This window comes from Nicotiana sylvestris, chromosome 8 (genome assembly GCF_000393655.2).
Source record: "Nicotiana sylvestris chromosome 8, ASM39365v2, whole genome shotgun sequence".
Taxonomy (NCBI): domain Eukaryota; kingdom Viridiplantae; phylum Streptophyta; class Magnoliopsida; order Solanales; family Solanaceae; genus Nicotiana; species Nicotiana sylvestris.
The window spans coordinates 3,639,757-3,711,001 of record NC_091064.1 but is presented as its reverse complement, the minus strand read 5'-3'; the positions used below and the strand labels follow the sequence as shown (position 1 = coordinate 3,711,001).

General features: G+C 36.1%; 6 protein-coding genes across 9 annotated transcripts; 4 read left to right on the top strand and 2 right to left on the bottom strand.

Annotated features, from left to right (window-relative positions):
• Positions 1–23,568: 23,568 nt before the first annotated feature.
• Positions 23,569–24,660, top strand: LOC138874622 (uncharacterized). Its single transcript, XM_070153392.1, has 2 exons — positions 23,569–24,085; positions 24,167–24,660. The coding sequence occupies exons 1-2, from the start codon at positions 23,569–23,571 to the stop codon at positions 24,658–24,660; spliced, it is 1,011 nt and encodes a 336-aa protein (XP_070009493.1).
• A 5,496-nt stretch (positions 24,661–30,156) lies between these two features.
• On the top strand, positions 30,157–32,978 carry LOC104232420 (uncharacterized). 2 transcript variants are annotated; one of them, XR_011401398.1, is made up of 5 exons: positions 30,157–30,323; positions 30,404–30,496; positions 30,575–30,673; positions 30,752–31,069; positions 32,867–32,978. XR_011401398.1 is itself a non-coding variant. In XM_070152784.1 (4 exons), exons 1-4 carry the CDS (start codon positions 30,285–30,287, stop codon positions 32,885–32,887), a joined length of 252 nt encoding a protein of 83 aa, XP_070008885.1. In that variant the 5' UTR covers positions 30,157–30,284; the 3' UTR covers positions 32,888–32,978. The 2 variants fall into 2 exon arrangements, 1 of the variants encoding a protein (XP_070008885.1); XM_070152784.1 differs by lacking the exon at positions 30,752–31,069.
• Positions 32,979–43,269: 10,291 nt separating this feature from the next.
• LOC138874620 (uncharacterized) lies at positions 43,270–44,049 on the top strand. Its single transcript, XM_070153391.1, has one exon. It carries the CDS (start codon positions 43,270–43,272, stop codon positions 44,047–44,049), a length of 780 nt encoding a protein of 259 aa, XP_070009492.1.
• Positions 44,050–48,179: 4,130 nt separating this feature from the next.
• Positions 48,180–52,338, top strand: LOC104211111 (uncharacterized). Its single transcript, XM_009760109.2, has 5 exons — positions 48,180–48,636; positions 50,335–50,553; positions 50,752–50,777; positions 50,863–51,134; positions 51,851–52,338. The coding sequence occupies exons 1-4, from the start codon at positions 48,265–48,267 to the stop codon at positions 51,101–51,103; spliced, it is 858 nt and encodes a 285-aa protein (XP_009758411.1). The 5' UTR covers positions 48,180–48,264; the 3' UTR covers positions 51,104–51,134; positions 51,851–52,338.
• A 939-nt stretch (positions 52,339–53,277) lies between these two features.
• LOC104211114 (uncharacterized) lies at positions 53,278–67,053 on the bottom strand. Of its 2 annotated transcripts, none has more exons than XM_070153336.1 (10): positions 66,856–67,053; positions 62,516–62,601; positions 62,379–62,424; positions 62,066–62,273; positions 61,879–61,923; positions 60,574–60,655; positions 60,421–60,472; positions 59,871–60,014; positions 59,671–59,790; positions 53,278–54,589 (listed from the first exon to the last, which is right to left on the bottom strand). In XM_070153336.1, the coding sequence occupies exons 1-10, from the start codon at positions 66,907–66,909 to the stop codon at positions 53,597–53,599; spliced, it is 1,830 nt and encodes a 609-aa protein (XP_070009437.1). In that variant the 5' UTR covers positions 66,910–67,053; the 3' UTR covers positions 53,278–53,596. The 2 variants fall into 2 exon arrangements, with proteins under 2 accessions (XP_070009437.1, XP_070009438.1); XM_070153337.1 differs by having other exon boundaries at positions 53,278–54,586.
• A 1,053-nt stretch (positions 67,054–68,106) lies between these two features.
• Positions 68,107–70,743, bottom strand: LOC104211109 (transcription elongation factor 1 homolog). Of its 2 annotated transcripts, none has more exons than XM_009760107.2 (5): positions 70,690–70,743; positions 69,581–69,764; positions 68,807–68,877; positions 68,516–68,537; positions 68,107–68,410 (listed from the first exon to the last, which is right to left on the bottom strand). In XM_009760107.2, exons 2-5 carry the CDS (start codon positions 69,691–69,693, stop codon positions 68,350–68,352), a joined length of 267 nt encoding a protein of 88 aa, XP_009758409.1. In that variant the 5' UTR covers positions 69,694–69,764; positions 70,690–70,743; the 3' UTR covers positions 68,107–68,349. The 2 variants fall into 2 exon arrangements, with proteins under 2 accessions (XP_009758409.1, XP_009758410.1); XM_009760108.2 differs by having other exon boundaries at positions 69,581–69,739; positions 70,690–70,737.
• Positions 70,744–71,245: the final 502 nt, after the last annotated feature.

Genomic DNA, 71,245 nt, shown 5'->3' with positions numbered 1-71,245 from the left:
TGTGTCCCTTCCCCGATGTTCAATTGCCGGCAGGTTTTAAGATGCCAAAGTTTGACTTATATGAGGGTCATGGTGATCCCATGGCACATCTACGAGTTTTCTACAGTAAGATGAGAGGGGCATGTGGAAAGGATGAGTTGTTGATTGCTTATTTCGGTCAAAGTTTAAGCGGGTCCGCATTAGAATGGTACACGAGGCAGGATCCCAGTAGGTGGTATACTTGGGACGATCTAGCACAAGCATTTGTAGGTCATTTCCAGTATAACCTTGAGATCGTCCCCGACCGTCTCACACTGTTAAAACTTGAGAAAAAATCCCGGAGAGAGCTTCAGGGAATTTGGATTTCGTTGGAGAGAACAAGCAGCAAGAGTCGATCCGCCAATGAGGGAAGGTGAAATGGTGGACTACTTCTTACAAACTTTGGAGCCAATTTACTTTGGTCACCTGGTAAATCTTTCAATGAAGTAGTAAAAATGGGCGGCATGGTTGAAGAGGGACTCAGGTCCAACAAGATAATGAGTTATTCGGCGATCAAGGCCACAACTTAGGCTATCCAAAGCGGCACGGGAGGTGCGCTCAGGAAAAAGAAGAGAGAAGGTCGCAACAGTCGAAGCAGGTACTTGGTCCAGATCAAGAGGTCCAGCCCCTCGCTACCAAACCAGACCCCATTACCCAAATTATCCACACAATCCATACAACCCTCCACAACCTTATTATCCACCACAAGAGCCCTATTTCTCCGTCCAGCACGCCCAAACTTACACCCAGCCTCCGGCTCATCCGCAATGGCGTGCGCCGGCTCCCCAATACACATATCCTCCTCCACAAAACACATATCCACCACTGAGGGCCTACAGGAATCCTCCAGGGCCAAGCTTCTGCGGAAATCAGGCTTTCAGAAATGAAAGGATGCAGAAGCCGAGAACATTCACTCCGTTGGGAGAAACCTATACTACTCTGTTTCACAAGTTGAGGCAGATAGGCTTATTAAGTCCTGTTGAACCCAAATTGCCAAATCCCCTTCCCAGAAATCTAGGCCATTCAGTAAGCTATGAATATTGTTCAGGAGCTCCCGGGCATGATACTGAGAAGTGTTGGAAGTTGAAGACTACCATACAAGATCTTATTGACACAAATAGGATCGAGGTTCAGGCACCAAAGGCACCCAACATCAATGAAAACCCGTTACCGGTGCACCATGAAGCCCACATGATCGAGATAGTGCACGAAGGAGGGAAACTTAAAACACCCTCACAAACGGTAATGATGATTCGTGCCAGTTCGAATGAAAATTTGACCAGTGAAAAGGTAGTGGTGCAGTTGGGAAAGGTAGATGACAAGCCATTTTTGGTAGTAGGGAAAGGTTCGTCTGTTGCTGCGAAGAAGCCAGAGTCAGCCAAGGCAGTACTGCAGGGAGTATCAAGCACACCAGTGTTGGTGGTAAAGGGGGTCCATGTAGAACCAGTTGTTATCAGGCCAGTCACATAGTTGCCGGTAACAAATGAGAAAGCTGTGTCGTGGAGCTACAGTCAAGTAACAGTGATGCATAAAGGAAAGGAGGTGGTGGAAGAAGTATGCGAAACTCAGGGACTAACTCGTTCGGGAAGGTGTTTTGTTCCCGCAGAATTGAGAAAGGTCAATCCTGTAACAATAAAGAAGCCAGTAACGGAGGAAGAAGCAGAGGAGTTTTTAAAGAAGATGACGTCACAGGACTACTCAATTATATAGCAGTTGAGGAAGACCCCGGCCCAGATTTCGTTGCTATCTTTGTTAATCCATTCAAGCGATCATTGTCAGGCCTTAATGAAGATTCTGAACGAAGCCTATGTCCCGAACAAGCTCTCAGTGAACCATTTGGAGAAAATAGCGCACAAAATCTTCGAAGTAAACCGAGTGACATTCTCTGACGATGAGTTACCGGTAGAGGGTACTGAACACAACAGAGCACTCTACCTGACGATAAAATGCGAAGAATCGATGGTCACTCGAGCACTAATTGATAATGGGTCAAGTGCCAATATCTATCCTTTGGCCACTCTGAACAAACTAAAGGTTGCTGATGATAGGATCCACAAGAACAGCGTCTGCGTCCGAGGTTTTGATGGGGGCGGTACTGACAGAGTGGGCGATATCATACTGGAATTAACCATTGGTCCAGTCGAGTTCACCATGGAATTTCAAGTGATAGATGTGGCGGTGTCGTACAATCTTTTGTTGGGATGACCCTGGATCCACGCAGCTAAAGCAGTGCCTTCTACACTGCATCAAATGGTCAAATTTGAATGGGATAGACAAGAGATTGTGATACACGGGGATGACAGCGCACATGCCGTCAGTGATGCTATTGTGCCCTTCATAGAAAACGACGATGACAAGGGCCCTTGGGTTTATCAGGTTTTCGAAATAGTCTCAGTAGACAAAATTCCTGAGGGTGGGGGCCTTCCACTTCCCAGAATCACAGCTGCAACCTTCATGATAGCCTCAGAGATGTTGAACAACGGATTTGTACCAGGGAAAGGTCTGGGGATTGATCTGCAGGGAATGATCCAGCTAGTTTCCTTGCCTAAGAACTTGGATACTTTTGGTTTGGGATTCAAACCTACCGCAACAGATGTAAAACGGGCCCGCAAATTGAAGAAAAGAGTCTGGGTGCAGAAAGTTGCCAGTCCCGGAAGTTCTTGGACCTTTGATCGGGCCAGATGGAGATTTGAATGAGGGCTTTGAAAGAATGTTCGCAGATCTCAACATGATAGAAGCTGGAGAGGGTTCCAGTAAGGCAGACATATAGTTTGTGGGTCCTAAGGCCAAGGTCAACAATTGGATAGTTACTCCTCTTCCTACTCGGAGGGAGTCCTGGTAGTTGGCTCTGATTTTCCTTCTTATTTTCTGGATTATTCTAGGGTTGTAATCCAGATTCCTTTTTATTGTGTTCAATAAAGTGTGAAACCTTGTTATCCTATAATTCAATAAAAAGAAAAGTTTCTTCTTTATTTCTTATTTTATATGTTATTTTTAATTTTGTTTCCTTCGTTTCATTTTCTGAACAGTTCTTTTCATACTGCTTCTAACGACATGGCATGCACAACGGATCTTCAACCTAGTCTAAAAGATCAATCTGATTCCGAACTAACTATACAAGAGGTCTATTATGATAATGAATCGGAATACGATAAGGATGAAGCCTTCGAGGAGATAAACAGGGAGTTAAGCCAGTTTGAAGAAAAATCCAAGCCCAACTTAAATGACACAGAAGCCATCAATTTAGGGGATGTCGGCGATGTTAGAGAAACTAAAATAAGCATCCACATTGCACCAAATATCAGGGAGGAATTGATCAAAACACTTATTGAGTTCAAAGATGTTTTTGCATGGTCATATGATGACATGTCGGGGTTAAGCACAGATTTAGTGGTTCATAAATTGCCCACTGACCCGGCATGCCCTCCCGTCAAGCAGAAATTGAGGAAGTTCAAAACGGATATGAGTGTGAAGATTAAAGAGGAAGTAACCAAGCAGCTGCAAGCAAAGGTTATTCGTGTCACTCAATATCCTGATTGGTTGGCTAATGTGGTGTCGGTGCCAAAGAAAGATGGGAAGATCAGGGTGTGTGTCGATTACCACAATCTGAACAGGGCAAGCCCAAAGGACAACTTTCCTTTACCCAACATTCATATCTTGATCGACAATTGCGCCGGACATGAGATTGGATCTTTTGTAGATTGCTATGCTTGGTATCATCAGATTCTGATGGATGAAGAAGATGCGGAAAAGACGGCATTCATCACGCCATAGGGGACTTATTGCTACCGGGTAATGCCATTTGGTTTGAAGAATGCTGGGGCAACGTATATGAGAGCAATGACCACTGTGTTTCATGACATGATCCACAAAGAGATTGAGGTGTACGTGGACGATGTGATCATAAAGTCCAAGCATCAGGAAGACCACGTAGCAGACCTAAAGAAGTTTTTTCAAAGACTTCGAAGGTATGATATTAAGCTTAACCCAGCCAAATGTGCATTTGGAATTCCATCTGGAAAGCTGTTGGGATTCATCGTCAGTCGGCAAGGTATTGAACTGGACCCGTCAAAGATCAAATTTATCCAATATTTTCCACCGTCGAAGAACAAGACAGAAGTAATGAGTCTGTTGGGAAGGTTGAATTACATCAACAGATTTATTGCACAACTCACAGCAACCTGTGAACCCATCTTTCGGCTATTGAAGAAGGATGTCGTGGTAGAATGGACGGCGGAATGCCAGGAGGCATTTGACCAGATCAAAGGATATTTATCAAATCCACCTGTATTGGTTCCACCTGAGCCAGGGAGACCGTTAATTCTTTATCTAACGATCCTAGAGAATTCGTTTGGCTGCGTGTTGGGGAAACACGACATTACAGGAAGGAAGGAGCAAGCCATCTATTATCTCAGCAAGAAGTTTACAGTATATGAGGTTAAGTACACTCAACTCGAGAAGACATGTTGCGCCCTAACTTGGGTGGCCCAGAAATTGAAGCATTATTTGTCCTCATATACTACTTATCTCATTTCCCGCTTGGATCCGCTAAAGTATATTTTTCAGAAGCCTATGCCCACAGGAAGGTTAGCGAAATGGCAAATATTACTAATGGAGTTTGACATCGTCTATGTGACGAGGACAGCCATGAAGGCCCAAGCGTTAGCAGATCACTTGGCTGAGAATCCTATTGATGAAGAATACGAGCCGTTGAGGACGTATTTTCCTGACGAGGAAGTAATGCATATAGATGAGTTGGAATTACCTGAGGAACCAGGTTGGAAGCTTTTCTTTGATGGAGCCGCAAATGCGAAGGGCATTGGAATAGGAGCAGTACTTATTTCTGAAACAGGACATCATTATCCTGTTACAGCTCAGCTGCGTTTCTATTGTACCAACAACATGGCTGAGTATGAGGCATGCATTTTAGGTCTGCGATTAGCTGCTGACATGGATGTCCAGGACTTTTTGGTCTTGGGAGACTCGGACCTCCTGGTGCATTAGATTCAGGGTGAATGGGAAACACGGGATTTAAAGCTCATACCATATCGACAATGTTTGCACAATTTGAGCAAGCGATTTCGATCAGTGGAATTCAGACACATCTCAAGAGTTCACAATGAGGTTTCCGATGCATTAGCCACTCTAGCATTGATGTTGCACCACCCAGACAAAATTCATGTTGACCCGTTGCACATCCAGGTTCGTGATCAGCATGTCTATTGCAACATGATATAAGAAGAAGTGGATGGCGAGCCATGGTTTTATGACGTCAAGGAGTACCTCAGGATGGGGATATACCCGGAGCAGGCCATCGGAGATCAAAAAAGAGCTATTTGGCGATTGTCAAGGGGATTCTTCCTCAGTGGAGGAGTGTTGTATAAAAGAACCCCAGATTTGGGATTGCTGAGATGTATAGATGCCAGTCAAGCCACGACATTTATGATAGAGGTACATGTTGGAGTTTGTGGGCCACATATGAGCGGATATGTATTGGCGAAGAAGATTCTTTGAGCAGGGTATTATTGGCTCACTATGGAGCGTGATTGTATCAATTTCGTGCGGAAATGCCATCAATGTCAGATACACGGAGATTTGATTCATTCTCCACCGACAGAATTGCATACAATATCAGCGCCATGGCCATTTGTTGCATGGGGCATGGATGTCATTGGACCTATTGAGCCGACAGCTACCAACGATCGTAGGTTCATTCTGGGGGCCATCGACTATTTTACTAAGTGGGTTGAAGCTAAAACTTTCAAGTCGGTAACCAAGAAAGCAGTGGTGGATTTTGTTCACTCCCATATCATCTATAGATTTGGGGTCCCAAAAGTGATCATCACGGATAATGGTGCTAATCTTAACAGCAATTTGATGAAAGAAGTATGTCAACAGTTTAAGATTACCCACCGTAACTCCACACCATATCGTCCCAAGGCGAATGGAGCAGTTAAAGCAGCCAACAAGAACATCAAGAAGATACTGAGGAAGATGGTAGAAGGATCCAGACAATGGCATGAAAAATTACCATTTGCATTGTTGGGTTATCGCACCACTGTCCGGACTTCAGTAGGTGCAACCCCTTATTTATTGGTATATGGACCTGAAGTAGTAATACTGACAGAAGTTGAAATTCCATCCCTTCGGATAGTCGCTGAGGCTGAGATTGATGATGACGAGTGGGTCAAAACCCGTTTGGAGCAGTTGAACTTGATTGATGAAAAGAGATTGGCGGTTGTGTGTCATGGCCAGCTATATCAAAAAAGAATGGCGAGAGCCTACAACAAGAAGGTGCGCCCTAGAAAATTTGAGGTGGGACAACAGGTATTAAAACGAATCCTGCCACATCAGGCCGAAGCAAAAGGCAAGTTCGCCCCGAATTGGCAAGGACCGTTCATTATAACCAGAGTATTGTCCCATGGCACTTTATGTTTAACAGATATCGATGGGAAATGCGTCGACATGGCTATCAATTCTGACGCAGTTAAGAGATATTATGTATGATTTCTTTTGATTGTAATTATTGTTTGTGGTTGGCATTTATCGGAGAATAAAATGACGAAGGCAATTCTTTCTTCTATCCAAACACTTTAACCTTTGCTTCCCCTTTTGAGCCTTATTTTTTTTTTCATATCCCTCTTTTGGAATCATAAATTAAAATAAAAAAAAGGGAGAAAAAAAATAATAATGATAATAAAGACAAAAGAAAAGTCACAAGAAAAACAAAGGAATTGGGAACTACGTTTGACCTGATTCCTCAAAGAAGGATACGTAGGCGCCTCACGGCTTGGTCATAGTTAAAAATAAAAAAATAAAAATCCCCCAAGCAAGAAAACTGGGGCAGAAGTTATGTTTTAAAGTTTCAAAAGAGGTTTGATTCCAAGAGTTGTAATGTTTCACCCAACAAAATTATTTTTGAATTTTTGATAGCTTTTTCTTTTAGCCAGACACGAAAACCCATATTGATGTCCAAAAAAGACCTTCCGATCAGTATCCGAAAAGTGCCAAGTCATTTCAAACGGAAGTCGGGAACAACCCTCTGATCCCCAGCAAAAAAGAGGACCATAAACTAGAAATGAATTGATAGCCGAAAGAATCCCCAGCAGAGAGAGTCATATCGGCAGCACTCCAATCCACAACTGAAAAAATAAAATAAAACGAGAGAGTCTTATCGGTGAAAACCTTCACAGGCACCATAAGGCGACGGAAGTTGAGAGAAATAAAATGAGAGTCTTATCAGTGAAAACTTTCACAGGCACCATAAGGCGACGGGAGTTGAGAGAGACGAGAGAATCTTATTAGTGAAAACCCCTCGAAGGGCACTATGAGGCGACAAGACAAGATTGGCGGAAAGGATCTGCGGTTGGCAAAGAGTTGAGTGTTTTATTTATCCCCGGCAGGATGAGGCTATCCGAAAGATTGATTGATACAAATAGATTGGGTTGATTAATCCGGAATGCACGACATGATTGTTGGGATCGGTTATATCTTTCAGATAAGTTATTTTCTTTCTTTTTCCCCATCATTTGTTTAGAAAGACTTCTTCTTTTTCTATTTTTGAAATCATCACTTTTTCATTTCTTGGTTTAAAGACTTTACCTCCCCAGCAGTTTGTTTTTGAAAAGGATTTTCAGAGCTTACTACCAGTTGCCAAAATGGTGCAAAACAAAATGCGAATAGGACAGGCCAAAGATAAGGCGACAAAGCAAAAGAAGTTGGTCGCAAGGCCAAATAATGAATGGGTCTAGAGCCCAAGAGGACCAAATTTCCAGGGGGAGTTAGAGAAAAATAGAAAGAACAATAGTTGAAAAGTTATGGATCAAATTCCAAGAGGATCACCAGCAGATTTGCGAGATACAGGAACAACTCTAACAGATTCTTGACCAAGTTCCACAATGGTCGAACAACACAGAGCGGGGAAGGAAGAGAAAAGAAAAACCATCCCCAGCAGGAGTATCATCCTCAGCAAAAAATATCCTCCCCAGCAAGTTTTATAGCAAAGCAGGGAAAAACCATCCCCAGCAGAAATGGCACGACCACTCGCCCCGTTTTAAACTAACAAATTTTTCTTTGATTTTAAGTAGGGAAAGGAAATATTATTGACAGCAGGAAGACAGGGTCACAAAGAAGATTATCAAACTGGGGCAGAAAATTTTCTCTCATTACGAAAATTTTCTTGAAATCAGATAGCCATTTGGGAAAGAGAGAAGGTAACACAAGTTATGAAGAAAAAATAAAATCCCCAGCAGTATACAAGAAGGGAGATACAAGTTCTAAAATGAGAGCAATCTTGGAAGAAGCAAGATAACACAAAAGTTGTAAAAGCAATGACCTTTGAATCAATATCATCCCCACCATTGTTAAAAGGAGGAAGATAATTCCCCAGTAGTGTTATTCCCGGCAGGTTTCAGGGAAGTGGAAGCACTAAGCTTTAAAGGAAATAGTCTTTGAAGAAGGAAAATGACATATTTGTGAAATACAATATCGATGTTATTCCCAGCAGTTTTCAGAGGAACAAAACACCAGTTTGGAAGGAAGTAGTTGAAGAAGTCAGGAGCCCGCCTAGAGAATGGAGGTGTTACATTTAAGTTATTGTTGAAGTCAGGAGCCCGCCTGATGAATGGAGGCCGAATTATTTTTAAGTTATTGTTGAAGTCAGGAGCCCGCCTGGAGAATGGAGGCTGAATCATTTTAAGAAGTTGGAGAAGTCAGGAGCCCGCCTGTAGAACGGAGGTTGTTATATTTTAAAGTTGAAGAAGTTAGGAGCCCGCCTGAAGAATGGAGGCCGAATTATTTTTAAATAATTGTTGAAGTCAGGAGCCCGCCTGGAGAATGGAGGCTGAATTACATTTTAAGAAGTTGCTGAAGTCAGGAGCCCGCCTGGAAAATGGAGGTGTTACATTTAAGTTGTTGTTGAGGTCAGGAGCCCGCCTGGAGAATGGAGGCCGAATTATTTTTGAGAATGGAGGCTGAATTACATTTTAAGAAGTTGCTGAAGTCAGGAGCCCGCCTGGAGAATGGAGGTGTTACATTTAAGTTGTTGTTGAGGTCAGGAGCCCTCCTAGAGAATGGAGGTTGAATTATTTTGAGGAAGTTGTTGAAGTCAGGAGCCCGCCTGGAGAATGGAGGCTGAATTATTTTGAGAAAGTTGTTGAAGTCAGGAGTCCGCTTGAAGAATGGAGGCTGAATTATTTTTGAGAAAGTTGTTGAGGTCAGGAGACCGCCTGGAGAATGGAGGCTGAATCATTTTGAGGAAGTTGTTGAAGTCAGGGGCCCGCCTGGAGAATGGAGGTTGAATTATTTTTAAGAAGCTGTTGGAGTCAGGAGCCCGCCTGTAGAACGGAGGTTGCTTATTTTAAAATGGAGAAGTCAGGAGCCCGCCTGTAGAACAGAGGTTGTTATATTTTCAAGTTGTTGAAGTCAGGATCTCGCCTGGAGAATGGAGGTTGTGTCATCTTTCAAAAGTTAAGATTGGAGTCAGGAGCCCGCCTGCAGAACAGAGGAATACATTTCAAGATCAAACAGAAGTCAGTAATGAGGAGGGGTACAACAAAAATCCCTAGCATAACAAGCTTTAATGTAGGAAGCAGTGTCTCCAGCAGACATAACGGAATAATAAAACTTGTGTTCAGAAAAGCAAAAGGTCAGTGTCATCCCCCGCAGTTTTCGAAAGAAAAGCACCAGAGGAAACACAAGCCGACAAGAAAGCAAGGCAACCATAGCAAGTGGAAGATAGATAATATTTTGTAACTCCTAGCTTAGTCTAGCATCTTGTTTTCTTTTGGCACGGTGTAATAAGGAGATCGGTAAGTAATAGCAACAGCATGCAGCAGCAGTAACAACCAAATTAAAGTTCCATGGTAGTCCCAGCTACCAAAACTTCCCGAACTATATTAACCTGATTTCCTTTTAGCCAGGGATATGTAGGAAACCTTCGAAGCAAAGGTTCGGTTAAACCTTTTCAAAAAATGCTTCACACGGAGTATTCCAACGGGAAAAAATCGCTCGTATCCGCTCACTTTATCTTTGCACGAAAATTCTTTGTGTTTTCGGACAAATAGGGGCAGCTGTGAGCACGTGATTTTTGCTTCACGAAAACTACTCCAAAAGAAATCAAAAAATAAAACAAAATTTTCTTGGTGTACAATTTTTAAGATTTGCATGGCATTTTTTTGGATAATTATTTGTATTTTTGTCCGTAAATTTTTACTTTGTTATAGTTAATTGACAATATATATATATATATATATATATATATATATATATATATATATATATATATAAACATATTGCATACATATTTAGGATTTAATTATGCATTTAGGAATGAATTAAACAATTAATTGACTCTAAAAGGAAAATTATAAAAATATGCGTTTTATTCTATCTTGTTGTCATTGTGTGATTTTTTTAAAAAAGGTCCTAATTTGTGTGTTAATTGTTATAAGTGTTAATTAATATTTGTGTAGTTTTATTTTTGATTGTTACAATTTAATTATGAATTGTGTTTAAATTGATTAAAAGAAGAAATGAAAAGAGTTTAAAAATATAGGGCCAATCAGATCTGGGCCATAAATTTAGACCCAAAAACTCAGGCCCAAACATTCCAAAAGACCCGGTCAAATCCAGTCCACCGGCAATTAATCCAAACGACGCCGTATTGGCGTCTCAAATCTGAGCCTTTGATCAAACTGGATCGAACGATCCAGTTCAGCCCCTGCATAGTTGAAACGACACCGTTTCAAATGATCAATCTAAGCCATCCATTTTCTTTGATCCAACGGCCTCAAAGACTTTACCAAACTCGACCCCCGACCCGTCACTCCAATACCAGGACCGCCCCAGTACTACTCCAAATGACACCGTTTGAGTTAAGTGAATTGATCTGGACCTTCGATCTCTCTTGATCGAACGGCCAAGATCAAACCACCCCTCCCCTATATAAACTCAATCTCCTAACCCAGCCCCCTAACCAAACACCCCCCTCGTCTTCCTGTTCATCATCGTCCCTTAAGACGATGCCCCCAAACCCTAGTCGCCCTAGCTCCCCCTCGCCTGAAACCCGGCGGCAACTACGCTGCCGGTCACCAAACCAACACCCTAAGACCACCTGACCACCCTCTATCCAAATCTGGTAACCGTTTAGCTCGAATCTTCCTGAGGCTTCTCGAATCTTCATTTGAAGATTCGAGCCAAACTCAGATCCAAACCAACTAGTCCCTAATTAACACCACATCACCCCCTAACCACCCTCGTTACAGATCTGTTGGTTGCTCACCTCGAATCACCCTACAGATTCTCTTCAATCGAAGATTCGAGCATAACCTAAACCTACCCCAACCCACCCCAAATTCATACAAGTTACTCCCTTGACCTCACTTGTAACCAAACCAAGCTTGGTTTGGTTCGAATCTGCCTAGAAATATTCAAACCCTAAATCCGAAAAAAACGAAACCCTAAAATTCCAAACCTTGGGGTCTGTCCGATTAAAAGAGGTATTCTCAGTTGAGAATACTTCGATTAAAGTTTGTTCGACCTCAAAAATGTCCAAATTCGAGTTCGATCCTGGGTCCGTATATTTCTGAGATTCTGAGGTATTTTTCTTTTCCTTCATTTTTGTATTCATGTTTTTCTATCTATGTATCTGTTTAGTTTAGTTTTATTAATTTTCCATCTTTTATCAATTAATTCTGCTCATCTTTAGTGGACTTTTTATTTTGTCTAATTCTGTCATTTGTTTATGTTTGTTGTAATTATTATGTGTTATAAATTGTGTAATCGATTGATAAGTTGCGTCGATTAATTAGTTTCCTGTTAGTTCCTGATTCTGTCAATAACACCGATTGCCTATTGCTTTGTTGCTGATTTGTTTAGTGTCAATTGTAATATGTAATCGACTAATTAAGCGTCGTTGGTTAGGCTGTTTGTATAGCCTGAATCATTTGGCATTTCTGGTATTTATAGTTTTCAATAGTTAGTTGTCCGATTAAATCAGACTTTGTTTGATTATGAGCATTGTTATGAATCACTGAAACCCTTAATATTTGATGTATTTTCTGCCTTAAAGTACTAGTTGAATTGGTTATAGCTGTTAATCAAATCAGTTTTGGGTTAATGGTTAGTTAAACAGATTCCAGAATTAAGATTTCAATATAATTGAATAGTTGTATTAGGAGGTAGTAATATTAAGGAATTTCAGGGGTGATTTAGGAATGAAATAATTAGGATTATATTTTATTGTTAGTGATTTGTTAATAGGGTATTAATTAATACCCTAATGGGGAACCAACGGGAGTGGAGGGGCTGATTAAGTGGAAAATTCAGACTTAGTGGAGTTTGAGTGGAAAATTCTGATTTAGTGGAAAAGGGGGTCGGGTAGTAAGTTGAAAGAAAGGGCAGATTTGTATAAAAAGGGGTTGGGGACTGATTTTAAGGGCAGTGAGAATTGCAGGGAGAAAATTCTGGAACAAAGAGGAAAAAAATTCAGAAAAAAATCATAACTTTTACATTAAGAGTTAGAGTGCTGAGGCTGAACTTTTGCATTAAGAGTTTCAGGCTGCTTTTCTTGAGTGTTTGAAAATCAGAAACTATTGTTTCCTTGCATTTGTCTGTGTTTCATTTTGGTACTATTGGGTTTCAGTTTAGTATTTCTTGGGTTTACTGGTTGTTGTTGTACTGTTGTGTTGCTGTGTATGGTTGATGTTTTTCTGCACTGATCTTCCTATTCTTCTCTTTGCTTTCCAAATACCAGGTATACAAATTGATACACTGGTTCTTGTAAGTTGAAACTTGAAGCATGAATACAAAGAAATTAAGAGTTGAAGTTTTAAATTCATTATAGTTGTCTACTTATTTGTATCTGTATTAGAATACCTCTTTCATTAGAATCATGTAAGTGTTTATTTATGTATAACTGGATATGCCTTTTGTAGTAGTTTAGTGAGAAAATTGCCTATGTATGTTTAGTTAAAAGAATTGATGATATAGTAATTCCTGTTCTGTTACTTCAATATTATTTGTTAAATAGCATATATCAAAAGCATGTTAGGCTATTTAGATGATTCTTAAAACATTCAATAGTTATCTCATTGAACAAATGTCCTGTTTCTGAAACTGGTAGGAACATTGTTTAATTAGATACCATTGTTTTATTTCATGCATGTAAATGGTTTAGGATAAAAAATTAGGTTTCAAGTTCTTTCGTTCCAGTAGAATGCCACTTTAAATTTACAGAAATTTGTTAACAAAATGACACCATATTTTAGTTTTGGCAAATTATGAATATGTGTAGAAACCATTAACTAGGTCCAATTTGAAGTAGGATGGCCCAGGTCCGGTTTTATCCTTTATATGTCGTACCTGGGACCATAACTGTCAAATAGACTGCTCTTACTACGTTCATTTTAGATTTAACGAATCATGTTCGAAACTCAACTATAATAACTCGTAAGTATGTAAATAAAGTAGGACCTTTTTCTTCATTTACTTTAGAGACAAACGAAATAGAAAACATAGTCACTATAGGACGACCTTTAAAATAAAAATGAAATGAGCCTCGCCAAATAAACTATAAATTGCGGGGCCCTCAATAAATATTGTACTAATTTTTAGACTTCGGGATGGGCCGTTTTAGTGAATTTCTCGGCCTTTCCCAAAATAATAACGCATTAGCCTCTTTAGGGCGCACCTTTAAATTTATCTTCTCAAACTCGGGTGCACATTTATGTGACCCAAATCCAAATCCCAATGAAGTCGAAATGTGTCAACAACCACGAGTGCATTTATGTGACGTGATTCGAGACATATTTTTACGACGTTGCAATTCTCTTTTAAAATAACAATAATAAAAGCGGCTAAAAGTTAAAATTTGCACATAGACTCATAATTGTTAAAATCAGATAATTTACGCCAAAGATGACAGTTGAGCGACCGTGCTAGAACCACGGAACTCGGGAATGCCTAACACCTTCTCCCGGGTTAACAGAATTCCTTACTCGGATTTCTGGTGCGCGGACTGTTATACAAAGTCATTCTTTTCCTTGATTCAGGATTCAACCGGTGACTTGGGACACCACAAATCTCCCAAGTGGCGACTCTGAATCTATAAATAAAATCCCGTTTTGATTGTCCTTTAATTGAAAAAACTCCCTTTATGCCCCTTTGCGGTGGCGCGGGCAAAAAAATAGGTGTGACAGGTGGCACAGGGAAATTTTAGAGTATCTATATTGGAATGATTGGGTATTATAGGTGTGTCATATATTCGGACGGCGAAATTGGGATAGGATATGGTGATTCATGTGCCGTATGGATGTGGAGACGGAAGTTTTCATATTCAGGCTATGTTGTGACTGTAGATCGTGTGTATCAGCACTGTTTAGTGACTACCGATATTTGGAGGCCCGAGTGGATCTTTCTTTGCTTGGTATGTGAGATTTTGGATGTGATGTTGGGGATTTAGACTGATCGTCTCAATGTTGGGTTATTCTGGACTATTGCTTTATGGGCTAGGTTGGAAATGCCAAAGGTTGAGTGGCGATGTGCGTCGAGTTATGTTCTAGTAGAGTGGTTTATATTTCATAGACCCAGCGGACGATTGGGAAGGATTTCTTTTCTTAATTAGGCCTTCGTGATGGATGTCAGTGCAGAGGTTTCTACCATTGATTCAGTTCCGGTGTTGAGGGACTTTCCAAAAGCATTTCTTGTGGTCGGGCATGTCGTCAGGCGAGGTTGTGGATTTTTGTATTTATGTGATGCCGAGCACCGTATCATATGGCTCCGGCAAGAGTTATTATAGTTGAAGGAGCAGCTTTAGGCTTCCTTGGTAAGGAGTTCGTTGGCAGGCCAATATGGATGCGTGTTCTAGTTCGAGTCGGCTTGGTTGGCCCCGAATTGTATTGTTGAGGGATAGGTTGATTCGACCGTTATTGAGCTTATTAGTGATCTGGGGAGATCTATGAGTTGCCTTCCTCTGTTGTGAGACATTATGATTTATTGGTTATGGGTACATATGGTGCGGTTCTAATGGGGTTCATAGTGGAAGTCGAGCAGGAAGAGTAATCGGGTGTTGCTCGGTGAATGGTGTATCGGTTACGTCCTATCGGGTTTGCGTGGTATATGTTACTTGTTTCACCATTGGTGTAATGATTTGCTTTGGTTCCAGACGTCAAATTGTGCATGGTTGTCAATTTCTAGCATAGTGACTTGAGGTGTCCCATATAGAGTAGTGTTTGGATAAGATCGCGCATTGTAGCAAAGCTATGTGGAAATAAGACCTTACGGGTTAGATTCGTGTGTCCTATTCTATGATGTGAGACGGGTTCTTAGCCCTGCGTTGTGGTAGTACTGGTGAGCTTGAGGTACAACTCTTTCATTTGAGTCATTTTCATGATTTGAGTATGTTCGGACCGTTGCTTATTGGTGCGCGTATTATGCTGAATGTGGCTTAGGCCTCTATTGGTGTGACATGTCACCAGGGTAGCGTGTTGGGTCAGAGGAGATCGTTGGGATCATTAAAGAAAATAAACGGATTCGATTTCAGCATGTTTGATGGGTAAACATCGAGGTTTGGTTCCAAAAAAAATTTGCTATGGTAATTGCCAGAGGAGAAATGGCTTCATGAATGGTTGATCTGAGAAAGGTTATGGTTTATTGCGTGTTTCATTTATCGTTGGCAGTATATGAAAGTGTTGGAATAAGACTTTAGCTGATAAGAGGTTTTCTATCAGTATTTGGTTGTTATGGGCAGCTGCTGTGAATAGAAGTTATTGCTGCTAGCGTTGGAGTTATATGGTATATCATGTGATTGCTCCCGAGGTTGCAGGCATGGGTTACTACAGCTAGTTCGGGTCTATTCAAAGTATAGGTGTGAGGTTTTGATCGTATTGATGGTTTCAAAAGTGAAAATGTGGTTCTATAATTTATGGGCTAGATTGGATTGTGTAATTTTAGTTAAATGGTGTTATCAGACCTATATGAGATAGGATGACGTGGGATCACCCCCGGCTATATGCGTGGTAAGGTTATTCAGTGATTGGTGGGCTTTTAGAATAGCTCTGGGTACGTTCGAGGACGAACGTGTGTTTAAGTGGGGGAAGATGTAACGACCCGACCGGTCGTTTTGAACTTTTGCACTTTGATCGCCAGTTACCGGGCATGACTTGCCCCGGGTAACGTATTATGACAGATGTAGATCGTTGGTTTTGGTTTTCAGGAAAAATCAGAATGAATTTGAAGGAACAGTCTCAGTTGAAAGCTTTGAATTTGAAAGGTTTGACTAAGAGTTGACTTATTTGTATATGAGCTCGGATCAGAAATTTTATGATTTGGATAGCTTTGTTGGGTGATTTATAACTTAGGAGCACGATCGGAATACATTTTGGAAGTCCGTGGAAGGATATGGCTGAATTGGCAAAGTTAATATTTTGGCGAATTCCCGTTGATAGGTGAGATTTTGATCCGATGGTCGAAATGGAATTCCGAGAGTTTCTGTAGCTTTGTTATGTTATTTGTGATATGTGTGCAAAATTTCAGGTCATTTGGACGTCGTTTGGTCGACTTTTTGATCGAATTCGAATTTCAGAAGTTTTGGAATTCTGCTTACAAGTTTGCTAAGGATTGGCAGCAGCAAACTGAGATTGCTAAGGCTTAAACCTTGGAAAGGGCAGCTAATGTTCGAAAGGCCCAACGGATCACCATAGGATAGAACCCTTGCGACCTGCTCCCCTCTGACTTAGGACTCACTACCCGCTTGAAAGCCCTACTTCTGTCTTGCTTAAGACTAGAACCCGGACTGCATTCACTCTTTCTCTTTCTTCTCTACTTGGTAGCTGCTTCTTCACCGTTCAAGTAGCTGTGCTGTATCAATATGGCAACTCGGTTGCATCATGGAAAGTTCATTAAAAAATCTTCCAACATCTCAATATTCTCCTTTTTTCAACACCTCCAATCTCCGCACCATGTTCGTTCTGTGACTCTCCATATTTTCCAAATTTCAAACCGCTACGCCCCAGCAAGAAAACGGATGCGCTAACGCCCTTATTAGAATAGGCTTGAGCGCTAGCGCGCCCCTATCTCGTCAGCCGTTGCTTGTTCGGTCGAGCACTTCGTTCCTTACTTTCCAGTCTTTTTCTGAAGTTCCTTCTAGATTACTGTCAAATAGGTTCTTCTGCCGCTTCATTGGTTGATCGGCATACGAGGGTGTCAGCACTAAGAAAGCAAATCGGACAATAAAGATCAGTACTAAGTTAGAAGGAAACTAAGCATCAGGCCCTTGGCGCATAAGTAATGTAATGATGGCTAAGGGCTTTCTTTTTACCGGTTTGAAAGGAAGAGTGTGCCATGGTGAAATGCAAGACAGAACAGAAAGCAAGGAAGGTGAAACGGTGTTGGCAAAATCCAATACAGAATGTCCCGAGGGGGCATTGTTGAATGAATTGACTTCGGTTTGATTTCCTGAAACACAAGCGGATCGGAACAATAGAACTAATAATAGAATAAACAGAGAATAAAGAAAATATTTGAGAACTCGGGAAAGGAGAATAAGCCTCTCTAAGGGAAGAAGACCTAGCCCAGCTTTCTTTCCGAGCCATCAATAACTGCCGGCTTTCAACGGGTCCGGCTATCCTTTCACCGGTCGGTCAGTTATGGAAGACTCTGCTGGGTAGAAGCCCGAATATCATTAAGAATATCTTAACATTTTTTATTTCCAACCAAGATCGGATATAGCTGGTTTTCCGCGAAATCTATTTCAGTAGAGCGTATGATGTCGATGGCCCGAGGTAGAGCACTCAATGGGCTAGGGTGGCCTCATTTCGCCTTACCAACCCCAGGGAAACTCCGAATACAGGCCTAGATCGTTTGTACAGACAGACTTTTTGGGTGCTAAGATCCAAAGTCGAGAGGGAAACAGCCCAGATCGTACGCTAAGGTCCCTAAGCAATCACTTAGTGGAAAAGGAAGTGATCGAGCGATGACAACCAGGAGGTGGGCTTGGAAGCAGCCATCCTTTGAAGAAAGCGTAATAGCTCACTGGTCTAGCTCCATGGCACCGAAAATGTATCAGGACCAAAGCAAAGGGAGGAAAGAGCTATAAGGAAGACTGATTCACTCGCTTTTGAGAACTAAGATTTACAGCTTATTCTCCGTTCGGCGAATCTTCTTCCGGGAAATTCTACTCTTCTTTCATAGATTGGGAACGGTCAGGGATCCAGAATGACTTCATTGACTGATCACTAGTGGAAATGCCATAAAGCGCGACCCAAGATCCATGATACGAAAACCAAAATCAGAATAACGAAGAAAAAGACATTGTGATGTAAATCTGTTATTCCTTGCATTATAGGTGTTGTTGCGTCTTGAGATCCTAATTGCCATGGTTTCGCTGCATCACAAGGAGCAATTGTGAGGAATAGCCAATCTAGAACAATCATTTGGTTTGGTTCATTCATTTTTGATAATGAATTATAGGACTGATCTGGAAAGTTTGGTCTAATTTCATCAAGTCGCGATTGGGTTTTTGACACGAAACATGAGTTAATTGTTTAACGAGTGAAATGGGTATTGAATTGAGAAAATGAGCTCCGAATTGAGTTTCGATTGAAGGTCTATGTTCGTATTATTATTTGACTCATAGGACCAAGAATCATCGAATTCCGAGTTCGTATGATGGAGTTAGAGCCTTTTTAGTGAAAACAAAAGTTGCTGCAATTTTCTAGGCAATTTCTGCAATTTTCTCACGTGTGAACAGTAATCGCACCTGCGTGAACAGTATCCGTGTACAGTACCATGTACAGTAAACATGAACAGTATCCATGCACAGTACATATGAACAGTACCCCATATACAGTACTCATGAACAGTACCGTGAACAATACCCATGAACAGTAAAATGCGTGAACAGTAACCACGGAAATTCTCGACAGAATGTTGAGTTCTGTTTTCCATTTTTACCAAATTGGAGCCCGGGGAGAGGCGATTTTCGGGAGATTTTAAGAGAAAACAATGGGGTAAGTGCTCTTAACTTAATTTTGGTTAGATTACCCGAATCTATTACTAGTTTTGCCATTTAATTAGTGATTTTAGTTGGAAAAATCTTGAAAACCCTCTTGGTTTAATTTGAAGATTTGAGGGTCGAGTTGATGTCGGATTTTAGTAAAATTGGTATCGTTGGACTCGTGATTGGATGAGGTTTCATATTCCGTAATTTTTGTCTGGTTCCGAGATGTGGGCCCCACGGGCAAATTTTGAGTGCAATTTCGGATATTTTATGGAAAATGTAGAATTTCATATGGAATTAATTCCTATAATTTTTATTAACTAAATCGAATTATTGTGGCTATATTCGAGGCATTCGGAGGTCGATTTGAGAGACAAAAGCATCGCGAGCTAGAGGATTAGCCGGTTCGAGGTGAGTAATAATTGTAAATGATGTCCTGAGGGTTTGAAACCCCGGATTTGCACATCATGGTGCTATATTGAGGTGAGACACGCGTTGGATGATCAACGCGGGGTCTTTTACTACCATGGATTGTGACTTGATCCATCCCGATTGATGATTTTACCGTATATTTGATTAAAACTTATTTGTTATCATCATGATTTGGGCTGATTGCCATACTTGGGCTTCGTGCCAATTATTTGAATTCTTTGGGAATTTTTATCACTATTTCCTCACTGTTTTGACTTATATTTAAACTCAGTCCTGTTGATAATTATTGTTTTACAAACTCAGCCGCCTTTATGCAGATTTGAAAACTCAAATGATATTTCTAAATGGTATTTTGGGCTGAGACCTACTGTTTTACAAATGCCCGAGGGGCTTATGATGATTTCCGGACTGAGTGAAGCCGAGGTCCATGTGTGAGGATATGCTGAGTGATATGAGGCTGAGGGCCTGAGTTACTATTTATGCCACGCGGTGGCTTGAGTGATGTGAGGATATGCTGAGTGATGATGCCATGAGGTGGCTTGATATAGCGCTTGGGCCATAAGGGGCCCCTTCGGAGTCTGCACACCCACAGTGAGCGCGGGTACCCATTGTTCTCAGTGATTTATACTATACCCGATGGGCTGATGTGAGTGATTGTGAGGTAGCCCGAGGGGCTGATACTATTCTGAGAGTGAGCCCGAGGGGCTGTTACTGTTCTGATATTGAGCCCGAGGGGCTGGCACTTTTCTGATATTGAGCCCGAGGGCTGGTTCTGTTGATATTATGCCCGAGGGGCGGTTTGTTGTACATGTTTTGCCCAAGGGGCTGTTTACATTTCTGTCATTTTTGTTACTTACTTGTAAACTACTTGCTTTACTTGTTGGAAAAAAGGGGATTTTCACTTGATTTCTCACTACTTTACTGTTTAAAGTGATTTTACTGCTTCAGTATGGAATACATTGTGTTTTTGCGTGATTTCTTGCCTTCAGTCTTTATTTATTATTATTACTCACTGAGTCGGAGTACTCACATTACTCCCTGTATCTTGTGTGCAGATTCAGGTATGTTTTGGCTGATCGGAGGCAGAATCATCAGGGTTTAGCAAGATAGCTGCCGGCGTTCGCAACACTGCTTTTCTCTCTCCTCATTTCATTAGTCTGTATTTGTACACTCCAGACTTTTAGTTGTATTTATAGCCTAGTAGATGCTCGTGACTTGTAACACCCCGGTTAGGGCTGTGTCGGGTTGTGCTTCCGTTAATTATATCATTAAATCATATTTAAATTGTTTATTAATGTTTAACTATTTTTGAAAATGCGATATGGGTTTGTTGGCTGGCCTTGTCTTCACGAGATGCGTCATCACAACCGGAGCGGGGTTTGGGTTGTGATAATATTGCATATATGAATAATATACTGGTCTTATTAAAGGAAACATATCATTGTATCAACAAGTAATGTCGCTCAGATGTCACTGCAGTGTATAATAGTTTTGTGTCTATGCTTCATATAATAATCTAATGCATCTGATTTTTTTCCTTCATGTCTATCCTAACCTGTAGACTAAAAGTGGTTGGCCAAAATTTGCATTTGTCTAGTTCTAATATCACATAAGGTCGCCAAATTTTAGTGGAGAATTGCGTCTTCATTTTTAATAGAGGTATCTAATGCTTTGTAAAGTGGTTTGGACCATATGCGATTCTAAATCTATTTCATTGGATGTGGAGCTTTCGTATAATGTTTGTACTTGCTCGAACTTGCTTCTTTCTAAGATACATAATTCTCGTATCCCATTGTTTGACTACTAAGTTAGACATCTATTGGTTTTTATGCTACTTGTCATGCTCCTTTGAATTTGTATACAATCCTTGTTCCCCTATTCCTTTTGGACCTTTCTACTTCTTTAAAAGTCTTTCAGAATATGGATATGCTAAGAATATATCTTTCCTTATACTCAAGAATCTGAACTAAATGTAGATGATGTAGAGACTTTTTCTTTTTTGAAATTTTTGAAGACAGGATTAAAAAAAGATGTATACTTAGAATTGTCTTGAATGCTACCTCACAAGTAACCTTAAGAAGATGTATACTTAAAATTCACTTCCCAAGAACAAAGATAAGTAATTTGCAATGTGTTAAATCTACTTACACTTTTTAGGAATGAACACACATCTCCATCACAATAGCATTACCCTAATCTGGTGAAAATCCTTATACACTTACACAGCATGCATCAGAAATATGTCTACTTAAATACAAGTTAAAACATTGTGCATAAATTTGTTACAAGAAGGGTCTAGAGACTACAACTCATTTACTCAAAGTTATATTGCTTGTCCACTTGTTCATAAACATCCCAAGTGCAGCTCATTCCTTTGGGGAACTCAACCAAGTCGCCTGCGCCTATCTCAACGACCTCATCACACCCGTCAGGGTAAACCTTCACTTTTCCCTTCGGCAAGTAACATGTCCCTTTGGCAGAGTATGTCCATGGGAATTTTCTAGGAGGACAGCCCCACCTAAGAATGCCTATAATTAGGTACCGCATAGAGTTGGGAGTAAACAAATATGTAAAACAACAGTTAGATTAAGCACATATTTAAGATTCTGGATGAAATGATGTGCTACTAGGAGACAATTCCAGGATCGAAGGAGCAACAGAAGATAGACCACCTCTTTAAACATGGTGCATCAGAGTGAATCAGCTAGTGAAGGTTAAATAAGGATCCCCATTTTAACATGGTGCAATCTGTTTCTAAGCATTGTAAAGTACCATCTACCTCCAAAAGTTTACCCCTTTTTATCCTAGGTGCAGAAACATGTTCTACACTATAGATGCATCTACCTCTATCTTGAAAGTGTTGAGCAATAAACAAAAGCATACTTTACTAAACAACCAAAATAGTACTACCAAAATATTTGAATAACATAATCTCTCCTGTTTTAACTGTTTTCACTTTCCTATTATGAAAGCTAAGCATAACTAAACAAGAAAGTTCACTCACAAAATCTCTCCTTCACCCATCTCCCCACCTCCCCCTCCCCCCCCCCCCCCACCTCCCAAAAAAAACAAGCAATCTCCCTCTATCTCTCATTCTGAGTTGCATGGTAAGAAGAAATTCATTCTTGCACGAATGTATATACCCACTACAAAACTAGTTAAAAAACTACTATACTGATTAAAAGTTTTGGTTGTCCATTAAAATATGCAAGTGATATCTGTTTGTATACACATGAAAAAGAGTAGAATAAATTTTGTTTTCAACTTCAAAGCTATTCCCATGGAAAATAGACAATTGGGTAGTCAAAAAATATTATGCCACCACATTCAACCTCGTTTCAAACCAGATAATATTTGAACTCAGTTCCCAAAGCTAAGGAACCTGAGCAGAAAAAAAAATTCAACTTTCAAATCCATTTGAAAAATCACTTGTATTAAGATGCCAACCACAGAGCTAACTCAAGACAAAAGAAAATATATGTTAAACCCATACATACCGTACACTGTAAACCTGATCTTCCCTTCTTTCTAAATCACTCTCCTAATAGTCTATGAAAAGCCAATATTCAAGTAGACATAAGTCAAAATACCACTAAGATGAAAACTAATTTCAAGGATGAACTAGGTTCTACATTTAACCCATCCCCATTTTCCTAGATAAACCTATGTTACTAGTATTACGATCAGATCAAACATAACATTATTTAAATGGAAAGGACAATATTAATTTAAATACTAACTGCATTGGTCATTAATAAGTAAGTGAAATCCTAGCCGAGCGAGTAAACTGAAAGGTAAAAGACATTATTTGCCTATACAGGTACTCCAACTGGATGTTACTTCTGATAGAATAACTTGTTTACTTGGATTATAGGCCAGTGGGAATGTTGGGTATGAGAAATTTTTTAAATGGACTCTAAAAATATTCTTGAGAACTGGATTGACTAATATTCATAGGCAGAGGTGATTAATGTGTTTTTGTTTGCTTATGTTTGTTTCTTTCTGCATTTGCATTGCTATACTAATAAATTTTGGTTGTATATATGTGTGTGTGTATGTGTATATATATATATTAAACTGTTCTATATATATATATATTAAACTGTTCTATGCACTAGATTATGGCACCTGATAAGCAATGGATGGAACTTGTTCATGATCGATTAGATGATGCTTACATACTTGGGGTAGAGAAATTTTTGAATTATGCTTTTACAAGATTGGAAGAAACGCATGAAATACGTTGTCCATGCATCAAATGTTGTAATGCAATTTCAGGAACACGTGAGCTGGTTAGATCACATTTAATAGAACATGGGATAATCCCAAATTATACTTTTTGGTATCACCATGGGGAAAGGTTAGGTGAGGCGCAGTCAGATTCTGAATTTGTAGATGATAATGACATTGAATATGGTGATCGTGAGGATGAAATACATGACATTTTAAGAGATCTTTATCCCAAATTTGATGGAGACAATATGAACAATGATGGTGATGAGTTTCTCATGGAGGAACCAAATCCTGAAGCAAAAAGATTCTATAGGGTCTTAAAGGATTTTGAGCAACCCTTGTACCAAAGTTCAAAAAATTCTAAACTTTCTACTTTGGTTAAATTGCTTCATATTAAAACTGTTGGTAATTGAAGTAACGAGTCATTTACAATGTTGTTGAAGATGTTGAAGGAAGATTTATTGTCTGACGGATCTAATTTTCCAGATTCATATTATGAGGCAAAGAAGATTATTCGGGACCTTGGGCTTTCTTACAAAAAGATTGATACATGTAAGAATGATTATATGTTATATTGGAAGGATGATAAGTTTCTTGAATCTTGCAAAGTTTGTGGCGTATCTAGATGGAACGAGGATAAACATAGTGGAGAAACCAAATTTAAAAGTGGGAAAAAGATACCAAACAAGATTTTACGTTATTTTCCTCTAAAGCCAAGACTTCAAAGATTGTTTATGTCCTCAAAGAAATCTTATTTAATGACATGGCATCATGACAAAAGAGTTGATGATGGAATAATGAGGCACCCAGCTGATTCAATAGCATGGAAAAAATTTGATGAACTTCACCAATATTTTGCAGCTGAGCCTCGTAATGTTCGACTTGGACTTGCTAGTGATGGTTTTCAACCATTTAGAAATTCCAAAATTACATATAGTATTTGGCCTGTGGTACTTATTCCTATTTTATTTTGTCAATGATTATTCCTGGTCCTGAGAGTCCTGGAGATGCTATCGATGTTTATCTTCAACCTTTGATAGAGGAATTAAAAGAATTGTGGGAATCTGGAGTGGAAACCTTTGATGCATCAACTAGACAAAATTTTATGTTACATGCATTGTTATGGACCATTAATGACTTTCCAGCATATGTGCATTTATCTGGATGGAGTACAAAGGGTAAAATGGCTTGTCCATGTTGTAATAAAGAAACTGTTTCAATTAGGTTAGAAAATTGTAAAAAATAATGTTATATGGGTCATAGACGCTTTCTTCCTCTTAATCACAAATGGAGGAATGATAAAGAGTCATTTGATGGCACTAAAGAGCGAAAATTACCACCAAAAATGTTATCCAGTGATGATATACTTGATCAAGTGGCTGATTTAGATGGTTTACAATTAACAAAGGATCCAAAGAAAAAGGTTAAAATATCACATGAGAGTAGGGGTGATAATTGGAATAAGAAGAGTATTTTCTTTTATCTTCCTTATTGGAGAACTCTATTGTTGCGGCATAACTTAGATGTGATACATATTGAGAAGAACATATGTGATAATATTCTGGGGACAATCTTCAATGTTAAAGGGAAAACCAAAGACACCATAAACACTCGGTTGGATTTGCAAGCAATAAACATAAGAAAAGAATTGCATCCAGTAAAAAATGGGGATAAGTATGACTTACCAACAGCATGTTTTACACTATCTCCTAAAGAGAAGTATAAGTTTTTCAATTTTCTGAAGAACTTAAAGGTCCCGGATGGATTTTCATCAAATATTTCTCAGTGTGTCAACCTTAAAGATCGCAAAATTTCAGGTTTAAGAAGTCATGATTGCCATGTCCTTCTACAATATTTACTCCCACTTGCAATACGTGGTATGCTTAGCAAATCTGTACGGGAACCACTTATTGAGTTGTCATTATTTTTCAATGTGCTTGGAGGAAAACGTTTAAGAATGAATGAATTAGAGCAGATAGATGGCCAGATCCCTAAAACTGAGTGCAAGTTAGAAAAGGTGTTCCCTCCTATATTTTTTGATGTCATGGAGCACTTGCCTATTCATTTAGCTAATGAAGTTAAGATTGCTGGACCTATTCAATGTCGATGGATGTACCCAATGGAGCGATATATATACTTTTTGAAGCCTTTTATTCGTAATAGGGCATGCGCAGAAGGTTCTATTGCAGAGGGATATTTAGCAGCTCAATGTATGACCTTATGTTCAAGGTATTTGCACACAATGGAAACAAAGTTTAATCGTCTTGAATGGAATTATGATGGTGGTGTTACAGAATCTGATGGAGGTTTAGCAATTTTTTATCAATCTGGAAGAGCTTTAAGAGGTGGGAAAATAGACAAACTTGATTCAAATGATCTGGAGCAAGCACATTTTTATATTTTGAAAAACAACGATGAAGTTCAACCATTTCTTGAGTAAGTAACGACTTGTTATAACAATTTAATACCTTCTCTATTTTTTAATTTAAGCTGACATATTTTTACACTACAATTTTTTGTAGAGAGTTTTCACAAACTCCAGTTGATACCTCTCAAGAAAATTCTGATAGACAATTTATAAGTTAGTTAAAAGAAAAGGTGAGTACCAGCTAATAATAATATTTTTCAAACTATGTAATTATTATTTTCTAAACTATATATTTGATTTGATAGGTCGCAAGATTGCAAAAATACGATGACAGTAAGAAAATGGCAGATTTGTTGTCATTGTCACGTGGTCCCACGCCATATGTGATAAGTTTTCGTGGCTATATTATCAATGGATATAGGTTTCACGTGCTGGACTATGATAAAGGTTTGAGAACTCAAAATTGCGGGGTAGTTGTAGTTGGAGAGACCGATGAAGAGAATAAAAATATCAATTTCTATGGTGAACTAACAGAGATTCTAGAATTACAATTTGTTCCGGGAAGAAGGGTGGTTTTATTTCGATGTACATGGTTTGATGTGTATGACCAAGAAAAAAGAGTTAAAATAGATGAATATGACTTTGTAAGTGTTAACCGCCAACAATTTCTGAAAACAAATGAGCCTTTTGTATTAGCCAATCAAGCATCGCAAGTTTTTTATGCTGAGGATCTTTCTAATAAAGGCTGGCATGTTGTACAAAAAGTACAACTTCATGATTCTTTTGACATTCTGCAAAAGAATATTGATGATTTAGAGGAGTTAGATAATTCTTCACAACTAAAAAGGAAAAGAACTCAAGAAGGTTTGGAGTTCTATCACACCTGCTTTTAATTTGTTAACTCCTTTATTATAATAAAAGTTCCATACTAAAACCCATTTGATTTACAGGTTAAGTTGCAGGAAAGGAAAAAGGTTTCTAAAACTCCACCAGTGGATTTCTTCTTAGTTGATTGTATGTTCATATATAATGGATTGACTCACTAAACATTTGTTATCTTTAAGTTTTCATGTGTTATGTTTCTGTCAATTTTATTCATTACTGTTGTCTATTGCCATCTAACTTTTTAGTTTGTTTCATACAACTTCACATGTTCATATATGATGAAATTGACATGAATATCTATTAATCAACTATTTTTATTTCTATCAGGCTGACATGAATCCATCAAAATCTCAGAAGTTTGAAATGGTATCAACTTCGAAGACTTTTAAGCATGCATACGTTCCACCTGGTGCCTTAGCAAGGGGACGAGGGAAAAGCTTCAGAGCTTTTGGTTCTGTAAGAGTAAACGCTGAACAAAGAAGCGAAATAAGTATATTATTGTCTTAAGTTGTAATTTTTTGTTATTGTCATTGTATTGGATTTTTTTGACTTAATTGTGACTTACAGGTCCATATGAATCTGAAAAGGCCAAACAAGTAAGAGCAAACGCTGAACAGAGAACTTTGATGGGCAAAAATAAAAACTATAATGCAGTAGCTTCTAATCAGAATAAGCTAGCTCAGAAGGATAGTCTTGGGCCTCTTGGTTTTGATCCAATGTTGGAATATGATGCTTCCTTTTCTGATGAAGAAGCGATGCAAGGCACTCAGAGAAGCAAAATAAGTATATTATTTTCCTAAGTTGTAATCTTTGTTGTTGTTGTTATTGTATTGATTTTTTTTACTTAATTGTGATTTACAGGTCCATATGAATATGAAAAGGCCAAAAAAGTAAGAGTAAGCGTTGAACAGAGAACTTCGATTAGCAAAAATAAAAACTATAATGTAGTAGCTTCTAATCAGAATAAGCTAGCTCAGAAGGATAGTCTTGGGCCTCCTGGTTTTGATCCAATATTGGAATGTGATGCTTCCCTCCCTGATGAAGAAGCGATGCAAGGCACTCAGAGAAGCAAAATAAGTATATTATTTTCTTAAGTTGTAATCTTTGTTGTTGTTATTGTACTGATTATTTTTTACTTAATTGTGATTTACAGGACCATATGAATATGAAAAGGCCAAAAAGTAAGAGTAAGCGTTGAACAGAGAACTTCGATTAGCAAAAATAAAAACTATAATGCAGTAGCTTCTAATCAGAATAAGCAAGCTCAGAAGGATAGTCTTTGGCCTCCTGGTTTTGATCCAATATTGGAATGTGATTCTTCCTTCCCTGATGAAGAAGCGACGTGGCACAAAAAGAAGCGAAATAAGTATATTATTGTCTTAAGTTGTAATTTTTTGTTGTTGTTATTGTACTGAATTTTTTTATATGTTTGACTTAATTGATATTACAGGGCCACATGAATCTGAAAAGGCCAAAAAAGTGAGGAAAAAACAAATGTAAAAAAGTTGCAGGACTCAAAGCTGGAGAAAAGTTGAGAGTCACTTTTTACCACAATCGAGTTGTTGAGAAGAATCATGCCTTATTTACGAGACACTTAGGTGTATTAGTTCGTGACCGTAATATGTGCCCATTATGCATACAGTCATGGACGGAAATCGAAGAATATAAGCTGGAGCACATGTGGCAAGTTGTTATTGTAAGAATTTAAAGTATTACTATCTTGATTTGCCTTCTCTATTTTTTCTTCACAAATGAAAAGGAAATACTGTGAGCTTACATCATCCATTGAATGGCTGGTTTTACCATATTGAAAGTTCAATTGCAATTTTACAGTCAAGACAGAGATTGGCACTTGTTACTGTTGTAGGCATGTATATATTGATGACTTTTCTCTTCTTCTTTTTTTGTGACTAAAACCATGACTCTTCTTGAAGTTATTTTCATTTATATTATGAGTTTAATTCTAAGCGAATGAAATGCTTCACAAAACTGGAAACTAAAAAATTTAAGTGATTTGTGACTTTATACTAGTCTGTAATTCGTGAATGAATAATACAACACAGAGGTTACAAATATGTTAAGATTTTTGTACTAGTCTGCAGTTTCAGAATGTAGTGAACTTGTCGAAACTTTTTTTTATTTCTGAAAAAGAACTACTCCAGCGTAAATAATTAGAGGTGTCAATTCCAAATGTAAATAAAATTCATCATGTTTTAGCCTATGCAGGAGTAAAAGTAGATATTGTAAAAGACCAATATCTACTTAGTTCTTGGATCAGGTATTATCTTTGTAAAATTGTGTGTATTATTTATCATTATCAAATAGGGAGAAGTACTATATGTGAAGCACTTAAAAAGTTTGGTTGCTCCATATATCATGATTTGTTAATGCTTTAGCAAATGACTAAGTAACACTGTGCTTTTACTTTTCCTTTATTCTATCCTACAACATATTGGGTACTAGTTTTATGTTTGCGCTTCTCGCCGTAATTTTGATACACAGATTATGTATTCGAACCATGTTTGTTAGTCAACAGCTAAAGAAGTGCCTGTGCTTTTTTGTCGAGCAAATCTTCAGGAAATGTCACAATCTTTAATTTATCAGTACCTTATTCTTATTCATGTTACTATGTTGAGTTCACTATGAAGAGGTGTATTGGTTATTATATTTTAACTTAATCTAATAATGTAGTGGTGTCAAAAAAAAAATTTGCACTATATTTGGAGATTTTGATGTAATAGTTGCCAAGTCCTAGAATAAAGTACTTTCAGAACATTTTAGATAAAATCAACCCTCTCACTTTCTTAGATTCTCTAGGTGCACTTATAACTGATTTACTATTTGGTCCTCATTTTAATCTTGGCATATACCTATTCTTCTGTTATTAATATTCACTCATGCATATTTGCTGCTTCAAATTTGGCTGACCTCTCATTTTGATTGTTGCAGGTATATTTGTGCATAAGTATCTTTCTTTTGCCTGTCAAATAGAACCAAATATCAACTGATGCTCGCTTCACTTTTTTCTTTAAGGAATATGCCCTCTTTATAAATTAGAACTCGTATAATCATTATGAGCTTTATAATCTCCTGTGATACACATAGTTGGTTAAAATTTTATTTTTCTAATTTATTTGAAAGTTTTTTGAGTTTCATTATTAATGATAATTGTGAAATAATATAGGAAAAATTTGATAGTCATAACATAAATGATCAACGAGATCATGTCTTGAAACATATGAGAAAGTTATGGAACAATTGGAGAGGATCGATGCACAAGAACATAAAGTCTAAGCCATTCCGCGATGCTTTAAGAGATGTGCCAGAGGGGCTAGACAAGAGTGATTTGGAATGGCTGGTCAAAGAGCATTTTTAACTGAAAAATTTAAGGTAAGGTTTCATAACTCTTTATTAAAATCTTCTTATATTAAGTGGCTAATCATAATTTTGGTGGCGTATTGTCAATTTAGGAAACAAGTATAAGAGACTCGATCAATAGATCTAACTTGACAATGCCTCATCGTACGGGTAGTAAGCCTATTCGAGAGATCATTTATGAATTGGTGAGTAAATATTGCAATTTTATTGAGAAACTTTATCTTTGTTAAAAAAATTCTGTGACTTTTTAGTTAAATATGAAGGGAGGCAAAGATGGAAACCCCCCAGATATGGCAACTATCTTTTTTGAGACTCGTAAGAAGGACGACAAGCTTGTCGAACCTGAAACCAATGAAAAATATGTAAGTTTATTGTCAAATTTATTTTACATCATTTTATTTTATGTGTTGTATTATTTCCAATAGTCTTGTAGTTTATAGGCTAAAATCCAAGAACTGGTGCAATCTGAATCGTCTCTTACAAACACTGAGGTCGTAGAAAGGTCACAAGAGTCATGTAGTTGGATTTGGTGGTGAAATTACTGCTAAGGAGTTAAAAGGTGGTAACTCCTCCAAGGCTGCATTGTTGGAAAAGCTGAGTGCTACTGAAAAAGAAAATGAATCACTAAAAGGGCGCATAGAAGGGCTAGAGAGTAAATGCGATGTTCTAGAGAGTAAATATGCACAACTTGCAAGTGCAGTGTTTAACCAGGCTTCATCCTCATCTTCAAGTGAACAATAGATTGAAGCATTTAACAGGTTAGTAGATTAAAAATCCTATTAATCACCTTTCAAAAAATACTTTATCTAAAACTTAAAAATAATACAATTTTACATTAATCACCTCTTCTTGTACTTTTCCTTGCCTGTGAAAAAGATAGAGCTCAAACAAAAAAAAACTTGGTGGAGGGCCATTTAATACTGAGTTGATTTTAATCCCATTGTTGTATGTATTACTTGGAACCTTCCTCAATGGAGGTTTTTGATATTGACCTATAGATATAAAGGAAGATGATTTATGGGAATGTTGTCTATGATTCACCCTTAGTTTCTTTTATCAAGAACCAACATATTCATACCGAATAGTTTATAAATGTACTTGAGAGTTGAGATAATCAGTACCGATTAGAATGATGAGAATATTCTACCACTCTTGTGCTGATATTTTTTGCACTATGTAAAAATATTTTTGCAAATCCTGCTAACTTATTTAACTACAACCCCAAATGGATAAGCTGCTAGCAGTTTGATCCCATGTTATGCCCAATTGTCAAGCATTTGATTTCTTCTGAACTATGGTCTTGAGAATTTTAATATTCCATTTATGCATAAGTAAAAGAAGATAAGTCTATCGTTATCTGTTTGAGAAAAAACAGTTTTGAAAAATAAAACTGCAAGTGCAATGAAAATGAGCTTTCTGTCTTAATACCATTTATTTTTTAATTATGTTTCATCTCCTTCCTTTGATTGCCTGGCATGAGATAGAGTTAGCAAATAACACTAGTATTTCAATTTTCAACAGCTTTAATGGTGACTTTGTTCTTAACAAATGTAACATCTGGTTTTTAACAGTAGTTGAAGGTGACTTCCCCCAAGTTAGCTATTTCATCTTACCAGTGCTAGTTCATATTATGTAGAAGAAGGAATAAAATAAATTGAATTACTTAGAGTAATATGTTTTTACGCTACAGCTTCTTTCAAAGAATGATACCAAATAGCATTCTTTGAAACCAAATAGCATACATATAGTTTTGGGTTGATATTTTTTGGACTCCAGGTAATGCGAAGAGCTTATAATTATCAAAAGTGAATTTTCTCACATAATTAATTGGAAAGGTGATCTATTATACTGTGTGCTTCTACACATCTGGCATGTTCTAGAAGTTGCATATCGATGTGTGCCAGATGCCATTAATATTATACTCTATGATGAAAGTGTTACAATGCTCATGTGAATGTTTTTCCATTACATTAAGGTTTATGAATTTAAATAAAAATATAGTCATCAAGACAAGTAAATTTATAAGCAAGAATGAAGTTCCATACCCAATATCACCTAGAGTTGTCATAATCTAGCTCAATGAACAGAGAATTGATGAAATAATATACCTCAAAGCAGAACCAAAAGGTGAGTTGTAAAGGGAAGTTTGGTATATGAACAATCATCGGTTCTTCATAGAGACTTGATTTGAAGTCATAATCGACTCTTTCTCAAAAGTTTCTATATGCATTTTGTATCTCAATCGCTTTTCCTCCTTATGTGTAGAATCGCATGAAGCTCTATATAGAATGTGCTTGCCAGAATAAGACAATTTGCTATGTAGGTTTTAGTATGACTAGGATGTGTGATTTAGAACTTCATCAGTCTTCTGATCATTGTCCGTGAACGTAGGAAATATAATGCGACGTTTTTCTGCTCAATATTGCCTACTGTTATGTCAACTGATAATTGTATTATTTCACTAGGGTGATCAGTGTAGTCTTTGATGAATCTAGTCTTCTTCTTTAATTTTTTATTCTTTGTTACAAACTGACATAAACTTTTTACTTCAACAGATCAAAAGCTTGGAAGTCTGAAGAACCTATTGTTGAAGAAAGCGCACATCAAGCTTAAGAACAAGAGAATTTTGTTATGTTAGGGATGGTTTGAAGGCACTATCTTATGTACATATGCTGCAATTTTATTTTTTCTCTTTTTAGGAATTGTTAAAAATGATGTCATACTATTTGGATTGCTTTCTGATAATGTGATGATGTTATACTATTTGAATTTCTTTCTAGTAATGTGATGCTTAGATCTTTGTATTAACAGAATATCAATCATTTGGTTCATTTTCAAATGTGTGTGGTGTGTGTATGAAAGCATATGTACTATTAGTGAAACATATATTTTTGTCATTGTATTTATCAAAATTTTCCAGTAGCGAAGGGAATGTGGTCATAGTAACTATTGAATAACAGGTTTCTCAAATATTTTATTAGGCATTAGCGATTAAATGTAATTATACAATTAACGAAGGGACTTTCGGTCGCTAAAAGCACTTGTAAGGACCAAATTAGTTGTTGGCATTGAATACTTTTAACGACAGGATAACACATTAACGAGGAAAAAATCCTGTCGCTAAAAACGATATATAACGACCGGAAATCATGTCGTCGCTAAAGGGTCTATAACGACCGGATTGAAAATCGGTCGTTAACTTTTAACGTCGGAGCTTTTAACGACCGGTGACGACCGGATTTTTATCGGTCGTTATTGACTTATAGCTACTGGATCTGGACTTTTAACGACCAAATTTCCCCTTGCTAAAGGCCTATTTTCTTGTAGTGATAGGATTAGGCCATTGGGCCTTTGGCTGGACAACATGGGCATGTGCCCAACATTTTTTGAGAGAATATTTCCCTCAAAAAATGATTCAGAAAAGAGCATTAAAAATTAAATTGTTGAACAATAAATTTGGATAATTAAGAAAACGAATCAATCACTTAGTCTGATATATGAAAGCATTTTAGTTGTTTATTTGTTAATTATATATGTTACAAAATAGTAGAATTCCAACTTAGAATGGCCAATGAGTTACCCTATTTGAATTCAAACTCATGATATCATAGTTCAATATGTGGGTTTTTTTCCAAAGAAATACGACCTCTCTGAGATATATATACAATTTAAAACTCATGATACCATAGTTCAACATGCCAGAAAGATACAAAGTTAGACTAATTTGAAAATATTGGACAATTTACTATGTACATATTATTTCATCTGATCTTTGATTTCTAGTCTTATTTTATTAGTAGACAATAATATTAATTAGTTACGGATACTTGGTGCATGTGCATAAATCGATCTTATCTTCCTGATTAAGAGCTTCTCCTGCATTCAAAGGTGGAGCTAATATTTAAATTTTACGAGTTCTCAATATTAGGATAGTGACCGTTAGTAACTATTTTTATATATATTTAATAATTTTTTAATACATATATAAGGTTTGGACTCATCTACTTAGTTTGCCGATTCTGTACGTAACCTTCTAGCTCCGTCCTGCCTGCGTCCCCATGCATGTGTTAGATATTAGGACTCGTGTGCGTCAAGCAGCAAAAGTCTCATTATATATCCACAAGTTCTTTAAGTCCCAATATCCAATTTCTTGACTATAATTTTCGTACATTTATAAACTTTGACATGCAGAATAACCTTGTAACCCAAGGTATTGTAGTTAAAAGACTTTTTAAATGCAAGTTCATTTTATATTCTTTTTTAAATATACTCATGAGTGTCAACATTTGTCGACTTTCGTATTATTAAAGATCGTTTATGTATTTTATTTTATTTTTGAATCACTTGTACTATGTAATTTGTCGAATTTCCTTGCATTTTTAGAAGCTATAAAAATAAACATCAAATAAAATATATTCAAATTTTAGTAAAAAAATTCAAGGCCTCTTTTTAAGTTTTGATTTTCGGTCACATATTCAATTGAGCCGCTCTTGCTTATTTCCAAACCAAACGAACCCTAACTGTCTAATAGCATGTTAGGCCAAGCTTTGAGAGATATTTTTTCACAAAAAGACTTTTTGGTGAGAATCAGTTTGTGTTTGGCTAATTAATTAGAAAATCACTTCTGAACAACAATTCGTGTTTGGCCAAACTTTAAAAAAATACTTTTAAGTGTATTTTCTCAAAAGTGCTTTTCAAAAAAATGTTTTTGGAGAGTAACTATTTTTTTCTACTTCTCCACAACTGTTTATGCTTCTACTCAAAAATACTTCTTCTTTTTTTCTAAATGTATGGCCAAACACTCAACTTTGAAAAAAAATACTTTTTTTATTTTAAAAATATTTTTAACTTTGGAGAAGCATGGTACAATGACAAATGTGAGCAATATATAACAACAAAAGCAGCGGAAGATCCAGTAGTAGTATATTAGGTATAGTTTGCGGTGCAATAAATTCAAGTTGACCAAACAATGCAAGCTAATAAATGAGCCATATGTTACTCAACTTTCTTGCTTTTCACATGTTTTTTAACTTGAACAAAAAAGAGATTTTTTCCTTCATATGTCATATATGAAACCTTATTACTAAAAATGTGTATAATTTCATATTTATCCGTCATGTTCACAGTTATTCTACAAAATATATATCATTCATTAAATACCAATTATGAATGGTATATATTTAAGGTTCTTCTTGAAACTATGTTCTCACCAGCACTTCTCCTTTTAAAGTTGTTTCCCTTGAAGTTTGGGAAGATGATGTCCCTGAATAAAAGAATATTGTTTCTGGGAATCCAATTGCAGACCGATGCAGTTGCTTAAATCTTTTCTCCTTGAAATCATATCCTACAACCTACACAGTAGTTGAACAAGTTTATTAAGACTTTGCCACTCCTTTCCTTGCACAGGAACTCACTTAGCATCTCCATTAAAAATACAAATCGAGAGACGGATAAGCAAAAAATTAAAGAATTGCTGATCATTGCCAATTATTAGGAGCTGATTCCTTCCTAATTAGGCACGCTACAAATCTGGAACTAAATATTCTTCCAGATATTCCTATTTAGGCACGCTACAATTATGGAAGTAAATATTCTTCCAGATATTTTCCACCATTGACAGCTATTAAAAAGCTTGAAGCTTTGAATTCAAATTTGGGTTTTCAAAAATTATTATTTGTTTGGATTGGGTGTTGTTGAAAATAATCGGGAATATGGTTTGGAGTTTATATCTCAATTTTGAGGGGTTTTGGTGAAGATTATACTTGGTTTTGACTGAATTTTAGATTGAAACTCGAAGAAGAAGAAGAAGAAGAAGAAGAAGAAGAAGAAGAAGAAGAAGAAGAAGAAGACATATTGCAGAAATTGTAGATAAATTATAGATTATTTGTATTCTGATTGTAGATGCTTTATTTTCTGTTTTCACAAATAAAAAACGGCTAAAACTTCTACAAATCTTCTCAAAAAACGCAATTATGTCAAAAATCACAATTATGCTACAATTGAATGGGAATTGGATATAAAAATTCAATGTACCCAGTTTGTAGATATTTTGTAAATAAATTATAGATGATTTGTATTCTAATTGTAGATGCTTTGTTTTCTGCTTTCACAAATCAAAAACGACTAAAACTTCTACAAAATCTTCTGCAAAAAACGCAATTATACCGAAAATACCAATTAAGCTACAATTGAATGGGAATTGGGATATTAAAATTCAATGTACCCAGTTTGTAGATATTTGTAGATAAATTGTAGATTATTTGTATTCTGATTGTAGATGTTTGTTTTCTGTTTTCACAAATCAAAAATGACTAAAACTTCTACAAATCTTCTGCAAAAAATGCAATTATGTCGAAAATACCAATTAAGCTACAATTGAATGAGAAATTATACCAACGTCGAAAATACCAATTAAGCTACAAGCTACAATCGAACCTCAATCCCACACACTAGCAGGTTAGATTTATGCTTTCGTGTCAACAGGCAGAATATATTTGAATGCTAGCGGCAGGTGAATGCATATTAATTTAATTGAATATATTTGCACGATCCAAATATGCTTGACAATCTGTATTAAGTAGATAGCAAAATTTAATTGAATTCAGCTTTTGTTAACTGACAAAATTAAAGTTTTTCACACGCTTTAATTTGACTAGTACCAACAAGTTGCTCGCCATTTATTCCTAAAACCATGTTAAGTGCAAAAATTTACTCGTCGTTGGTTTTAAATGATTATGATTTTATGCATATTTTTAAACAATCTGTATCATAAAAAAATTTATGAGCTGGACTCAATTAGGTGACATATTTTAATATGTTAACAAAAACTGCTTAAGGTAAGGATGCTAGCTTTTTAGGTTAAAATACACTATGGTATAGAATTGGTAATTTGGTATACTAAGTATAGTCAAACCTTAAATATTGAGGGTAATAAAGTTTCCTATATGGCATAGAAATATAAAATTCCAACAAAAAATAGCCAACAAGACCTTTTAAAAGATGGCCAAAATAAGGTCAGTTATACAATGCCATCTTTTAAAAGGTCTTGTTGGCCCAAGTATTGTATAATGTGGCCTTATTTTGGCCATCTTTTAAAAGGTCTTGTTGGCTATTTTTTGTTCAAGTTAAAAAACATGTGAAAAGCAAGAAAGTTGAGTAACATGTGGCTCATTTATTAGCTTGCATTGTTTGGTCAACTTGAATTTATTGCACCGCAAACTATACCTAATACACTACTACCGGATATATATATTGTCTCTCCTTCACCTTAACACACTTAACACTAGGAATGTTCGTAAAAATCCAAAAAACTGAACCAAACCGAAAACTAAACCAAATCGATCAAAAAACCTGATACTTTTTGGTTTGGTTTGGTTTTAAATTTTAAAAACCGATCAAATTTGTTTTGAGTTTGGTTTTAATCAGAAAAAACCGAACCAAACTGACTATAGGAATAGCTATTTCAAATTTATTATTACACCTATATATATGTATATTTTTATACAAAGTTTCAAAAATTTTATGGTAAATGTTAATAGTTTGCACTTTTAGTATAGTTCTTTACCTTTACATTCTAGTTTGATTGGTAGTTTTCTTTTGTTAAGTGTAAGAATCCATTTCGTGTTAAAAATAATATACTTTTAGTTGAGTCCTTAAATTATTCATCACTATTGATTCAATTATCATCAATATATTTTGGTAAATAATAGATTTCTCAAAGGGCAATTGATTTGATAGTGTTACGTTGAAAATGTGGTCGTCGGAATATGTGTTTGGTAGTATATGTCTTATATTTAAGAAAAAACCGACAAATAACCGAAAAACCGACAAAACTCGACATCAACCAAATCGAAAAAAAAACCGACTTAATTGGTTTGGTTTGGTTCTTAATATTGAAAAAACCGACTTACTTGGTCTGGTTTCTTTTTAGGAAAAAACCGATCCAAACCGAACCATGAACACCCATACTTAATACTATACATATAACATCTATAACAAATTAAAGATTCATATCTAAGCTAAGGGAAATAAAAATGTTTGATTATAATAGCAAAAATGTACACATAGCCATGTTCCCATGGTTTGCATTTGGTCATTTCACCACATTTCTTCACCTTGCAAATGAACTAGCTAAAAGAGGGCATAAAATCTCCTTTTTATTGCCCAAAAAAGCTCAAATCCAATTACAAAACATCAATCTTCATCCAAATCTAATCACATTTCACTCTCTTACTATTCCTCATGTTGAAGACCTTCCTCTAGGCACAGAAACCGCGTCAGACGTGCCCATATTCCTAACATGTCATCTTGCCACGACCTTAAATCAAATGCGCGATCAAATCAAATCTCTACTCGCAAAACTAAAACCCCACAGTATTTTACAATTTTGCTTATTGGATCAGTGGCGAAGGCAGGATCTTCACGAAGAGGGTTCAAAAAAAAAATTTATATCTAGTAGGAGTTAAACTCATGACCTTAAGTAGATTTTGAACCCCCTTGACCACTAAACTACACTTTTGGATTGTGTTAAGGGGGTTCAAAACTTAATATATAGGGGTAAAAAATAAATTTTGTCTTATATATACAGTGTATTTTTTCGGCGAAGGGAGTTCGGGTGAACCCCCTTGCGCCCCTAAATCCGCCCCTGTATTGGATACCTGATTTTGCCCATGAAATTGGCTATAAAACGATATGTCACAATGTCGTTTGTGCTGCATTTATAGCAATTGTGTTAGTCCCCGCGAGGAAATCATGTCCTTGGGTGCACCACCTACTGCTGAAGAAATGATGAAACCGCCAAAAGGGTATCCTTCTTCAGCAATAGTGCTCCACGAGCTCGAATCTCGTGGTCTTTCCTTTATGTTTCAAGAATATGGCCGTGGTGTAACGTTTTATGATCGTGTCACAACAGCGTTGAAAAAATTGTATTGGGAAAAATTGCATTTATATATGCAAGTGACATGTTGAGATACGTGGATTGGTCAAATAGTCAAAGAATTATAACTAGTCAAGAGGGACGGGCAGCAGTAGAAACAAGCAAAGGCAAAGGAAAAGGCATGGGAGGACATTTAAAGGATTCAGCGCCCGTACCTATTTAAATCATTTATCAAAAAGAATGGATCTGACCATAATAAAGAGCGCAGATACGGAATTCGACAGGCATTAAATACTGGATACGTTAGAGAATTTGTATTGATTACAATGATTGTGTAACGTAGCATTCAATGTCTTTAATTATTCATAATAGCCTCGTTATAATTTGGAGGAAACGCATATCTTCAAGATACCTATAAAAGGGAGGTATCTGGTCACTTGTAAACACAAGACACAATCGGAATATACTTTGATTCACTTGTTTTTCTCCTGATTACACTCTATTTACTCTAAATTACTTTCTTCTACATATTCTTTTGATTATCAGTAACCCGCGTTCTTCTAAATTCTAACTTTGATTGAAATTCTATTTTTTGGTTAAACAAAAATGTGATGTTATATCAATTAGGACATGTAGAGAATTAGAAGGACCTTTATGTGACTATTTGTCAAGCCAATATAATATCTCTAATTGATTCTTTCAATCTTTGAATCGCTATCCATGATTTTCTGCACAAATATATTATTTGCATCATTAAAACCAAATCTAACAAAGATTCTCCTTGTGCTTCTTCATTAATAACTGTAATCAGTCGCCAATAAAGATGGAGTCATGATTTTGAAGCTTATGAGTACAAAGTTTTAAAACTATTTAGTTTGGCCTAACTCATAAAAGAAGAGTTAGCTCCGCCCCTGGCCGCTAATGCCTAATAGACTAGACAAGAATCTTAATCTAAAGTCAAATCGATCAAGCTTAAATTTTGAGCTTATTTATATTACCAGGGAGTGAAATCTGGCTCGTGGTGAAATCCTGGAAGTCATGTAGTAGACTAGACGATTTGAATTTGTTTTTGTTTTTTCTTAAACATTTTTTTAATTGTTATGTCTATAATATGGGTATTGACAAGGAGATTTTATTCTTTATCTTTTATGACGTGGCATGCACATGCTGGAAAAATGATTACATGGCAATGGCATTGCACCAAAATTTGACTTTTTGGTGTTCTGTATTTTCTTGACAGCTAACACATAATATAGTGACTTTATTATTACAAAAAATAATTTTTTGACTTTAGTATACAAAGAAAATTACGGCCAGAAACTAAACTATAGGACAGGTCCTGCGACACAGTTGGCTTCCTTATCAATAAGCTTTCTGTTACTTTAAGCCTGCTTACATCTCTATAAGCATTACATTTAAAGTTTCGGCATATCTGTGATAACTTATTTCTTAAAAGAGTTAGAGAGAATGTCTCCCTTCTCTCTAAAATTTCCTGAAACTCATTAACTCCCCATCAATAACTCTCAATGACTACCATAACTATTGAGCAAGCTCACCTCCAAATCCCCCAAAACTACATGACACTACCAATTCCTGCCATAAGAAAGAGGAATATGCATTGGACATCCCAAAGGACACACCAATTCAACCTCCCCCCTCCCCCCTTTCAAGGATACACTCTTGAAACAAGACAATGCAATTATTATTACCACAGACCCCTCTCCACCTCTTACCCTAAGTATGAATACGGATATTCAAGAGAGTGATATGCACTCCCCACTCATGAATGACAACAGTAAAAACCCCATTACTATCCCTATATCTTTGGAAGACAGGCAGAGAATATACCACCCATGGAGATTATCGCTAATCATAAAGCTTTAAGGAAAAAGAATTCTTCATCAATTACTGAAACGAAAAATTCATGAGCTATGGAAAATAAACGAAAATTTTCCTCTAATAGACCTTGGTAACGACTACTTCACTGTTAAATTACAAAAAGAAGAAAGTATGAACCAAATTCTTGAAAAAGGACCATACTTCATCTTTGGAAATTTCCTATCAGTACAAAGATAGCAACCAAACTTTGTTGCAATGGAGGCTGTACAAAATTTCACAGCAGTATGGATAAGACTCCCTCAGCTTCCTACTGAATTTTAGGATGATTTAATACTTCAAAAAATTAGAGGAACCATAGGAAGATTATTAAAAGTGGATGCATGCACATCATCTTCTTTACAGGGGAGATATACCAGATTATGCATAGAACTTCCTATGGAGGAACCAGTTGTGAAGTTTATTTATATTGGAACACACAAACAACAAATTCATTACGAGGCAGATCAACACCTATGCAAACAACGTGGTAGATTGGGCAATGTAACAAAAATTTGCCAATACAAAATTGACAGTGATGTTCAACCATCTGCCAGTTATATGGATCCTCCTAATGATAACAACCAAAGCATGACACCAGCTCAAGAGGATGGCTGGCATACAGTGTCATTCACAAGAAACAAAAAATAATTTTTAGTGCCGGCACCAGCAAGACAACAGTCAGGTAGCAAGAGCCCAACTCCAGGTATAGATGTCAAATTGCTTAACGCGGCCACAGGTAAGTACATTGATACTCAAAAAATAAAATACATTCCAAAGGACTCTAATAATGGGAAAATTAATTTCTCCCCTACTAATCTTGCTCATTTTAACTCTATTATGAACTACAGTGTTAAATCACATTGAAACCCAAAACCGCTTCTCTAATATCCACTTAGATAGCCAGCAAAAGGTTTTTGGGAAAACTACTTACAACAATACTCACAATACCACTAATCAAGAATGCATGAACCGCCCACAAAAAACAAATTCAGTTCATGCACCCTTAATCCCACTAGAAGATGCATCCCTAATCCCACTAAAAGATAAAATTATAAACACTAACGTCCCAAAAGCTATTAACATCAATACTAGTACCAACTATTCCATTAGACCTAATAATAACTCTAAAACTCCTATTAGTACAAACAACCAATCAATTAACAACATAAACTTGCATGCTATCCTTACATATGTCACCGGACATGTGCCATGTGCTAACAAAATCTCATGCAAAATCCCCTATTAAGCCATGCACGCTAACCCTCTCAGAAAGCATGCAAATATGTGCAATCATACCTACTTCTCTGACCTCCCAAAATGCCAAGAATCCCTCTCAATCCTCGAAGAAGGTTCAGATTGATCCAAATTATGAGAAACCATCGACCTCTAACGATGGACAACCTACCACCATTTCCTCTATAACAACCAAATCTTCCAGTAATCTATGCCCAGCCTTCGTTACCTCAGGACCACCATCCAACCTCGTGGATAGAGTTGGGTCTGATGGGAAGAGCTTTTTCCCTCCAACTCACTATCAATGGTCAGGAGACCATAATCCTAATCCAAAATCCCCAATTCTTAGCCTAGCTAGTATCCGAGGGGCTACATCTAGCAATGAGCAATTACATGAATCACATTTGGGTCAACAATATAATGCAACCTCTAGCTCTAGGGATGAACAACAACTTAGTCCAAGCAATGCGAGCTCAATGGAATCTCCCTCCCACATGCCACCAAAATCCATACTTACCTCAAAATATGGGGTTGGATCTTCCTTTCTTCCCTCCCCGGGAGATAACTGCAAGCAATCCAATACTGATGCCCCGGGAACCAGGCCCCATGCAAGCCCAAATTTCAGTAAACCTAGGAAACATGGGCCATCAGGAACCTCAGGCTCCGATCCCTCAGGAGATGGGAAATCCAATGGAGGAGGGAGAGGAAGAACCCATCAATTTAATAGGGGAATCAATGATGGAATCCTCAAACCTAGACGAAGTCAAAATATTTATATTCGTGGAGATGCGGGAAAAGAGGCATATTCTAGCTTGCCCACTTTCACTCTTCAAGTGCACAATGGACATCCGTCCATCCTAGGACCCAATAATGGGCAAACTAGCAATGATTCTAGTACCCAGTTTAAGGAGGAACCCAGTATTTCCCCTAGGAATTCAAGTGTCTGATCTTAACCAACCTCAAACCCAATCAATGAATCAAGCTAAGAACTTTATAATCTGGAATATTAGGGGAGGTAACAATGAAGATTTTAGGAGAAATTTCCATGACATAATTGGTACCCACCATCCTTGCATGGTTACTTTACTGGAGACTAGGATGACTAGCCATGGCAACCTAATGAACGACTTTGGTTTCACGTATATGATCGAGGTCCCAGCGGAGGGACAATCTGGTGGTATGACTGTGCTATGGGATATGAGTAAGGTGAATGTCAACAACTTTGTGAGGAGGAACAATGAGATCCATGCAGTAATTGAGGTACCCCATATTCGTCACCCTTGGCTCTTTTCTTCTATCTATGCTAGTACTAAAATAGCATCTAGGAATCAAATATGGGACAATATAACTAACACTTTTGATAACTATAAAGGTGCATGGCTTTTAGGAGGTGACTTTAATGATTGGGAAGCTAACGAAAAATTGGGAGGAAACCCCGTTAACAGGAGACGGGTTGCTAAGCTTTGGTCCAAAATTAATTACTATAACATAATGGACTTAGGGTTTAAAGGGTGCAAATATATTTGGTCAAATAATAGGAAATATAGGTCCAATCTTATTATGGAAAGGCTTGACAACATATTTTCAAATGATTCCTGGATCAATCTATTTCCTAAAGCCTCTGTTATTCACCTTCCTAAAATATACTCGGATCATAATCCTATTCTCCTAGAATTGATTCCAAAAGTGAACAATCTAAATCCTAAACCGTTTAGACTAGAATCCTTTTTGGTGTGGTCACCCAGAGTTTAGTACTATAGTCAATAATTGTTGGTTGAATAATTATTTTACAACTGCTTCCAATATTTTTAAAGATATGATTTCAATTTGGAAGAATGACATTTTTGGTGATATATTCAAAAAGAAAAAAAAAGGCAACTAGTTAGATTGAATGGTATTCAAAACATAGTCACTTCCTCCATGAACTGGAGGACTCTCTCAAAAGAGAGTTTAATAATTGCCTTAAGATGGAGGAAGATTATTGGAAGCTTAGAGCTAGAGTTCAATGGTTAAACGAGGGTGACTTAAACTCAAAACATTTCCACCTAACTGCTACTAATAAAAGAAGAACTAATAAAATTGTCTACTTTAAGGACTCGGATGGAAATTGGATTGATGATCCATCAAAAATAATCGATCATACCTACTCTTATTTTCAACAAGTATTTACGACAAGTCATGCTATGTCAAACTGGGAATCTATCAAATCTGAACCCCCAAGTCACAAATGTATTGACCTTTCATCTCTTGATAAATCCTTAACCCCTCAGTATCCAACCTTTGTCTGAAGGCATTTGAATTAGGCACTCTCCCTGACGAAATCAATGATACCTATCTCTATCTCATATCGAAAATACCTAATGCTAACAACCTAAAAAAATTTCGACCCGTTGGATTATGCAACACCATCTACAAAGTGGTTACCAAGTTGATTTGCAAACGGATTAAAACACCACCTGCCTAACATTATCAGTCCTCAACAAGCTAGCTTTTTAAAAGGCAGAAGGGCTAGTGATAATATTATTATCATTCAGGAACTCATATTAAAAATGCACAAACAACTTGGTAAGAAAGCTAATATGATTTTAAAAATTGACCTAGAAAAAGTATTTGATCGTTTGGAATAGTTTTTCATTTATAGAACCCTTTGTCACTTCAAATTTTCCCATAAGATCACCAAACTAAGAATGAGTTGCATTATCACTAGTAGAATCTCTATTCTAGTAAATGGCAATAGAAGCAAGTTCTTCAAACCAAGTAGAAGTATTAGACAAGGTGATCACTTGTCTCCCTATATATTCATCCTTTGTACGGATATGATATCTGCCCAAATATCTTATAATGTAGATATTAAACGTTGGTCTCTTGTAAGAATGAGGAAACATAATTGCCCTTTATCCCATCTATTTTATGCAGATGACCTTACTTTAATGTGCAATATTGAAAATAACTCTCCTACTACAATACTCTTATGCCTCAATAGTTTTTGTACCCTATCGGCGCAAAAAATTAATAACTCAAAATCAAAAATCATGGTCTCCAAGAGTTGTCCAATTACTACCTCCAAATATCTAGCCAAACTATTTGGTATTAAAATCAGCAATAGCTTTGGTAAATATTTGGGATTCCCAATCACCAATATAAAATCTAAATCATCTGACTATCAATTCATCCTAGATAACATGTCTAGGAGACTATCATCTTGGAAGGCAAATTTTCTCAATATGACGAGCAGAAGTACTCTAGCAAATTCTGCTTTAAACAGTATGCCCAATCATATTATGCAATACAATTTTCTCCCCATTAAAATTCTCAAGCACATTGACAAAATTCAAAGGAATTTTATCTGAGGTATAACCAATACAAAAAAATTACTCCACCTCATTAGTTGAAAAACCATCACTAGTGATAAAAGTAGTGGGGTCCTAGGTATTCATGCTGCCAAAGATAAAAACGTTGTCAATTTGGCAAATCTTTCTTGGAGGCTAATTCACAACACTCACTCCTCCTGGGTCAAGATCTTATCCTCCATTTACGGCTCCAATAAAAATCTTAAAAACACTTCTTTCATATGGAAAAGCATTATCAAGGGTTGGGAAATATACAACAAAGGAGTCAATTGGATCCCTAGTAACCATTCAAAAATGAACATATGGGAATCTAATTGTATTCCAAATTTTCCAAATCTTAGGCTGACCATCCAAGGGCCAATTACAAAACAAGTCAACAGCCTCACAATTAGTGGCATCTGGGCTAATAATTCATGGGATCTCCAAAATATATCCTTTGACTTACCCCAACCATTAGCTAATAGCATCCTTTCTATTGTACCAAAGGATAGTCCCATAGACACCCCTACCTGGGCTCTAACTGAAAATGGTAAATTTTTGTCAAAATTTTGTTACAAACTTATTTCAACAAAAGATCCAAACTACCCGGATTTCAACTGGATATGGAACCTCCAATGCCCTAATAATATAAAGTTTTTCTTGTGGAAATGCCTCCATAACAAACTTCTTATTCGTTCCTACCTCCAATACATAGGTATTAATGTAGACCCTATTTGCCCTATCTATAAAATTGAAAATGAATCAATTGAACACATCTTCATTAAGTGTAAAGCGGTTCATGACATCTGGGAACTAAGTGGTCTTAATATACCCCTACTTAGAAATCACCACCATTGGCCCACTAGTATAAGAGATCTCAATACTCCCATCTTATCTCCTTTCCTCACATGGCTAGAGCTATTCCCTTTTATTATTTGGAATATTTGGACTAACCGAAATAAAAAAAATATTGACAACTCCTCTCACAAATTCTCCCTTTTTAGCTCTATTAAGTTGGCCACTGAATATAAACGTCTCGCTCAAAAGGAAATATTGAGTGCCCACACCCATGCAATTAATGTTGCGTGGCACAAACCTCACAACGGTTTTCTTAAGCTAAACATTGATGGTGCCTTTCGTGAAAAAGAAAATTTGGCAGGATTAGGAGGAACCATTAGAGACAGCAGCGACCATTGGATATTGGGTTTCCAGCACCAATATCCAGCATCTTCGGCACTCCAATCAGAGTTAGAACTTAGAAGCACTCAAGGAGGGTCTAAATTTTGCCGTGAGAAAAAGGCTTACTCATTTAGTTATAGAAATTGACTCAACAAAGGTAATTAAAGCACTACATCAGGAATATAAATCTCACTACAGGACTGTTTCTTCTTGGGGTGGTTAATGCACCAACCGAAGGATCCAACAATCCAGCATAACTTTAGAGATGGAAATCAAGTAGCGCACAAGCTGGCAAAGGAAGCTCTCAAGAATCCAAAGTACCATGTTCTGCTAGATAGGCCACCCCTTATGTTATAAATAAGCTTGATGCAGATAGGGATGGTTATGTTTATCTTATTAAGTCTTTACCAACTAATGTTTGTTGTAATCTTGCCAACTTAGGCAGTGTTAGTGTTCTTAAGTCGACTAGTTTTTGTGGTGATGTAACAAACATTATTTCGTAGTTATAATATATTCCCTGTTTTGTCAAAAAAATTAACTTTTGGTATAATGATAAACGTTTAATTCTTATAATCTTAAGCAAGGAAATATGTTTTCAGGTAGTACATTTTTTCCACTATCATATTATATAGTTGAACACCTTATGACAAATTAATACAGTAGTTACTAGCTACTATTTTAAAATTAATGGTAAAAATTACCATTATTTGCACCAAAAACCAGTTTATCATGGATGAGGTGAGAATACATACTCCATGTATTTCAATATATATGATATTGTTTGACTAGGTATAAAATTTAAGAAAGAAATAAATACTTTTGAAATTTGTGATTTGAAACATGTCGGAGGTATTTATGTGAGTATAAATCATCTTAAATAAAAGGTAAAATGAGAAGTTTGAAGTAGCTCCCTCCATTTTCTTTTTACTTGTCCATTTTACATTTTGTACTCCTTTTTAAAAAGTAATTAAGTATTTATTTTACCAAATTATCCTTATTAATGGTACTTTAAAAACTAAGTGGACTAGTAGTATCCCAATTAATTTGGAAAATAGTTACTTAATGATAAGCTTAAATTAAAAAAAATCATCAATTCTCTCTTAATTTACTAAAATAAAGAAATAAAAAAATCTATTATTTCCTTAATTTACTAAAAGGAAAACAAAAGAATAAATTATTTTTTAAATATAAAAATATTTTGTACTTTTTCGGACAGGCTGAAAATCAAATAATATTACATAAAACAAAATTCTAAATTCAACCATGAAAGATATTTCCTTACCAGAAATCCTGATATTATTATTCAATCCAAGATTCTTGAATATATATATATATATATATATATATATATATATATATATATATTTTTTTTTTTTTTTTTTTTTTTTTTGTGTGTGTGTGTGTTCAAAACCATAACTCTTATCCTCTTCACCATTAACACAGCTCTAAAATTCTTGAAATGTTGCAGACACAATCCTTCATCTCATCCAACTACTTCTTCCCTCTCTCTTTCCCTCCTAACCCCATCACTTCAATTCACAATTTTCCCCACAAACCCAATGCCACGCGCCGTTCAGTCTCAGCCACTAAATCCCACGCGCCGCCGTCACAGTCATGGCTTGCTGAGGCCCCTGATGAAACCGTTACCGTTACAACTGACGCGCCACCGGAGGAGGGACCCATTGAGCTTCCATCTTCAATAACGGATATATTTGCTACTTCTGATGACCCTTCTCCTCTTCAAACTGCCACCAGTCTTCTCCTCACCGGTGCTATTTCCGTTTTCCTCTTTCGCTCCCTCCGCCGCCGCGCTAAACGTGCTAAAGAACTGGTAAAGCTCACGTCTTTACCCTCGCCATTGCGTGAATTTTGCATATTTTCACTAACTAAAAAAATATATTTGTGTGACCGTATTTGACTAGACACGGAGTTGAAAGAAATAAAAAAAATTGAAACTTGTAGTTTAGAACATGCTGTAGATATTTGTATGGGTCTATAGTCATGTTGTTTGGTTAATGTAGAGTCCACACTACCTAATTATTTTCCATAGCTCCGGACCTTATTTGTTGGTTATTGTTATTGCATGTCATCTATTTTATGGTTTTTAGTATGTTGTCATTATTTCTATGGTTATGTTGACGATACTTATGAATTGTCTTTTCTTGTTTTATTTCCATCTTCCTGAGCCGAGGGTCTATCGGAAACAGCCTCTCTCTGTCCTATCGGGGTAGGGGTAAGGTCTGCATACACACTACCCTCCCCAGAACCTACTTTATGGGATTTTACTGGGTCGTCGTCGTTGTTGTTGTTCTATAGTCATGTTGCTAAAAGGTAAAATAAAAAGTTTATAGTTAAATTTGTCAGAGTACTAAATATAAAAAAGTATATTCTTTTTGAGATGGACTAAAAACTAAACTGTCACATGAAATGGGAAGAAAGAGTAATATTTATGTGTTTGGTGCTGGATAAAGATATTACAAGTCCCATATTTTATTGTTAAAAATATTCAAAATGTTTTACAAATTAACAAAACTTATTGAATTCTCAAGAAGTAATAGTATCATATAAAATGGAGCAGCACAAGGTTATTAGTCAATGAATTGATTGTACATGTAGTGGCGTAGCCAGAAATCTCGCCAAGAGTGTTCAAACTTTAAAGAAGCCAATACTTTTTTTTTCGATGAATGGGTGCACAATTTTTTTTTAAATCAAACTAAGCTACATTTAGCTTAACAATAAAAACACTTGTAATCAAAACTAACATAAAAAAGATAAGAACAGAAATTTACTGATAAAAGCAAGCATAAAACCAAAGGAAAGAGTGAGTCGAGATGATTTGTAGTATGTAGAGAGCTTTTGTTGAAGAAATTTTTGCAAAGCTTGACTTTTAAATTATAAAATTTATTTAAGAAACAACGTTTAATTTTAAAACTACTTTTAAGATTAGTCTTTTGTTTTACACAAAATTTAAATTTTAAGAGTTGTTTATTAGAAAAAAATTCAGTTTAAAAAGGGGTGAGATAGACCACATACGGTGGTATCCATTTAGTTTGGCAAACAAAATGGGAAAATATATATATATATTTAGATAGAGATTTGAACTCGTGAATACCCTAGACTACTCGAGTGCCTCACTCAACTATATTAAGGGTGTTCAAAAAGTAATATTTTAACTATTTGAAGTAATATGTGATCTTTCGGCGAAGGGTGTTCGCGTGACCACCCTTGCCATAGTGCAGCTACGCCACTGTACATGCTTTCATCTTCATGTTTTTCCTCTGTTTATTTTTAATTTCATTGATATGATTGTGGAAGTATGAGTAATTATGTCACTCCTTAGCTTCAGTTCTTGTTCAGTTGATTGGATATGCTTAAGTATTTGACATGATAACATGTAATATGAGAAGGATGCATAATCTACTTGTAGGACTTTAATCCCAGTTATGACTTAAGGTATTAGGTGAGAATATATGTTTGTTTTGTGAAGCTTTAATGTAGTAATATGGGGCTTTCTTTTTGGTGATATTAGAAACTTAGGTCAACAGGGGCAAAGAAAACATTGAAGGAGGAGGCAATGGAGAGTTTGAAAGCTATGACGCCAACACCAGTTGACGCCAAAGCTCCACCTTCACCTGTTCAAGCACTGTTGGGAGGTTTAACAGCGGGTGTTATTGCACTTCTCCTTTACAAGTTCACTACCACCATTGAAGCTTCTCTCAATCGGCAGGCGCTTTCAGATAGTTTCTCGGTTTGCCTCTCATTTGCCTTTTGAGTTTGCTGTTTCTTTGCTCCCATTTTACCATTGTTACCCCCACTATGCATAGTAAGTTGAGTAAAGATTCAGACAACTCATTCAGAATAGGAAAAAAGGGGAGCGGCAGAAAATCTATACCGTATTTCTATTGGTTACCGTTTGATACTCATTCTTTTGTTGTGTTTGCAACAGGTTCGCCAGATTACAATAACGATTAGGTAGTTTCTAATATCTTTCCTTTATACTAATGCATGCATTACTGGTGAAAGATTATAAAACCTTCTTATTTGCAACTGTTTGCAGAACTATTATTAATGGAATATGCTACCTCGCAACATTTGTCTTTGCCATCAACTCTGTCGGTTTGTTCCTTTATTCGGGTCAACTTGCCTTGAACTCTATCATGGGAGATTCTGCTAGTGAAGAAACTAATAATAAAGGTGAAGCACAATTGAGTTCGAAGGATCCAACATCAGCACGTCCTGTAGATAGCACTGAAGCGAACAGAGACGACGGCAATAAAACATCTGAGGATACAAAATAGTGCAAGAATATGATTTAGAAATGAAGACCAGGTTTAGTACACCACTTTTCCATTATTTTGCAATTTGTACATTACGATTCCATTAATTTTTGCAATTTCCAGTTAGAAAAAAACATAATAATAGGATGAGACAAATTTCTGTGAGTAGATTTGACTATTAGTTTGTGGACATATTACAAAAGTAGAATTACTTGATGCTTTTTCTTGCTGCATGGCAGGAGAAAATAGGAAAACAACATTCTTTTCTTTTATCATCAGAACTAATCGCTTTCGTATATATACCTCCAACGGGGACCAACCATTTTGTGGGAGTTGTGAGCTCTGGGTTACAGTAGGGTTGCTTGATGGAGTAAGAAAATTGACCTGATGTTTTGAAGTTAAGGCAAACAGGCACGTGATTTGAGGCTGAAACGTAAAATTACTGGCCTTGTTGAGGGATTTCTTGTTCAATTTATATGCTTTCCTTCTGTAACACTAAATGATACTATGGGCCCCTAAGGTTTAAACATGCTGCCACCACAGAAACAATAGCCATTGCCAAGATATTCCTACTTGCAGTGGAATACATGCTCCTGTGCGTGCAGGGGCGGCAAATCTGTTCAAAATATAGGCGGCCTTTTTCTTGAAGTACGACGTAAATAAATTGGATTATATGCAATTGTAGTGTCAAAAGTTTCTGATCTCCTATCCAGAGCACATATATAAGGCAGAAATGTCATTCTGATGGACAAAAATTCCTTCTTGCAGCCAGACAGAACAGAAGCAGATACTAGCCAGTTTATGTGCAAGATTCCTGTAGTTGCACAAGGCAGTTCGGATCAGGCTATATAAAGGCCAGCAGTGCAAATCCGGAGGTGTTGGATTGGTTAAGGCCAGAAGACCATATATGTTCGTTCATCTGTCTTCTTTTTGGCGAAGTCAAATGATTTAACGACTACATCCGTCCTCAACCAGTTCATGAAGTATAGTGCGATATGTAAATGCCAAACAGAAGTTGTAGGAGCCACTTGAAAATATTTGTTTCCAAGAAATAGGATCATTAAACAGCAGATAGTGAAGTTGGTGATGATCTTGTATGTTGTACACTTTGTATATTCTTCTAGTTGTGATACTGAAATTCTCTTGTTGCTTTACCATAGTCTAGGGCAGTGGTTACCATTGGACTGTTCTGATTTGGTTCCCTTGTCTCTGAATGTAGTCTGCAGCTTGAATAAAAGTTATCACCTCTTGAATAATTTCCTTCAACTAGTGTTGGAGTTATGTGAAAGCCAAGGCATTTGATTTTGTGTCCAAGGAATGTAGTACTGCAACTAGGGTTAAGCATAATTTGGTAAATACCGAATTATCGTATCGAAATCGAAAATTTTGCTATTTAGTATGGTATTTGGTTTAAGTTTTTAAAAAAATTGGGATATTAGGTATGGTATTCGGTATTTAAAAATAAAATACCGAAATATCGACATTGTACCGAAATATATATTAAATTACACAATACATATATTATTGATTCTAGCATAAATATTAAAGTTCTTAATTTTACTTCCCGTTATTTTTGTAGTTTTCTTTAACCTTTACCACCTTTTTTTACCACTATACTTGTCTTTCCCCCTTTTTTCGGGTTCCTACTAGCCTTTCTCCCGTCTAGGTTTAGCATTTGGGTTTCCATCTTTTTCTCATTATATTATAATATTTTTGTTTGCATATTTGTGAGTACCTTACTTAAGAATATTATATTCTATGGCTTTATGCAATTTAATATTTGAGCCTACCGAAGATGTCAGACCGAATAAACCAAAAACGAACGGAGAAAAGCTGAACCATAACGAATTTAATTAGGTATGGTATTGGTATAGTATTTTAAGAAACCGAATACCGAACCAAAATGACTAAGTAGTGTTCTGTACCAACTGACGAACACCCCTAACTACAACCATAATCAATGAAGTAGAAAAAATTACTATTTGGACCAAAGATCCATAGCAGCAAAGTATAGCCTCCTCTCACTACCTTATTGTTGTTGATCACTGACAAAACTCCTCGGTCCTTGGCTTCAACCTGCAGATTTTTCAGTAAGACGTTGGTATTCTACATTACATTTTGATTACCAAAAACATGTTCCGGTAAAGAGTCTATCGAATAACTTTTTAAGTCAAGAAATTTACAATTAAGAATAATGGCAGTAAAGGAACAAAGGCATATTAAAACTCATGTAGCAAGAAGAATACAGTAGTATCGGCTGATGATGATACAAAAGATAAGAATCAGAGTTCAGGTTACAAGGCAGATCTATATTTTTTACAAGTCTAATTACTGACTGGAGCTACTAGTAAAAGTCCCTTGTGCTATTCGTGCTTTCAACAACATAAGGGAAGGAGGAATCCACAAGAATAAGTTTCTATCCAGCCTCTCTAGGGCTTCTTTTTGCCTAGGCATCCTAACTTAGTAATATGCCTACACTGACAATGTTTATAACTTTTGGCGACAATGATTTGCTTATACAGATGCATCGTCATGATCCATGGAAGTGGTGGTGGCTCCAGCATCAACATGCTCCTCTTCCTTGGGTTGCTCCTCTGGTGCTTCGGCTAGCTTTGATGTTGAATCAGCTTGAGGCTTAAGAGTTGTTTCAGCAGGAGGCTGCTCTGGTTCTTCATCTGGCTTCGACATTGAAGCAGCCGGAGGCTTAAGAGTTGTTTCAGCAGGAGGCTGCTCTGGTTCTTCATCTGGCTTCGACGTTGAAGCAGCTGGAGGCTTAAGAGGTGTTTCAGCAGGAGACTTCTCTGGTTCTTCATCTGGCTTCGACGTTGAAGCAGCCGGAGGCTTAAGAGGTGTTTCAACAGGAGACTTCTCTGGTGCTTCATCTGGCTTCGACGTTGAAGGAGCCAGAGGCTTAAGAGTAGTTTCTGCAGGAGGCTGCTCTGGTGCTTCATCTGGCTTCGTTGTTGAAGCAGCCGCAGGCTTAAGAGTTGTTTCAGTAGGAGGCTCCTCTGGTGCTTCATCTGACTTCGATGTTGAAGCAGCCGGAGGCTTAAGAGTTGTTTCAGCAGGAGACTTTTCTGCTGTTTCAGCTGGTGCTTCGTTCATTCTTTCTGCCAGCGGCATCTCTCTTTTTTCTTCCCGAGGCACCTCAGTTGTTCCTGCTACAGGCTTCTCTTTCATTTCTTCCATACGCTGGGGTGTTGTTTCTGCCAAAGTATTTCCTATTAGAGAATCAGTACTGGATTTCTGCAGCTGCATAGGAGCAACATTGGGTACTGCATTGGTGGTGTCCTCCGGTGCAGGCTGCTTTTGTGTTGGTTCTGCTGGCTTTATCCTTGATTCAGTTTGTGCTTTCTGTGTTGTTTCAGATGGAGGGTAGACCTTTGTAGTGTTGCCCCTTGTGATGTCGTTACCTATTTTCTGCTGCTTCAGAGATTCAGCATTAAGTTGCTGCAACCTATAGTCAGTTTCAGGCCGACGACAAACCTTTCTCAGAGGAACAATCTCCTGGATAGGAAAAGACTAAGTCAATTAGATGTCTCAAATTCTATAAAACTACTAACACCCATGGATGAAAACTAGATGTCTCAAATATAAATGACCAACATTAAAGGTACATAGTGTGCCCCACTGCGCAGCACAAGGTCTATAAAAAACCGACTTACATGCGACAAGCATCAGATATTACACCTAAACATTGTGAAGTCTCTTTTTAACTTCAAATTTAACATGGTCCTCTAAGTAGAAGGATCAGATATATTCCAAAATAACCAGGAATAGATAACAATGCAAAAACTTTCAGCTGCAGCAACTGTCGATAGTTGATACCACCATGTCTGAAAATGGCTCCCTGACTATTCAAAAACCACTTTGCTGCATTAGAATATAGTTGGCCTAAAAGTCATTATTCTATTTCTTCTAATGGATGGGCTATACAGCCACACCCCAGTCCTCTCCCCCTCCCTCCCTTTGCCTAGTTCCAAGTTTATCTTTGTTCTCCCTCATAAACTAGGCTTAGCGTAGGATAAAAACTATTAGAACGTCCCGTACAACACTTATGTTCAGTCTACTTGTAGCACCACATAATATCTGATCCATCATAATCACTGGTCTTTTCCTTAATCCGTTCCTGGTATTTTATTTCCTCAATATTTTATTTGATCAATTTCGTTCCGTCTGTCTGACACTGAACCGATATTCCAGCTGACGTCTCTCAGAGGCAAGTGTTACTAACCATGCAAAGAAACAAGAGGTGATCTCTCTTCAGTTGCTGATTTCAGCCAAAGGACAACTGTAGAAACTAACATATCATAACAGATCAATACAAGGCTAAAAACAGGAGGCTTGGCATCCGTTGGGCAAGCCCTAAGAAATTCAGGAATATATTAGAGTGCTGGGAACCTGCATGTCCAGAAGCATCCTTAAAGAAGATTTGGAAAGATATTCCTCTTAGCATAGCTTGGACGATATGGAAAGAAAGAAATAATAGGTGTTTTGAAGGCAAGAAGGAGCAGCTGCAATATGTGAAATACAATTGTTTACATTATTTGTACTATTGGAAAGATGGAAATGTTGTTATGAATTTTCATGAAATGCTGGACATGCTAGACCGCTTAGGACTTTAATGTTTTTAAGCCAGCAGTATCTCTGTATTTTTACAGTATCAGCTTGATACTGTTTTTAATAAAATCTTCACCTTATCAAAAAAAAAAAGGCTAAAACAGGAGGCATGATAAAAAGATAGGAATAATAACCAATCTGTAAACAGCAGTTGTCAAATTTAAAAGGAAGATGCAGTTTTTAACGAGCGATCTGACTATTTGTGCGTATTTGCTGCTAAGCTGTTTCTTCCTTATGAACAATTGTTTTTTTGTTAGTAACAAGCAACAAACAATTTTACCAGTAAAGAAGCACAAAGTAGTCAGAAATCTGAAATAAAATCAGGAAAGCTTATGCCAGAATCTATATATTATTAAAAGGAGAGGAAAAAACCCTCTCCTTAAGCCAAGTGTCATCATCAGAATATGCCACATGGTACTTTAGGACAAGCCTCCAAAAAAATAGGAGCTATAAAATTATTTGAAAAATAACTGCTTCACAATTAATAGAGTTAGTTAATATTCATTTTCTGGATAGAATTTGTTAATTTTGAATCTATGTTTTTTATAATGATCTAGAAAGATGAATATTTTCCTTAAAACATGGAAGATATGCATCTGAATATAGTTATTCCAACTTTTACGTACGTATTAGGATATTTCGTTGTTTTTTATTTTTGAAAATTTGTGACTTCATTGCAAACCGAAAAAAAAAAAGATTTATTTTGGTAAGAAAGTATCATGAAGAACTTCTCCGATTTCTTTTTCTTTTTTTTTTTTCCCCTTTTTTCCAAGGACTCTTCTCCTCTAATCTTTTAAAAATTTAACCAAGTAATGGTCTTCAATATTTTTGTTAAATTCTTTTTATTTTTCACGTTCAAATTAGACAGTGTGTATATGCTACGTTTTACCTGTGTCTAATTTGGAACATGGGAAGCAATCATAAAATACTAGCGGAGCCAGAATTTTTATGAAAGGTCAAAATTTTAAAAAATTAATACAGAAAGAAGTTAAGGGGTTCAATGCATAGTCTCTATATCTATAGTTATATATTTTATATATTATTAAAAGGAAACAAAAGACATGTAGTAGTTTTAGGGCAAAATCAGTTAGGTAAATTAATAATTAGTTATTTAATTATTTTTAAACTCAAATTCAAAATCAGTTGTTTGGTTATGAGTGCTCCGAAATGTTAATTTGCACCATTTTCTCTCCAGTTAAGGTTATAGTTATCCCAACTTTTGAAATGTTTAAAATTCAATAACATACGTTTTTACCTCCTTATTTTCAGGAAAAAAGCAGGCTACATTAGTTGCACATTATACTTCCTTAACTGTTTTTAAAAGAAATTGAAAAGTCATGCCTCCCCCATACATGTTTTCTTAATTAATAATAATAATAATAATAATAATAATAATAATAATAATAATAATTACACCCTATTCTTTTTATAAAATTATTTAAAATAAATTCTTGCCGTTTTTTGGCTAAATTATATAAAGATTCTTTATAGAATAATATTAATTCAAGCTTATCAAGTGTCCTAATAAAAAAGTTCTAAATTTGTTTTGAAATATGCAAAATCTGAACTTAACTTTAACCGTGCAGCCGTAATCTAAGGCACATTTAGGACTCTTTTTTTGAGAAATTATCAATTTTTTATATTAACTTTTAAACTAATTTTCTTAATAAACAAACGTAGTTGAACTACTTCTTTATAGAGAAAAAAATGCAGATTGTTTACATTAATTTTGTAAACTTAAAAACAACTTTTAATTATACCTTTGAATTTAAAGCGGTTACAATTTCTCAGATTTATCCTAAACCCCATCCCTTACAATTTTTCTCTCTTCTTTTCAATCTATTTTCTTTTTTTTCCCAGTAACCTTATGGTTTTTTTCTCCTTCTCTTTTGCTTTCTTATTCTCAGAATCTCAGTAATGGTCGCAGCCTCGAGGAAATGACTTGATAAGATTCAAGATACATGTGAAGGTGAAAGATAATATTGGTGATACCATTTTTTATTTATTTATGAAGAAGCTAAAAGTTTATTCGATTGCGAAAAGTTTAGTGGATCACAGTGAATCATTATCAAGTGATGTTCTTCTACAACTTACATTATTGTGCAATCGTATAATATTTATTCAAGAACTATATGATCACGATAATATACTTTTTTTTAACTTTCTAATAAATGTGGAACCGTAACGGCTAATGATTGTAAGGAGGCAGATGAAATTGTTGTAGCAAAAGTGTGTTTTCATAAACATATATATTTTTTTGATGTTGTAATTTATATTTTTACTTTTCAACAATTTAATTTTAAGTTTTTTTTTAATTTGCAGGAAGATGACGCATCAATTAATGCTAATGGGGCTTTTAATTCTCCTTCTATTACTAAATATTATTTAATGAACATTTGTTGAAAATATTTTTGGTTGAGTATTTTTTATTATTATTTTGTATTGAAAAAGTTATGATTAAAAATTTTTATTTTTATGTCTGTGTTGCAATTTTACGAACTTAGAGTCTCATCATGTATTGATTATGAGGTTAATAATGAAGCCACAACAATTAAGGTATGACTTAGTTAACTTTAAGCTTCTTAAATTGTTTAATATTCTGGGTATTACTTTTATGTGTTATCCTGTTAGTTTTTTTTTTTTTTCTGTGTTAATATTTTTATTAATCCATTTGATTTATTAATTTTAGAAATCTCTAGATAATTTAGTCGTGTCATTCAATGAAGATGTGTATGAGCATACAAATGTGTTTAGAGGCTAAAATGAGAAATAATATATCAACTACTTTGTAAGATCATGAGCCATCTCAAGTTTATTATTGGGAAGTTAGAAGCAAAAGTTTATTTTCATGTTGCATATGATTTTAATATAATATTTTAAAATATCGATATAATTTATAAAATAATAGTAAATCAAATCTTTGCTTATTAGTTATAAAAAGCTCAAGCAATTAAGTAAAATCCTGCTAAAAGATTATTAAATTATTACCTTTAGATGCCATCAATATTCTTAGGTCTATCTCAAGTTTGGATTGATTTTCATTATTTATATCGGTTGATATAATGTTTATTTTATAAATTTAAAGAATGAAGCAGTTTTGAGTAACAAAATAAAAGTATAAAAATAATTTAGGTTTAAGCAATATAAAATATCAATTTATATTATATTAATAGAGGAATGATAGGCAAGGACATAAGTGAACAACTGAAAAATAATCGTATGATAAGGTACTTAAAACTGCAAACACAAAATATATGCAACAAGAAAAAAAAGTATACGAATAAAAAATTATAGTGTGTGTGTATATATATATATATATATATATATATATATATATATATATATATATTTGAATTTGCTATGAGAAAATCTTTGAATTATGATTCAACAAAACATACTTTACGGATAAGGTTATCTAACTGAAATCTTAATAGATGTTAAATGATAACAAATATAATTTAAATTCATGTGTACATAATATCAATAACTAAAACTAAAATTAAATATATCATATTGGAAACAAAATATAAGTAGTTCCAAATCATTATTTATTATAAGTAAAATACTAAATAAAAAAATTAACGAAAAGTATTATAGTAAAAAAATGCATATAAGAGGATGACAGGGATTATGTGAGGAATTTATGATTTCGAATAATGTGTAAAACAAATAAAGTAAATAATTATATAATGTTAAAGTTATGGTTAACAAATTTAGACAATGAACAAAGCTTATATATTGATTTTTTTTATTAGTATTAACTAATATAACCATTCGAGGTGCTAAATATGTTAGCATTCTCTCATGTAAGCTTACAATATTATTTTAGAATATGCTAAATCTTAAAATTATTTAATAAACCTGTATATTCATGATTATATTTGTCAATTATCCGCGCATTGCGCGGGTATGTATACTAGTATAGAGATAAAAGCAGAAAATTACAGAAAAAAGGATTAATTGAATACCTCAGACTGATCATGATCATAACGAACCAGAAACCGACAACGGCAACCTCTCACATCATGTCTGCGTCTTTGAGCATCAAGGACATGCGCATCAAAGTACAGAGCCTGCTCTTTGCCTTCCTGAAAATTATAAGAGCATTAGCTAAATGATGACAGTTTGGTAAGTTTAGCTTTAGCATTTGACCCATAATAAAATGCACCTGGAAGCAAAGAATCAGATCACCAGGGAGAACTGCAACACATTCTGACGATTCGCATGGAAGGGATCGCTGTCTTACGTGCTTACATACATTTACCCACTCATCCTCCTCTGCTCCAAACCCCGCAAATCGAACCAGGACTTCCTGAAATTAGAAGTTTATCACCATTAAGAGGGAAAAAAAGGATAAGGTAAAACAGACTGGAAGAAGAAGATATGCACAAGGTAAATGAAACAACTTCATGGAGATAGCCTCTAGTTTTGGAGCATGTTCCAGACAAAGACATAGTTTGCATTATGATCCTCAACATCAGACAAAAAGGCCACGCATGTTACAGAGGGGCTGGAAAACGTAACTAGAAAAGCACCCTCATGTATTTCCTGATTTCTGAAAAATAAGAGGGCTAAACTTGGCTCAACAATCAATAGCAAACTCCATTGGGTAAAAAGAAAGAGCGGAAAGATAATTCTATGCATAATATACAAATTTAACCACCCGGCTAACAATAATATCTTTCATGGAACATAAGATAGGTATCTCTGAGAATTACCGGATCAGCAGTTTCCACAGATCTATGTGATAGGAAGCTTGCTACATCATACCTAAGGAAGGATAATATCATTAAGAGCGGATCTAATGAAGATGGAAATGAAGCAAATGATAAAGCCAAGCATAAATGTATAGAATGACTTAAAAGACAAACCATGCACCATCTCTTGCAGATTTAGCTTCAAACTCCATTTGAATGTTATCTGAAGCACTCCTGCCCACATTTTGTGCTGCCACTAAAAAATAAGTAGAAAATATGTAGAGTTAGGTTATGACTTGAAAGAAATATAATTAGAGGAAAAAGTAGTTCTTTTCAAGAGAGAAACAGGGGGAAAAGAGCAAAAGGAACCTGCAGACTTTTGCAGTATTATTTTTTATTACAGTACTTGAAATTTAGCCACATTTCTTATTCACCATTTTATCAACAAGGGTAGTGATTCAGCCACTATTTTCCTAAATATCATTGTTGAAGTATTTTCCTAGAGATGGACAGATTTCCAAAAAAATGTATAATCTAGTGAAACCACAAACAAAACTCCTATTTGATGAGATATGCCATATTCATTCCAAAACAGCCAAATCTAATCACACATCTTCTGAAGATCAAAATCAATGGACTCTATGTTTCCAAGAGTCAATCTGCTCTCATTAAACAACAGAGGAACCTCGTATTCGTGGATCTAGCTACTTGTTCTAATTAATTATCACCATTTTTTGTACTCCGAAATTATAGAGAGTATTCAGCTTCTTAACAATATGACGGCGGTTCAGTGGGTATCCTCCTCCAGTTAACATTTCATTGCAAGTTCTCATGAATTCACTTTAATAAAATCCAGCTCAGGATCAAAATCACATCATCTTTTTCAGCAGTTCAATAATTCTGCCGGCCTACGGAATTCAATTCTGAAAGCACCATATTCTCAGCTAGCCTGGATCAACAACAACCTACCCAGTGTATTCCCACAAGTGGGGTAGTATGTACGCAGACCTTACCGCTATCTTATCAATTCAAGATAAGGTGGATACCAAGAAGCTTAAGAAACAGCTTAAACACCATAATGCCTTTACCATACTTTTAGCACATTACACTATCAAAAGTATCAAATGTGCACACTGCACATACGAGAAGGCCACAGAACAGGGTAACTAGACATATAGCAATCAGACATTTATCACATGGCAAAATATAGATTAGTAGAATGATATAATCTTCTTTTTTTTGGTTTTGTGTGTGCGATAAGGTAATATATAATTGATATTGTGGGATTAAAAAACCCCGTACAAGTAGTATATAAAAAAGTAGAGAACCTACACAACAGTAGAATGAGGTAATATGCAACTAGCAATAAATGATAATCGTGATAGACAAACATAAGTTGGTAAACCCATTGCAAGGATCACTAAGAAGACTCTTTGCAAAAGAACAAGAAACCATAAGAATATTGCTTAACAGTTCTACCTGATGGAGCAGGTAGAGGTTGAGGCGCTTGGGGCATTGATTTCACTGTAAGTAACAAAAGTCAGACAAGTTAAGGTCTTAAGGAAGAACAGTGAAAACCAAATATATAAGACTCTTGTTAATCATAAATAAAGCAAAGAGAAATTTGCGACTGTTTTGAAACACGGTAGTAAATTTCAAATTCTACCTTGAGGAGAAGATATGGGTTGAGAAGCTTGGGGCATAATCCTTACTGCAGCTGGATCACTCTGAGGCACAGGTGACGCACTCAATTTTGCAGGAGTTCTTACCATAGCTGAATCACTTTGAGGCACTGACGGGGTACTAAATTTACCAGGAACCTTAGCTGTTTTTGCTCTAATAGCATATCGTCTATTCTGGAACCAGTTCCAAACCTATGACAATACTTTCATAATTTCAGGTAAAAAATAAATAGTGAATGGTTATGAAAACATTTTACATTCAATCATCAGAGGTTTAAAAAAGGAAAAGCCTCTTACTTGTTTCATTTGAACCATAATTTTTCCAGATCTCTCCGCTGAAGAACTAAATAGAAGTAGGTACATTACCATCCAACCTTCATGAGCATATAAAATCAAAGGAACAACTCGAAATATATGGCTCATTAACAACCTACCTAAACTTCTCAGCAAGAGCTACGAGAACTTCACGAGCTGGCATTGTAGCATTATGTGCTTGCAATATAGCTTCCATCTCAGCGACCTGCAATGTTTGACCAATTACTAAGGCTTTAAACACGATTCTATATCTCGCTGTGAAGTTACCAGATGCAACTACTGTACAAGTACAATTAAGCTGTCAGGCACATGCTATATTGCTCAGACTCGGGTGGGGTATACGAGGCAGGTGCGGATCTAGAGGTCAGACTCGCCATCATATAAACTTTAGGATTCGGGGGTATGGATCTGAGTGCGGATACGGATGCTGGGGTACGGACAATGAATGTATATATAAAGTATATATTTTGACTAGTTAAAGTTATTGAATTAAAACTAATAAAATATTATTCTTTATAAACACCTAATAATGTATTCATAAGATATCTCGCGTAATAGAAAAGCATTCTCACACTTCATATAACTATACTTTGACTCTATATATATATATATATAAACCCAAATATCAAACCATATTTCTCGGTCATAGAATGTAGTCAAAGTACCAAAAGTAAGTTGACCAAATCCGGAATAGATCCAACACCCACACTCATGTCATGTTGACATGGGTGCCACAGGGATTTTGAAGAGTCCGTCTGTCGGCACAACATAGGTCGCATGTGTGGAGAAATGTTTTGGTATAACAGTTGAAAAAGGGAAGGATGTATGATAAGTGGGAAAGCTTCTATGGCGTACATTTCTCCGCGGTTACTTCAAAATTAACAAAAGCAACTCATGAATTGATGAAAAACATCTCATGTTGACAAGTGAAATCTTTCATCGAATGGAACTATTTAAATGAGTTAATACCCTAAAATCCCCCTAAGTATCATGTTTTTGTCAGTTTCATGCTTAAACTATTCGGTGTCTCCAAAACCCCTCGAACTATATTGCCCTTCATGCTAAAAACCCCTCGTTTCATTCTTAGTAGTGCATCTAGTACACGCTCCTAATTATCTAAAACATATGCCATGTAATACTACACGTGGCTATTTAACCATGCCTAGAACCCCATAAACTACCACTCTTTTGTCAGTTACCTACTTCTTTTTTTTTATTTGCACCAGGTGTCCGAGTTTCTAAGAGCCCCGACTAATCCCGGGGGTGCACAGGCCCTCGGCAAGGAGTTTCTCGCAAGTGCACCACGGTTAATTCAGGTTTTACCCAGTCCGATCGCCCTCAGAAATTGTTTGCACCCAGTGGGTTTCGAACTTGAGACCTTGAAAGGGAGCAAACCCCAAGGCTCAAGTTACCTACTTAAACTATCTAGTGCCTCAAAACCCCCCTGAACTATATTCCCCTAAGTATATTAAAACCCCATGTTGAATTCTTAGAGGTGCGTCTGTCTAACTATATTAACTTATAGTTTGTACTGATTCTTTATATAGTTTACTTATGATGTATTACTCTCGGATGACTGATTAATTCTAGGACTTTTTGCCAAAATAGTATCTAATGTAATGGGTTAATTTTAGGTTTAACTGTGGTTGTGCTTTATACTAGACCCAATTGAATAACTCCTTATTACATTCACTTTGCAGCACAATAAAAACTAAATAAAGGCATATAGTATTGCATTTATGAAAAATCATCTTATATTATATAAACAAGATTACACATAGTAACATTTCGCAAATAACAAACTAATCGGCCAACAAATATATTCTCTAATTCCAAATTACACAAATAAGGTTTAAGAGAAACAACTTTATTCTCTACAACAAGGTGTTGGTTTAATAAGAAGATTTAAATTGGTGTTCTTTCAACAATATGTGTAAGAAGAAGACTAAAAAAGAACAAATAAATAAATTATTTCAGAGGAAACAAGAGAGGGAGAATTTTTTCCATAGGGAACCCATATGGTAAACCGAAGAATAAAGGTGAAAAAAATGAAGAAGCGGGTGAAAAATAAAAAAGAAAGGTGAAAATATAAAAAAGAAAGATGAAAAATAAGGAAGAATGGTGAAAAATGAGAAGTAAGGTGGATATAAAGGAAATAAAAACAAAATTGAAAAAGGGTTAGGCTAATTAGCCATTACTTTTTATCAGGTGGGCCATTTTGATGGCTTTTTTCAGCTGCCACACGCTCCCAAGCGATTGTGTACACACGTTATACCAGGTAAGCAACGAGGGAGTTTAAATATGAAGGGCAATATAGTTCAAGGGGGTTTTTGGGACACCGAATAGTTTAAGTAGGAAACTGACAAAAACGTGATAGTTAGGGTATTAACTTAACTTAAATAGCAAAGAATTACGCACTTTTTTGAAAGGATATGTATTAGTGTAAAGATAGGCAAGCAACTAGGGGCATAAATAAGCATCTGGACTTTCCCGCAGCTTTATTTCTAGACAACTCCATATTCCATATGCTTATTGGACGATTACCTCCATTTCTCCAGTATAAACACTTCATCAGGAGAAAGTATGAGTAAGACCTCCTTTCAGTAAGTAATGTCATCTATCTTACTCATGATGTTATTATTCCATAATTCATATCTCAATTTGCACAAGTTTTCAACCTAGTGCTTCGCTTGTAAGGAATATGCAATACTAAGAAATCATGAAAACTTTTGGAAACACCAAATAGTTGTAGGAGTTGATATTCTCAAATTTACTTTAAAGACAGTTCTAACTGAGAAGGAATAGAGAATAAAGTACAGGATCAAGTCAAGCTTCAAGCAAGAGGAAAGCTCTAATGTAATTTCGAGCACTGGACATTCTGAAGTAGAATTAGGTAGGTTAGATTTCTTCTATTGGTTGCATCCACCAGCTGTTGTGTTTTGTTTATGAGCAGATTTTGGAATTTAATGAATAAAACTTTACTCATGATTGTTACTCACTCTATTCCAATTTATGAGGCATACTTTTCTGTTTAGGTTGTCCCAAAAAGAACGACGCATTTCTACACTTAGAAAAAATTTAAATTTAAAATTCTCATTGTACTTTTAGTGAGATGATTTATAGTCACACAAACGTTTATGGATTGTTTTAGACCACAAGCTTCAAAAGTCTGTCTTTCTTACTTAAACTACGTGTATAGTAAAACAAGGCCACAAAAAATGAGATGGCGGGATTAGTAATCATGGAGCTTAGTTTAATTTGGTTGCTCTCCGCATACACTACCCTCCCTAGACTCCACTTGTAGGTATGTTGTTGTTGCTCCGCGCACCTTAGTACCTTCACTTTAGTGAGGAAACGATAGAGAAGGCCGAAGGCCGAGGGCAAGACCAGAACATTCCTGACACCTAATGGACATGAATTGTCAGGCTCCAGCTCAACCCCCTTCCCAGCGCAACCCTACATTTTCTACATATTCTAATGATTTGACTGCAATATCTTCATGAGAATCCTTGATCCTTAGATTGAATGATGCTCATGCTGAAATTTAAGTTAAGGGCTTGCTTTCTTCCCTCTTCTGTGAAACCTTACTACGTTATCAATGTCAGACACAACACTCTTTTTCTCATGACTCTCTTCAAAGTCTAAAGTGCAGCATCATATGACCACACACATATGCAGGTGGCAGTCGGACTGGCAACATATAGAGGCATCTTTAGCACACAGTTTCATACTTAGTGATTAATTTATTGTCTTAACAAATATTTCCTAGTCTTTTAAATATTTTTAAAGACATTTTAAACCCCTTACAGGGACTCATACTTAATGCAGATACACTACTTCAGGAAAATTCCGAAAATAACTCAACAAAAGCATGTCCTAGAGGTCAATGAAGTAGAGGAGAACCATGAGGTCTCAAGTTCAAATTTCTTCCCATCTACCTAAGTCTTGGACAGGATTACCCGATGCATGTGTTGATGGGAGGTAGTAACATCATCACCGTAACCCAACCAACATGCTTCGGCCTATCAGTATCACACTTAGCGTGTTCTTACGTCACTCCCTACTTTTATGTTCTTTTGTGACTAATTTTACGTGTATTACCTAATTTTAATATTTTTCATTAATTTTTATGCGTTTTTATATTTTTTTTATGTTACTTTTTTAATAGGTAGCGAGTGGAGTGCGCACAAGCTGACCCAGACACCACAATGACCACATCATCAAAACTCAACACAGCATGAAGTAGTAAAATAGTCTCAATACAGTAAAAGAGAAACAATTAATGTGAGATTCACAAGTCTGCAACTACAAATTGCATAATGAAAGACAAATACGAAACAGGCAAAGAACAATCAGGAGAAAAATCTATAAATAAACGCTACATAAAACATAAAAGCAGTATAATGAACAAATTGAAGCTCACAAAATATGTAATATAGAGAAAACAATTGGTATTAACCTCAGTGGCGTTGAAACGGAAAGTAGGACCTCCGTTACTCGGCGGTCTTCCCATCTGTTAACGGCGTTAATGGAAAACAAAGCAATAGAAACTCTCAGAAAGCAATTGAAGCCTACCGCCGGCGGGAGGAAACGACGGGTAGTATTTGAGAAACGATTAAACGGCCGTGAGAGGGAAAGAGAAGAAATTGGGATTGGATTTGTTTTCACGTTAATATAAGTATTTTCTTTTTCCTTTTTCCTTTTATTTTCTTTTTTCCACGTTACTTTTTCCTTTTATCTTTGTTTTTCTTGATAAATCAATTTATTCTGTTTTTATTCCTTTTAGAATTTAAATAGTACTAGAAACTTATTTTGTAATTTTATTTTCTATTACAATTAAAATCTCAAAGCTAGGTAAATACTCGAGTAAAAACTTACTCATATTGGAGTTGGGTACGACTAAATTTTTATCAAATATCACCAGTCCGCTACGAATTACTCCCTCACTTCCTTTTATGTGTCGATTTGCACCAAGTTTGAGAAGTAAAAAAGACTTTAAAATCTTTATGATCTTAATCTAAAAGAGTGTGTAACATAATAAAAATAAACTCTGAATCTTGTGATTTTAAACTTGCTATATCAGAAACAAACAAAAAATAAGAATGTTGTATTAAAATCCTAATAAATATAAAAATTGGTATTCTTTTCTAAATAGGCTTAAAAAAAAAAGACATAATATAATTTAGAATTGAAGGAATGTCTTTTTCTTCGTGGAACAAATCGTATTAAATGAATATATTGGCTTTGAAAAATACAGATTTAACAGTAGAAACTATCAAGTTGACCATATTATAATTGGTGTTTCAAAATTACCTTAATTAATTATGATTTCACTTTTGGTATTGATTCTTTTTTTCTAGTAAAATAAGAATGAATTATTTTTAAACCGTAGGAATATGAACATCAAATGTAGTGAGAAATCTGACAGTTGAGACCAATTGTTGACTATGTTGTAAGCTCGTGAACGCGGCCCTCTATTGAATAATTCACCTCTCTTTATCTTTTTTTAAGTAAGGTTGTTGTTATGTGACCAGGAGGTCATGGGTTTGAACCATGAAAACAGTCTCTTGCAAAAATGTAAAGTAAGGTTGCATACGATATGCCCTTGTGGTCCGGCCCTTCCCCAAACCCTGCGCATAGCGAGAGCTTAGTGCACCGGACTGCCCTTTTAAGTAATGAAAATGAAGTGAAAAAATACGCTACAGCAAGATGATGATTTGACACATTCACATTCACATTCACAACAAATTTCAATGCTTTTCAGTTCACAAGTCCAAAAAAGTTTCTGCAAAGTTTCCATTAATATAAGGTACTACTACTTCATAACATATTTTACAAATTCCAGGAGGAACAACTAACTACATTTAGCCTCGAGGTAGCTTTCATCATAAGGTGGCTCCTATTTGGATGTGAGATAAGCTTGTTTTTGGAATCCTCCCCTTGAAATGGCTATCTAGTCTCCATAATCTTCGAGGTTATTGACACGTTCACATTCATCTATCCATTCGCTATATCTGCACCATAGAATTCAGACTAGTTAGTTGATAATAATGGAGAAAAATGTTTTAAAAATAGTCGACAATTTAGAACATAGCAGAATGATGTTTCAACATACTTACATGTCTATAGGCTCAGTCAAAGCTGCAGAAAAGAAAAAAGAAGAAAATAACAATTGTCAGGTGAAAAAATGCAAGAGAAGCAGAGTTGAGAGCCATTGAACACCACAATTTCACAAGAGATCACACATCCTCTAAAATTATCCTAATTCACTAAAAAATATTCACAGGACCGTACACTGCTCCGTAAGTGTACTGATTACCACTTCCAGCAAAAAACTCTACCTAATTTGATTTGATCCACCAGTGCCCCAAAAGCATTTTAGAAAGCCAAAAGCACTATATCAAACTTACCTGTCACAGTGGTACTAAAGCTTTCCTGGCAAATCCTGCATATGGCCTCACCAATCAAGTTCTTCATATCACTGAAACAAATCACAGTACTACATCATAAGAACTAGGCAAAACTACTGCAACAGGTGCAAACAGAAACGATTACAAGATACGCAACACAAACAGTAAAACAACAACGACAGTCGACAGCAGTAAAATAACAATGACCGCAGTAATGAGTAATGGTGCGGTGAAGTGAAGAAGATTGATATGTGACAATTGGCATAAAAAGAATAGCTCCAAGCAAGTTTAACTACGACAAGAAGTACTAGAAGCTCACTATATCTTATACTGACACATAAATCTTGGAAACACAACACCATTCAAAGCTCTCCACCATCATCACCCAACTGAGCCAGGAAACAGGAAACAGAGATCTTCTTTCTCAGGACAAATATTTTCAGCCTATCAACTCTCATTGTAACCTCATTGTCCCTCCTTATCCAGATGTTAAGTTTCTAATTTCAGAAATCCTACACTCAAGTTTTTAGGTTAAACTACATGCAGGATGGTGTGAGGTACTTTCAATAAATTCCATCTGAATGGTATAGTTACCCTCCATTTGTTTTTACCTGTAAAATTAACATATCTAGTCTACGATTAAGGGACAGAAGATGGCAGCAAAGAGCTTTAGCGTCGAGTAGTACAATTATAAGGCTTCAAAATGGATAGTGACCAGACATACAGCATCAAAGCAACATGTCTAAGATTAAAAATTGATGAAGGAGCACTCACATGCGACATTCTACACTGCTTCCATGATTGCAAAAAGGACAACTGAAGACACTGTCAAGTTTGTCCATTCTCTTCTTTGGTGCTGGCTTTGCTCTTGACTTCCTCTTGCCCATTTTTCAACCAAATATCACCCGACAATAGTGTATATATTTAATGATCCTAGATCAGAAGATACCAAAGTTGACTGCAAGATATGGCAGACCATGAAATACAAACAGATGAAAAAGTAAATTCAAAAATTTAATGACAACAGGATACAACATTGACAAGGCACATAGAACCAACAAAATTGGGACTTTCACCACTAAGTGCAATTAACAGTAAACAGAAACAATTATGCGAGAAGACATAATTGAAAATGTTATAGTTAAGTGAAATATGTGAAGTAAAAGGTTGTCAATCTGATCAATTCAAAATTGTCTAAATTTCTAATTCAAATGTGAAAATGCAGTTCAAGTTTCTAATTCAGATCTAGTGGCTATTTTGTATGCTAACTTCCAATTTTGAATCCTAATTACTAGCATATTCTTCTATATATTACATTATATCCTTCTTCTGCTTAACACCTCCTCAGTAGGTAATGGCTCATAATCCTAAATTCTTCCATATGTAAAAGTTTCAACAAAATTTCTTTCTTTACCTCATCTTCTTCTACACGAATATGTTGAGTTTGAGAGGTTTAAACTCAAATTTTTATAGTTCAATTGCTTGCTTGATATTCTTCTCTATCTCTACTTCCTTGTTTGTTTCCTAATATATCAAAAATGCCATATTTCTGGGGAAAAAAACTGAAACCAACACCCTTATTAGTGCTAAATTAACAAAATTGAGTTTGCCGACTCTTAAAAAACATATATCAAACAAGGGAGAAATTGAACGACAACAGGTACAGGTAATTGAATTAATAGAAGAATTCAAATACTAAAAACCAAAGAATCAGTTCATCGTAGCCCGATAGAACAATTAAAAGACCCTAAAAACGATCGAACAAGAAAATATATACTCAGGAAAAATTACACAACAAAAACCAAAACCTAGAGCAATCCAAAACCCTAGATAAAGAAGAATGGAAAAGAGAGAGAACAGAACGATAAAGGTGTGAACAATACCTGCAAAATCGTAATTGCGCTTCGTTCACAGTTTTTCCAGAGTAAAAGAGTGGGAAATTTTTGTGGTGCAGGGTATTTATAGGCAGCGGAAAGAAGAAGATTCTAGTAATTAGGCCAATTTTTTCAGAAAGCCCATTATATGAACATGGGCTAAACTTGTAGTCTGATATCCATATAAAAGTTAAAGCCCAAATATGAAATTTCTATTTTTAGCCACTCCCAAAAATAATTGCAGATAAATTAGGGGCATTTGCATTTATACCCGCTTAGGTCATATTTTAACTTGTGTCTGCTTTGCAAAAAAAATTGCAAACGTACTCACTTTTTCGCGTAATTTCAGCATACGCGTCTGAAGTAGCAAAGGCAATCACGCAAAACTTCAGCATTCTACTAGACGGGCCTGAAGTAGCAAGTGTACTGAACCAAGTGTATGTGCTGAAGTTTTTATTTGTATTGTTGAACTTAAGCATAGTAGCTGAAGTTGTGTTCTCTATTTGCTGAAGTTTTTGTTAGTAATTGCTGAACTTAAGCATATTAGCTGAAGTTTTGTTCTCTA

Excerpts from the sequence above, each read along its gene's own strand:
- LOC104211114 (XM_070153336.1), bottom strand. The coding sequence starts at position 66,909 with ATGGGAAGACCGCCGAGTAACGGAGGTCCTACTTTCCGTTTCAACGCC. Across the intron at positions 60,473-60,573 it reads TCTGCAAGAGATGGTGCATG|GTATGATGTAGCAAGCTTCC; the intron begins GTTTGTCTTTTA and ends ATCCTTCCTTAG. Across the intron at positions 59,791-59,870 it reads ATCTGATTCTTTGCTTCCAG|GAAGGCAAAGAGCAGGCTCT; the intron begins GTGCATTTTATT and ends TATAATTTTCAG.
- LOC104211109 (XM_009760107.2), bottom strand. The coding sequence starts at position 69,693 with ATGGGCAAGAGGAAGTCAAGAGCAAAGCCAGCACCAAAGAAGAGAATG. Across the intron at positions 68,878-69,580 it reads AGCAGTGTAGAATGTCGCAT|TGATATGAAGAACTTGATTG; the intron begins GTGAGTGCTCCT and ends GATTTGTTTCAG. Across the intron at positions 68,538-68,806 it reads CTTTAGTACCACTGTGACAG|CTTTGACTGAGCCTATAGAC; the intron begins GTAAGTTTGATA and ends TCTTTTCTGCAG.
- LOC104232420 (XM_070152784.1), top strand. The coding sequence starts at position 30,285 with ATGGCTGGTCAAAGAGCATTTTTAACTGAAAAATTTAAG. Across the intron at positions 30,324-30,403 it reads TTTTAACTGAAAAATTTAAG|GAAACAAGTATAAGAGACTC; the intron begins GTAAGGTTTCAT and ends TTGTCAATTTAG. Across the intron at positions 30,674-32,866 it reads CTGAAACCAATGAAAAATAT|ATCAAAAGCTTGGAAGTCTG; the intron begins GTAAGTTTATTG and ends TTACTTCAACAG.
- LOC138874622 (XM_070153392.1), top strand. The coding sequence starts at position 23,569 with ATGGCACCTGATAAGCAATGGATGGAACTTGTTCATGATCGATTAGAT. Across the intron at positions 24,086-24,166 it reads GCTTCATATTAAAACTGTTG|ATTCATATTATGAGGCAAAG; the intron begins GTAATTGAAGTA and ends CTAATTTTCCAG.
- LOC138874620 (XM_070153391.1), top strand. The coding sequence starts at position 43,270 with ATGAATCAAGCTAAGAACTTTATAATCTGGAATATTAGGGGAGGTAAC.
- LOC104211111 (XM_009760109.2), top strand. The coding sequence starts at position 48,265 with ATGTTGCAGACACAATCCTTCATCTCATCCAACTACTTCTTCCCTCTC. Across the intron at positions 50,554-50,751 it reads CGCTTTCAGATAGTTTCTCG|GTTCGCCAGATTACAATAAC; the intron begins GTTTGCCTCTCA and ends TGTTTGCAACAG. Across the intron at positions 50,778-50,862 it reads CAGATTACAATAACGATTAG|AACTATTATTAATGGAATAT; the intron begins GTAGTTTCTAAT and ends AACTGTTTGCAG.